At 43.0% G+C, this 72,089-nt stretch overlaps 1 protein-coding gene across 1 annotated transcript; it reads right to left on the reverse strand.

The window, feature by feature from the left end:
• Nucleotides 1–3,167: 3,167 nt before the first annotated feature.
• LOC148519725 (protein kinase C delta type-like) lies at nt 3,168–28,307 on the reverse strand. Its single transcript, XM_088476204.1, has 9 exons — nt 28,100–28,307; nt 25,993–26,090; nt 15,049–15,219; nt 14,109–14,200; nt 9,130–9,192; nt 7,740–7,869; nt 5,785–5,940; nt 5,216–5,344; nt 3,168–3,212 (listed from the first exon to the last, which is right to left on the reverse strand). The coding sequence occupies exons 1-9, from the start codon at nt 28,305–28,307 to the stop codon at nt 3,168–3,170; spliced, it is 1,092 nt and encodes a 363-aa protein (XP_088332330.1).
• Between the last annotated feature and the right edge of the window lie 43,782 nt (nt 28,308–72,089).

The following is a 72,089-nucleotide window of genomic DNA, read 5'->3' on the forward strand; positions in this document are numbered from 1 at the left end:
AGTTAATAAAAAGTTTTTGTTCAGAACTGTGTATCACTCTGTTCAAATATTAACAAAAAAAAAGAATGGGCTATCCGTGTCCCCCCCTTGCCATACGCCCTAAAGAAAATTAAATTCCAAATTACTATACAATATTTACATTATCAATTTTATTATTTAAACTATTTTCATTTATAATCTAACCTGTAGATTAAATAAAATGTGCATGCCTAAAGATATTTGCACAACATATAAAAATTTAAATGATACTATTAATTTTATTTATTTTGTCTGAATATAGAAAAATGGGAATATTTACAATATAGTATTTTATGATTGTATGTGTATATATATACATGCGCAACATTAACAACAAATTGGTCTAAATTAAACATTTTAGTTAAGGTTCTGGCCTCCACCTCCCCTTATTAGCCAGCCAATCTCACTCCTCTGATTTTATTGAATATATAAATTATTATACAATATTTCAATTATCAATTTTTATCTACTTTAATATTTAATCTAACATGTTTATTAAATAAAATGTGCATGCCTATAGATATTTGCACAACATAAAAAAATTATACTATTACATTTATTAAAATTGTTTTTTTCTAAATGTAGAAAAATTTGATTATTTACTATGTAGTATTTTACTATTGTACAGGTATGCAACATTAACAACAAATTGACCTAAATTAACCATTTTAGTTAAAGGTCTGGCCTCCACCTCCCCTGACTAGCCAGCCAATCTCACTCCTTAGCTGTTATTTATTCCTTAGTTAACTAAATTGCTATTTACAAATTGACCAAAATTAACCATTTTAGTGAAGTGTCTGGCCTCCACCTCCCCTGATTAGCTAGCCAATCTCACACCTCTGATTTAAAGATCTGGCCTCCACCTCCCCTTACTAGCCAGCCAATCTCACTTCTTAGATGTTATTTATTCTTTAGTTAACTATATAATATTTACCATATAAATGTTAGTATCTAAAGTAATTTATTTTACAATGTAACTTGTTTAATTAACTAATGCTACAAAGAATAAAAATGTACATCAAAAAATGTAAAGAGAAAATTTAGATGCAAATTTTAATTTCTATTTACAAATTGACCTAAAGTAACCATTTTAGTTAAGGGTCTGGCCTCCACCTCCCCTGACTAGCCAGCCAATCTCACTCCTCTGATGTTATTCATTATATAAATTACTATACAATATTTACATTATCAATTTAAATATTTAAACTATTTTAAAATTTTAATCTAACGTTGATTAAATTAAATGTGCATGTGTAAAGATATTTGCACAACATATACAAAATATATTTATTATTAGGTTTCTTTTCTCTAAATATAGAAATAATTTGATTATTTACAATATAATATTTTACAATCGCATATTTATACAAATTAACAAATTGGCCTAAATTTTTATTTTAGTTAAGGGTCTGGCCTCCACCTCCCCTGATTAGCCAGCCAATCTCACTCCTCTAAGGTTTCTCAATATATAATTATACAATGTATACATAATTAATATTAATTTTTAAACTAGTTTAATAATCTAACATGTTTATTAAATACAATGTGCATGCCTAAAAATATTTGCACAACATGTAAATATTATACTTGTTTTATTCATTATTACATTAATATTAAGTTCATTTTTTATAAATATAAAAATAATTTTATTATTTACAATATAGCATTTTACTATTGCATATGTATACAGCATAACAAATTGGCCTAAATTAAACATTTTAGTTAAGGGTCTGGCCTCCACCTCCACCTCCCCTAACTAGCCAGTCAATCTCACTCCTCTGATGTTATTCATTAAATAAATTGCTATAAATAATAAAATTGATAATGTAAATATTGTAAACTATTTTAATTTATAATTTAACCTGTACATTAAATAAAATGTGCATGCCTAAAGATATTTGTTATAAAAATGTTATATTTATTTATTTATTTTAGTTAAGGGTCTGGCCTCCACCTCCCCTGACTTTAATATTTAATAAACATGTTATATTAAATATTAATGTTCATGCTTAAATTTATTTGAACACCATATAAAATGTATTTGTACACCATTTGTTTAGGTTAGGTTCATATAAAAACTGTAATATTTTTATTCATATTAACGTAATTTTCTCTAAATATAAAATGAATTGTATTATTTACAATAGAGTATTTTACTTTTGCATATTTATACAACATAACAAATTGGCCTAAGTTAAGCATTTTAGTTAAGGGTCTGGCCTCCACCTCCCCTGATTAGCCAGCCAATCTCACTCCTCTGATGTTATTGAATATATGAATTATTATACAATATTTAAATTATCAATTTTTATCTACTTTAATATTTAATCTAACATGTTTATTAAATAAAATGTGCATGCCTAAAGATATTTGCACAACATAAAAAAAATTATACTATTACATTTATTATTATTTTTGTTTTGTCTAAATGTAGAGAAATTTGATTATCTATTATGTAGTATTTTACTTTTGTATTGTGTGTGTATATATATATATATATATGCAACATTAACAACAAATTAACCTAAATTAATCATTTTAGTTAAGGGTCTGGCCTCCACCTCCCCTGACTAGCCAGCCAATCTCACACCTCTGATGTTATTTAAAGGTCTGGCCTCCACCTCCCCTCACTAGCCAGCCAATCTCACTCCTTAGATGTTATTTATTCTTTAAGTTACTTTAGATATTAAAATTGATAGAGTAAATATAAAGTAATTTAATTTATAATATAATGTGTTTAACTAATGGTACAAAGAATAAAAATGCACATAAAACATTTAAACAGAAAATTTAGATCCAAATTTTAATTACTATTTTTTAATATTTTACTATTGCTAATTTTTATTTTATATATTATTTTATATTTATTACTAGTTTTAATAATATTTTGCCTAAGGAAATAAGATTTTTTTTTTACAATACAGTATTTACTTAACTTATTTTATTAGATACTGTGGGAGCCTCAATCTCTGCCTCCAGTACTTTGAGGGCTTTGGAGAATATAGGTCTTTCAACTGATGACGGGCGATGTTATGCCACCTTATATAACTCGGGCTGACAGAGGGGCCGGGTGTTTTTAAGCAGTCTGGATCTTGAACGACAGCTTCTAATTAATGGAACCGAGGGATGCCCACTCCTGTGTGTGGTATTCATTCCTCAAGCATCTGGGGAGGTGGAAGTCCTTTCTTTGGTGGCTGCAGGTACAAGACAATCAGACAAATTTCACATGAGGGAAGTGATGGAAAATCTCCTGGACACACAAGATAACTAATGTCTATCTGTAACTAGAGCTGCATGAAAATACAATTTTTTTTCTTCCTGTTTAGCATATATATTTTTACCTATAGTGGAAGCATAACCAATTACAGCAGTGACATTAATACTGTTTTACACATTTGTCATGATCTGATGCTTACTACTCCCAATGGTTTGTGTTCGGCACCCCGACACTTGGAATGCCAATGCTTACATTACTGGTGCCAGAATCCCGATTCCATACAGAATCCCGACGCCGGCATCCCGATTGTCGGGATGATGAAGGTAAGTAGTGGGGTGGGGGGAGGGTTAGGCACTAGGGGGAGGTCTAAGTTTAAGGTGTGGAGAGGGGGAAGGTTAAGTTCAGGCACTAGGGGGGAGGTTAGAGCTAGGCACAAAAGAGTTAGGGTTAAGGTAGGGAGAGGGGAAGGGTTAGCAGACCGACCACCAAGTGTCGGTATGTTAACCCTGTGGGGATCCTGGTATCAGGATTCTGACCGCCAGGGTCCCGACTTTCGGTATTTCATACCAATTCCTTCCCAATAATATGGTTTTGTAAGACAGCCCTGTGAGCCATTACTACTGGGAGTAATATGTCTGGAAGATCCTTTAGAAATCTGCTGTAAGTCAGCAGGGATTGTCTATGCAGAGAGGCCTGGAAGCCAGCTACATGATAAGATCAGGATGTTACCTATGGCTAATGGTATGTTCAGATGCTGTGAGTACTGACAAGAATAGCTGTGATCCCTCCCAAGTACTTTATCTTTTATACAGGAACCAGTGTACATCAAAGCAATACTTTTCATAATTCATATTTCCAAACTTCTCTGACATCATGTAATTAGTAGAATCAGTCATATGACTTCTGTCATGCTTGGTTACTAACCTTATTAAGAAGGGGGAGACATCCAGAATCTTTCCAAATAATTTATCTAACTTGTTCATGCTCAATATACTTTTGTGCACATGTTTATATTTTGTTTATTTACTATTATTAACACTTCAGTATGCTTTAGGAAACACTACACCATTTGTGGGCAACAGTGGATGGCATAGTGGATAGCATTACTGTCTCATAGCACTAAGGTCATGCATTTAATTCCAAGTCATTGCTGATCTGTGTGGAATTTGTATGTTCTCCCTGAGTTGGCATGGGTTTCCTCCAATACTTCAAAAACATACTGGTAGGTTAGTTGGTATTTGACATAAAAATAACCCTAGTTTGTGTGTGTGTGTGTGTTCATTTGATAGTGAACATAAATTGTAACCTCCCCTAGGGACTGACGTAAATGACTGATATCAATATTTTATTCTCTTTTTGTTTACTTAGTATGTTGAGTTATCTTTGTCGTTTTAAACGGCATTTAATAGCATTCTTAAAGCATACTATAGAATTCTTAAATATGCTATGCATGTGCGATAGGCTGGGTTGTTATGCTGCTACACTCAAGGCAGATTATTGGGTTTACAATAACTGATTAAATTAGGTTGATATTTTATTTTGAGATAAGTTAGAGAGCAAATGAGACTTCCTAAAGAATTAGCTTTGAGCCAAATCTTAGTGGTGGCAGATATGGGTGTCTAATAGGAAGTGAGAGTTATAATTATGAGGGAATTATGTCATTCTTAGACATACCTTGTGGTTTTGTTTTGACTAACCCTTATACACACACGTCACACGTGCTGCAGTTTATCTTGTTATGACACCCAAATAAGAATATTTGGTGTTTGAAGCCCAGTGTCTATTTGAAAATTCAATAAAAAGTGATTTAAAAAAAAAAAAAAAAGCCCAGTGTCTGGTAACACAACATAATGCCAACACCTCTCCCCATGAAAGGATTAGACTATCCATCCCATGACTCCCATAATCTAATGAGGGTTGTGATTAGCAGGTGAACATGATGAGATTCCTATATGGTACCTTCCAGTTCTATGCACTTACTCTGCCGGGTATGAATGGAGGCTGTACGCGCAGTTCTTCTAACGCATACCAGTCAATACCCGCGAAGAAAGGATGATAACAAATTTCTCCATTTACTCCCAGACGCATCTGAGGATCTGTACACAGGAGCTGAAAAGAGCGACATGAATGCAACTAAAATGCAGTTCAGCTATAATTTGATCCCTTATACCTACATATTTGGCAGCAATGTAATTTAGTCAAACAAGAAAGCATTAATCTTTTACCCTAATCAGAGGATGGTGTGCATCTAGTTTAGGATAGAATATGTCAGTGGTAAAGTGACTCCTGCAGCACTGATTGTTCTGACTTGGAGTTTTCTTCAGCCACCACTTGTTTATGAGTGTCAGATAGGTGGAACCAATAATGTGATGTATGTAATATAGATAGATTCTCCATATATCGCTGCCTGGCCATTCATAACAAGAATAACTACATGACAAGTATTAGAGAATGAGAGTTTTATAGATACAACATACTGACCATGGGGAAATATTGTTCATGATATTCTTGTACCTAGTACCGAATCCTAAGTATCTACTCACACTGACCTGTTCAAGGATGTTTTGTGTAATAGGTCTTAGGTGGTAGCCTGGCAACACAGAGAGCTTGCAGCAGAGCCAGGGTTTTCCCGTGGTAAGTTGGAATAATACCACGCCAAAGGCGTACCAATCTACCCCGGCATCATACTGCTGTCCTGAGAGCATCTGTCAATAAGAGGAAAACTGGTCACTAGGTTAGACGGTATTATAAATAGGAGAACACAACTGGGCAGTGAGCACTGTACAATACTCACATACAGGACACGAGAAAGGGCAGTACATAATACTACATGAAAGTAAATTATAAAGTACAATGTATCATACCTACTGATATGTTGGCTGCAGTCTCTTGGAGGGGGGCAGCAAAGATTTTGGGGGTGCGGCAATTTCATCATTATGGCGCCCTCTCCACTATACAGTACCGCAATTCCTGGCATTGTAAAGTGAGGATGGCACCACAATGATGAGTTTCAAGGAAAATCACATCATCAAGCCACCCATAGCAGACCCGACTAAGTATATAAAATAAGTACCAAACAATATCACACCACAGACTGGGTCAGACAGATAGCAGGGGCAAGGATAGGGCAGCTCCGCTAGCAGGAGCCAGGTGGGATTCCATTCAGTACTAAGTGATGCTGTACCCAATGTATGAGCGAGCAGGCAGAGTCAGAGGCAATGATTGGGAAAAGGAGACGAGCACTGGTAACATGGGGTGTGCTAGGAAAAACAGACTGAGAAGGGCCCTGCCTGTAGGAGCTTACATACTAAGAGATGATATATACGTGTAGTTCCCCTTCTACACTTTTCTATGGCAATCTCCGGCGTTCTGTCATTGTAAGGAAACACCTCACTGCATTAAGTGTGTTTCCCAAAGTGTAATATTAATATTCACTGCAACAAATTTGTCTGTGACCAGATGGCAGATTAAGAACATCGGACCATACATGTCAGATGAATGAAAGCTCAGTGCATGGATACCATTTAATGACATACTGGGTCCACAATTACTGGCAAACATTTACAGGACCAGACACTGTAGACATTTCAGTATTATCAGGAGAATCTGAGTGGTATTGAAACGTTAATGAATATAAATAGATTTCATTGATGTGAGGATTACTTAATTATGGGATGTGAGAGCTAATGATTATAAAGGTGTTAATGATGTTGAAACTAAAGATTTACTGATTTTGAGGAGGGCTTCATTAATGATGAGGGGATAATATTATGTAGCAGTCACAAAAGTGATCTTTGTATTACATATTATCACTAGTCTGCTCTATTTTGTATTGTGGTCAAATGATTCTCTCTGTTTTTTGTTATGGTCACAGGCTCTTTTATATGGCGGTCACTAAGATGCTCTATATTGTATTGTCACAAGAATGCTATCTGTACTGTATACAGGTCACTAGGACCAATTGGATTTCAGTAACTAGAATTATATGTGTATTGTATGACAGTGACTACTTTGCTCTCACTATTGTATGACAGTCGCTAGATTGCTCTCTGTATATCAGTTACTAGGATGCTTTTTCTTGTGTGGTGTCACAAGAATGTTCTCTATTGTATGGCATTCACTAGGATGCTCTCTGTATTGTATATCAGTCACTAGGAAATTCTCTGCATGGTATATGAATCACTAGGTTGCTTTCTGTATTACTTGAGAGTCACTCGTTACTCTCTAAATTGTATGGCAGTTTGTGTGTGTAAATTGGGTGTTTGCTGTGTTTTGGTTCATATTACGGGCATACTGGGAATCATCAGGTTGGGCAATTTGATTATTGCACATGCTGCATGGTAATGATGACCATCCGGGCTTGGCCCTAATTGATTAAGAGGAGGTAAATATGGAGGTAATTGTGTACATGTGCAATTCATTCCTCCATATTTAGCTTACTACAAGGATTCTACATATATGAATAGCAGTAATCCACCTCATCCCTATATTATTACATCCTCACCTCTGGGGCAATGTACCCTCGTGTTCCAGCATAGCCCGTGGCTCCGTGGATAGTAGTTACTGCCAGCCCAAAGTCGGCCAGTTTGATATGGCCGGCGTCATCAATGAGGATGTTCTCCGGTTTAATATCTCTGTAAAATGGACATTTTGCATTTAGAATGTGGATCATCATCTGTCACTGAAAACAAGTACTTACTGGAGAAATACAAAGTATCATAAGTGAGTAAGGTTATTTTGTGAATGTGGAAACATGCGCCACCTAGAGGATAAATGCCTATTACACCTGGCCGGATGAGGGCAGTCCCATGTTATGAAGACAGTACCAAGGACTGTGAAGTACAGTGCATCTGGGGAGAAGGTAGCAAACCCTCTGACATCAGTCTTCTGTGCTGGCGCCAGCACCTTATTTCACTGGGAAGAGGGGGCACATACAAATATCTTGCACACGGGTTCCCTGATTTTCTATAACAGCTGTGATGAATGGGTGTGTGCCTTGTAGTGTGGTTGGGGAAGAAATAGGTCAGTTTGTGTAAAGGTGTATGCAGTACAAGTCCGCATTTTCTATGACTCATATAGTCTATTATTATACTGATAATGGATTATTTTACTCTTTTCAGTAGTTAATAAAGAGTATCGTTTTTCTGTGCACAGATTATGACTTCCCCGTATTTTTGTACTTTGCACTTGTGTAGTTATTCAGTATAGGATAACAAGCTTATGGGAGCCAAACATAATCGGGTCCACATATATACTAATAGCATACTTCCCAATTGCCCAATTTTAGTGTTATAGTTGGGAGGCATCACTTTTCCCTTTTGCTGTGCTCTGCCAAAGGTGCATGTGGCAGTGACAGGGTGGTAGGAGGTTCACTGGATAGACATAAAGGCCAGCCTATTGCTCCACACCATGGAGGTATGGCCATGCTCTTCTGAGACACAGCCACACCCCTTCATTACATGGTCACACCACTGTCCCAATCTGCACACCTTCAACGTTGGGAGGCAGGGCTGTAAGGAGGCGATGCAGTGGGGCCATCACATAGGGTGGGTAGCCATTGGGATGGAACTGGCCATGTTCACCCGCAGCAACAACCTGCACCCTACTCTGGCTCCTACACTGTGTTGTGAAAGACATCAAGATTTCTCCCACAGTGTCTTTGGATCAGTACTGGAGCTTCCTTCCGAGCAGTAACCTAGTTGCTCGGTGATGACATTATGCCCTCTGGGTGCAACACTTAACACTTAATGCATTGCTAACTATTGTTTTGTTTTATAAGGTTTTCATTTCATTAATTTCCCATTGTAAGAACAGTTATTTCTGTGAAGAACATGGAAATCCTAAAAGTTAAATTTCTTCTATATTTAATGATATATGAAAAGAAAGGTAGTTACCGATGTATAAAGCCCATCATGTGGAAGTACTGGAGACCGGAGACTATCTCTGCAGCGTAGAATCTGTCAAAGAAGAAATGTAACATTATTGTAATGTCCCAGATTCTGTTCTCCATGATGATTCTATAGATACAGAATTAGTTGTGTACATGGAATATCTTACTAGATTGCAGATTTCCCACTAGGCGCGTGAGGCAAGTGCATAGGGGCGCCACCTGCTGGATGTGGCACAGCAGGCCTACCCTTTCCCCTACCCCGCATCAGAGCAGCTGCTAATACTTTTTTATGTAGAAGTAGCAACAGGGAAATAGGGGGAGGGGGGTCATGGGTGGCAATTTGTGTGTGTGGAGAGGTAGGGGCTACCTGCTGGGTCTCAGCATCATGCATGGTCAGAGCAAGAGCCACCTGTGTTTATCCAGAGATGCCCAGTAGCTGTGACAGGTGGCTCTGAATAAACACAGCAGGCTCTGGCTCTGCCCCTGTCATGACGGCTCGGGATGGCTAGTTCCAAAGCTGATTCCTCCAAGACCCTGCAGGTAGCGCCAACTTCTCCACACACACAAATTGCCACCCGTGACCCCCTCACTCATCTCCCTGCTGGTACTTCTACATAAAGAAAGTATTAGCAGCTGCTTTGATGTAAGGGGGGAGGGTGGCCAATAATGGTTATTCTTACACAGAAAGGTAATCAAGGGAAAGGAAAAATGTTGATAAAGTCAGTGGTGACACAGCGCAGGTAAGGTCACTGGGGGCATCAGTGCAGTACAGGTTGTGCCATGTTTATGGGACCATAATTCACAGATCTAAGACCCTTATAAAGGTGGTTGTTTGCTATGATGTGAATACCAGGCAGCCACTGCATAGTTACTATAGCACATATCTGCTTACTTCCTCCCCCTTCAGCCAGGCTCTCCTCCTATCTGTTGGTTTCTCTGCAGCAGACAGACGTCTTCTGAGCAATCTGATGTAGAGGAAAGGCCCCCACACATCAGCAATTGATTGCAGCAATTCTTCAATTTGCAATCGATTGTGTATAAAAATCTTTCCCTTTTTCAATCTATTGCAGATTGCAGAATTGCCACAATCGATTGAAAAAAGGAAAGATTTTTATACACAATCGATTGCAAATTGAAGAATTGCCACAATCAATTGCTGATGTATGGGAGCCTGAAGATTAAAGGTGTGTGCAGCTGCTGCATACTGCACTATGCATCAGCTGCTTCTAGTTTCCATCTGCCAATAGGACTGGCTGCTCACATGATGTCACTTCCCAGTGTCCCCTGGGAATCCAGTCACAGCCTCTGCAGAGTATTATCATACCCATGGGGGAAGGAAGAGAGAGCCATAAGGGCTGATTATAATGCTGGGTACACACTGGCCAACATATCAGCCGTTCAATTGAACAGCCAATATATTGTGTGCACGTTGGCCAGTGTGTATAGACGATATGACTGTGAACGATTTTGTTCACAGACATATTGGGTCAGTTGTGTAGCACAGCCAATGGCAGATGTATCTGCTCATTGTTGTGCTGTGTGTACGAGCGATCAGCCGACCGCCCATACACTTGCTGCAGAGGCCGCGGGGTACAACCATCATCTGCAGATATATCTTTCCAGTGTGTACCTACCTTAAGTCGCACTGCGAGACGCAGTGCATGCATCCCGCAGTGTGTGTGTAAAGAAGCACAGTAACAGCTGAGATATACAATCTCAGAAATGTATTGGAAATGTATTGGGTGTTCCCGGGCTGTGACTAGGAGATGGCTATTACAGAGATACTGTCTGATGTCACATAACTGGACATGAGCTCAGATGCTTAAACACTGATGGAGAATATGCTCCTAGTATGGGGCAGGTGCATTTTGTTGGAGCGTCGATGGCAGCGTCTAAAGACGCATTATGTGGGCATGGCAGTCAGACATACGGGAAGGGCTGATACTAGCATTTACTATAAAGGAATAGATACAACTGCGGCAAGAGACACTAATGCGGTCACAGAAGAGTGCGGCTCTGTGTCAGTCCCATACTGTGTATATGGGAGATAGGGGATGGGGAGAGTGTAAGAGAGCTATAGAAAAGGGATATAAAGACAAATGCATGCAGGAAGAGTCCTAGGGCCGTATTCAATAAGCCGTTTTCGGCGAAAAGTTTTTGCCGGTGACGTAATTTTTCCAGGTGAAAACTTATACCCGTATTCAATTCCAAAGACTTTTTGCCGGTGTAAAAAGTCTGCGCCTCGTAACCAATGAAAAGATTCGCCTCTGAATGAAGGCGAAAAAAAGTGCAGAATTGGGGGTTTGTGGTGCAAAGTTGCATGAACACCCCTGCAGCCTTGGGAAAGCCGCCCAAAGGTAACCTGCATCAAAAAAAGTGTAAAAAATACTTTAGCTCACCCCAAAAAAGTACTTTTGTTTTTGGGGGCGAAAAAGTCCAAAGTTGGGGGACAAACTTAAAAACTAGCAAAATAGACTCCAGGGGGTCCCCCAAGTATGCCCTAGGTGTTTTTTTGATTGCAGGTGCTTGCTGAAGGTGCGTTTTTTACGTTTTTTTAAAACCTCACTTTAGCGATTTTTAACCATGCTTGCACCCATTTTCAAGAACCCCAAACTTGCTGGAACAATTTATTTTCGCGTGCATTTTGATGGCCGCGATGGTCGTGACCATCGCGACCATCGAAACTGCGAGCCGGAGCCTGCGGTTGAGGTTTTCAACCGCAAGGTCCGGAGTGATTTTGGCTCTATCAGAGCCAAAATCACTCCCACTGACATCACTAGTGATGTCAGTGGGCCTGCTTCTGACGGGAGGCGTTCCCGTGGGAACGCCCCCGTCAGGGAGGCACGCCCCCGGCACGCCCACCAAAGGGGGCGTGCTGTCAATCAACATCGACAGCACGCCCCCTTTGATCAGACACAACGAGCGAAGGACTTTCCTTCGCTCGTCGCGTCTGGCGCATGCGCACGACGGAGCTCCCTCCGTCGTGCGCATGCTCAGTGCAGAACATCGACCCACTTGCGAGCGGACAGCCGCTCGCGAGTGGGTCTGAATCAGGGCCATTATTTCTTCTTTTCCATCTGTAATGTGGTTGAGTCTTAGGTACACACAATGTGGTGACCAGTGGTGGCCAGTACTGGTATAATCACTAGGGCAAATGTAATGAAGGCAGTGTATGCTAACTGTTCTGCCACTCCATGTATAATTGTGTCCTTACACATCTTTGCTACAGTCGCATGAAAAAGCCCCTCTTGGTGCACCAGGTCTCGTGAGACTGCTAGCGTTGGGTGTCTAAGATGCGATCTGTAACGTAACTAGGGTATTTGGAGCCCAGGGCAAGATGAAAAATGGAGCCCCCACCCTATGTGTGCGTGCCGAAAAAGTGGGTGTGACCACATGCCACAAGGGGCGAGGCCACTAGAAAATGGGGGCATATCAACATGACACCACCGTTTCTCGTCACTCTGGGAGAACTCTTTTCCATTCCATTTGCACCATTTATACAGGGGCCCATTATGCAATGCCCCCAGTAGTAGAGCCCCTCATGCAATGCCCACTGTAGTTATGCCCCTTATACAGTGCTCATTATGCAATGCCCCTAGTAGTAGTGCCCCATATGCAATGTCCCCAGTAGTAGTGCCCCCTGTTGTAGTGCCCAATATATAGTATCCCCAGTAGTGCCCATTATGCAGTGCCCATTATACAGTGCCCCCAGTAGTGAACAATATATAGTACCCCAGTAGTGCCCCTTATATAGTGCCGCCTATAAAGTGCCCAATATACCCCTAATGCAGTGCCCCCCAGTAGAGCCCCTTATGCAGAGCCCCCAGTAGTACCCAATATATAGTGCCTCTTATGCAGTACCCAATATATAGTGCCCCTTATTTAGTGCCCCCAGTAGTGCCCCTTATGCAGTTCCCCAGTTCTATCCCTTATACAGTGCCCACAGTAGTGCCCTTTATACAGTGTCCCAAGTAGTGCCCCTTATAGAGTACCCCTTATGCAGTACCCAATATATAGTGCCCCTCATATAGTGCCCCTTATACAGTGCCCCAGTAGTGTCCCTTATAGAGTGCCCCCAGTAGTGCCCCTGTAGTGCCCCTATGCAGTGACCAAAGTAGTACTCCTTATATAGTGCCCCAAGAAGTGACCCTTATACAGTGTCCCAATAGTGCCCCTTATACACTGCCCCTAGTAGTGTCCCTTATACAGTGCCCACAGTAGTGCCGCTCATGCAGTGCCCCCTATGCAGTGACCCAAGTAGTACCCCTTATATAGTGCCCCAAGAAGTGAACCTTATACAGTGCCCCAGTAGTGCCCCCTTATACAGTGCCCCCAGTAGTAGTGCCTTTTACACATAAAACACGCAGACACAAACACACAGACAAAATTATACTTACCAGAATCAACGCTCCTATGCCCGCTGCCGTCCGCTCCTCCGACCTCCCGCTCTGCACTATGGGGGAGACGTCTCTCCCTTCACCCAGTGCATGAGCCAGAAGACGGAGCTCATGAGTGAGATCCAAGCCAGCTCTGGCCCTGAGTGCCGCAGCCAATGAGAGTGTCTGTGCTGATTTATTTGATATGCAACACATATATCAGTGTGTGACTGAAGGCCTGATTCACTACGGATCGCTATTCTGCTAACTCTTCTTGCTAATATCAGCGGTGATATGCAAATGCATTGTGATCGCAGTCAAGCATTGCGATCACAGCCTCACATAATGACGCCCACTTTCCCTTGTCTCACATCCGTAATACGTGGCATTATAGCAGAAGGCATGACGCTAGCAGAGTAGCACGGGACCTAACAGCTCACCTACACCGGGTAAGTTGCGCTGCGTGGTGTATTGAGGCTAGCTGTATGAGGACACATCTCTATTCTCATAATATATCTCATTCCCCACACTGTAAGCGCCTATGTCTCAGATTGTCTCTTGCAAACAATTACGCAGAGTTTCACGTCAGCTCAGTGATAGCTCTTACGTTGCAGCGTCGATCTCAAGACGGCCTCTTTTATGCAGGAGTTCGAACAGGTCTCCTCCGCTGGCATAGTCCATGACGAAGCCCAAAATCTCCTATCAGAAGACACAAACAGAACAGAGTCACATATTTGCTATATACTCTAGCACAGTCTCTTCCAGTTACCTGGTCTGGGCGCTCAGAGTCTACAGCAGGCACCGTACTCTCCACCATACTCTACACAGTGACCATTACTGTATCTGATTATAAATGTGTGGGGAACTTAGTAACATAGACGGAGCTGAAATATGTGACATTATGGGACTTATTTTAATGCCAGCTCTGTAAATGCACATGCCATCCACATGACTACAATATAACAGTGTGGGTATGGGGTCTATGGACACAGTGGAGGTGATTTGCATCAAATAAATTCTAAACAATATGTGTCTCCTCTGACCTCTTCTGCCTGCGTGTGCACTGTGCACATACGTGGGGGTAAGCCTGCACAATGCATATATTTCTCAGGACATTATACTGATATAAGAGGTTGTGATTTGTTTATGGATCCTCTCTGGAATGTATTTAGGTGTAAAACAAGCGATCTCCAATGCAGCATGAGAGCCCTATGCGTGTCAGGAGAGCTGCCAAGTCTGCGGGTGGTCATACCTACCGCAAGGGCAAGATGGCCGCCTGATGTGCGTCAATGTTATTGATATTAACCCAGGTGAGCTTAGCATTCCTATGCTTGGGTAAACTTTGTAACTATTAGCATATTTTCGCAGCTGTGTTGCTTACGAAATCACAGCTGCGATCGCATTACCATCCATCTTTGAATCAGGCCCTAAGCACAGTCTGCTAATATTCCAAACTCCTCATTGTTACTCAGAGCCCCCCCTGGTGTGCGCCACTGCTATAGAGCTGTCTCCTGACCACAAGGAAAAGTGTAACATTATGGTAATACCTCGGTCTGGAATGACAGGAGGCTGTGTATTAGGAAGGGGCTTCCCGATGTTGCTTGCAGAGCTCTCCTCTCCATCTGCGCTCTGGCCTCTTCTCTCGCTGTCATTCCGTTGTTATTCAGGAGCTTCATGGCTACGTCCTTCTTTGTGATCTTATCATATGCCAGCAGGACCTGAATGTGTCACAGATGTAGATATTTTACAGGGTGAGGAGCACAAATGGCTGCTCCAGTATATACAGTATATTAAAAGATTATGAACATAATTAATAAGAACTATTTGCGCTGTAGATACTTTCCATGTATTAGATGTTAAAATGAGCTCATAAATGTGAATATAGGTAGTAGCTGCTTACACAGTCTGCATTCAGTCCCACCCACAGTCATAACGTAAGACATACTTGCCGACAATCAACTCCCTCCTTCCGGGAGGGAGCTGATTGTCGGCTAACAGCAAGGGGTGTGCCTGGTCATTCACGGCACATTGGGGGTGGAGCCGGGGGTGGGGCCATGTGATTGCATCATCGTGGCCCAGCCCCCTCTTCACAATGTCGTTATTTTCAACATTGTGAAGCAGGGGGCAGGGCCACGATGACGCGATTCAGCGTGAATCGCGTCACCGCTCCCCCCCCCCGCTGCAGGGGTTTGTAGTTTATTATGGGGGGAGGTCAGGGGGGTTGCTGGCTGCAAGGAGGCTTGCCTGCCTTTCCGGGGGCCTGGGAGCGGCACCCAAAAATCGTGAGGCTCCTGGCCCAGATCGGGAGGGTAGACAAGCCTGACGTAAGATGAGTAATATCTCCCAAAGGGTATAGGTCCTGGGGGGTGCTGATATTCTGCTGCTTATAATGAGTTGTTTTTGTTATAATGGATATTAGTATTGTGCTGTGTGAGTAATACGTAATTAAAGGATATATAGCAGTTTCTATGAATAATTCTTGACTATGAACATTTCTCTTTCTTCCTATTTTGTTATAGAAAGCATCTAGCCAGTGATTAATGGTACACAGTGACTGGGTGGCATATCCAGAGTGACCCAGTGGGGAGGCCATGTAATTCCCTAGTGGACCCCTCTACTTCAGAGCTCCTCCCATTATTGTGGAAGGTCAAAAGCCATCAGCGGTGGAATTGGGTGGCACAGGGAGAAGATCGCTGGAAAAAATCAACCTGTAGTGAGGTCTTCAGAATCATCACTGTATCACAAAGGATTGCAGGAATCTTCTGGGTGGCAGTGATTGGTGCGATGTATGGACGACAGGTCTGCATGCAGGGCCGGACTGGGACTAAAAATAGGCCCTGGCATTTTAAAGCACACAGGCCCATCTTGGGGGTCAATCATATTAGCCATGATGATCTCGCCGGCGCGAGTCATCGCGGCAGTGGCCGCACTTTACAGCAGCCCCGATTTGCCTAATATTGCTCGCAGCCCCATAGGGCTCCGAACAAAATTATGCGAATCCTGGCTTGGGTAGCGAAGGGTGCGAGCTGCGGTGCCGTTGGCTGCGTTTAAATGCCATTGCAACAACACATAGCACCTAATAGGATTGACCCCTTGGTGTCAGCATCCTGGTTCCTGTCACAGACTCCTCCCCTTGCTATTCCTAACTCTTTCCACTGCTTAGTCTATGCTCGGACACATATAATTAATATTAGAACAACATAAAAGTGTACAGTATTCTCTGTATTTAGTGTTCACTCTAGGTCCGGCAGTAGGCAGGGTGCCAGACCTAGTGATAGGGCACTTCTGCGCGTGCTGAAGGCGCGTGCGGCCGAAAAAGGGGCATGGTCAAAGAAAAGGGGGCGTGTCTTTATGACGCTTCCCCTTTTCGTCACTCCTGGGGCACTTAAGTGCCAGGCAGTCCCCAAGTGCTACGGTCACTGTGAATGGATGCTGGGTGCACCAGCGGTGACCGCAGCGCCGCCGTTTTGACCACACGTGACCCACACTGTGACCCATGGGTGAAGACAGAGCTCACAGGCTGTCTCAGCGGGGCACCGCGCTGGAGGGCAGGGTGCTTTCTGCCCTTCAGAAATAGGGCAGGACGCAGCGCCCCGCTGAAACAGTCTAGTGGGAACACTAGTATTAAAACACACACAACAGTGCACATTCTGCAAGGGATTTAAACATGTGCCACCACACAGGTGAGGGCTGGGACACTGAGGGATGGTTCAGGGAGGGTGAGGGAAGGGACACTGAAGGGGAGATACAGGGAGGGTGAGGGAAGGGACACTGAGGGGGGTTAAAGGGAGGGTGAGGACGGGGACACTGATTGGGGGTTACAGAGAGGGTGGGGGCTGGGACACTGAGGGAGGTTACAGGGGGGATGAGGGCTGGGACACTGATTTGGGGTTACAGGAAGTGTGAGGGCTGGGACACTGATTTGGGGTTACAGGGAGTGTGAGGGCTGGGACACTGATTTGTAAGGAAACATTGTTTCCTATACACTACTGTCAAGCAGGGACGGCATGGACACAGCACGGCAGCCATCATGCTCAGTGGATATTCCCGGCTGTAACATGACGACTGTGCCGTGTGAATAGAGGCACCTGTTTTCAGCCACCATTATATATCACACCCGGCAAAAAAACGGACGGCCTTTTGTCACCCAGTCAAAACCGACATGTGTGAAACTGGCCTGATGGTGAGGGAAGGGACACTGAGGGGGAGATACAGGAAAGGTGAGGGCAGGGACACTGAGGGGGAGATACAGGAAAGGTGAGGGCAGGGACACTGAGGGGGAGATACAGGAAAGGTGGGGGCAGGGACACTGAGGAGGAGATACAGGAAAGGTGGGGGCAGGGACACTGAGGGGGAGATACAGGAAAAGTGAGGGCAGGGACACGGAGGGGGAGATACAGGAAAGGTGAGGGCAGGGACACTGAGGGGGAGATACAGGAAAGGTGAGGGCAGGGACACTGAGGGGGAGATACAGGAAAGGTGAGGGCAGGGACACTGAGGGGGAGATACAGGGAGGGTGAGGGAAGGGACACTGAGGGGGAGATACAGGGAGTGTGGGGGCTGGGACACTGATTGGGGGTTACAGGGAGGGTGAGGGCTGGGACACTGATTGGGGGTTACAGGGAGGGTGGGGGCTGTGAAACTGATTGGGGGCTTACAGGGAGGGTGGGGGCTGGAACACTGAGGGGTGTTATAGGGAGGGTAGGGATAGGGACACTGAGGGGTGTTATAGGGAGGGTGGGGGCTGGGACACTGAGGGGTGTTATAGGGATTGTGGGCCTGGGACACTAATTGGGGGTTATAGGGAGGGTGGGGGCTGGGACACTAATTGGGGGTTAAAGAGAGGGTGGGGGCTGGGACACTGAGGGGTGTTATAGGGAAGGAGGGGGCTGGGACACTGAGGGGGGTTACAGGGAGGGTGGGGGCTGGGACACTGAGGGGTGTTATAGGGAGGGAGGGGGCTGGGACACTGAGGTGGGTTACAGGGAGGGTGGGGGCTGGGACACTGAGGGGGGTTACAGGGAGGGTGGGGGCTGGGACACTAATTGGGGGTTACAGAGAGGGTGGGGGCTGGGACACTGATTGGGAGTCACAGACAGGGTGGGGACTGCGACACTAATTGGGGTTACAGGGAGGGTGGGGGCTGGGACACTGAGGGGTGTTATAGGGAGGGGGGGGCTGGAACACTGAGGGGGGTTACAGGGAGGGTGGGGGCTGGAAGACTGATTGGAGGTTACAGGGGGTGGGGGCTGGGACACTAATTGGGGGTTACAGAGAGGGTGGGGCTGGGACACTAATTGGGAGTCACAAAGAGGGTGGGAGGGAGAGATACAGTGATTATACAGTATAAAGCTGTCTATCATTAGGGTAAAGAGCAACAGATTTAAAAAGTAAATAAAGTGCACACACTTACCTGATAGTGTTTGGTAGTGTCCCCTCTCCTCTCAACTTCAGGGTCGCATTGGGTCTCCTCCTGCTTCTGTAGAAGCCTGCTGCTCCTCTTCGGCACTTCCAGCTCTTCACAGAGGTTCACACACAGCAGGCAGGGGGCGTGTCACACAGTACCTGTTACTAGAGGTCCCGCTGGTCCTCTAGTGTTTGCTGGCAGACCATGGCAAGTGGACACTAGAGGACTAGCGGAGCCTCTAGTGTCATTACTGTTCTTAATGTGGAAAAAATGTCTTCTCTCCGGCGGCGGCCATTTTGGGAAAGACATTTTGTATGGCATCCAAACGGACGGCCAGACCAGCCCACTTGACCATCGGCCCTTCTGGCATTTGCATGAAGTGTCCGATGGCCAGTCCAGCCCTGTCTGCATGTAACACGGCCAGTGTCAGGTGTAATGTAATGGAGGTATGCAGGAAGCCTCAGATGGAGGGAACACTTCAGGCTAAGAGGCAACCAAATGACGTGGCCGATGATGCTGCTTTGTTAATTATGCACATCCTTAAAACGCCCGTTTTGACCATTTGGCACGCCTGCATTAGGATCTCCACACCCCGTTTTCAAGCACCTTCCCTTGTTACCACCCACAAACGCCTCATCCTGTCACTGAAATTAGCAGGCACTCGCTATTTTGCGAACACGCGATTTCCGACCGCACTGACTGGTTGGCGCATGCGCATTACGACCCATACGCATGCGCAGATGTGCGAACATCGCTCGGAGCGAGCGAGCGGCCGCTTACGAGTGGCTCTGAATCAGGCCCTCTGTTTCTATCTTTTGAACAGTGAATCTAACGCCTATAGTGCCACTAACTAGCCCAATCTATAGAGTATCCTGGACCACATAGCTTTCTGAGTAATATAATTATTGGCAGTGGCAGGAGGGACAGTGTTGTGAGATACAGCTGCACAATCTGTTCATCAGTATAATTTGTGCTGGGAGAGGAGCCTATCCATCTATATCAGGTATGTCAAACATGCAGCCCGCGGGCCACATGCGGCCCAAATAAACATTTTTATGAGGCCCAAAAAGTGTGGGCCCACATATATATAATATGCGGCCTACATCTTTGCCATGATCGGAGCTCAGCTCTGATCGGACAGTGTTTGCTTTAGTTAAAACTGGCAACGCTGGTCTCAGAAGCCTCTGATCACTTCAGAGGCCAGTGTTCCCAGTGATGCAGAGTGCGGGTGACGTCATGACGTCTCCCGCGAGGAGAAGAGCCTACGCCTGACGCTCTGGATCTAATTAGATCCAGTCAGCGGCAGCAAGTACGCGGGACGGCAGGAGTGAAGACGGCACAGACTTGAGCAGTGCACAGCGGCCATCGTAAATAAAGGTAAGTAGTGCACAGGTGAGTGGGGCCTGTTCTATACTGGGAGGGGGTACAGCATAAGAGACATTAAAGGGGGCACAACATAAGGGGCATTACTGGGGGCTCTGCATAAGTGGCATTACTAAAGACATTACTGGGGGCTCTGCATAAGGGGCATTACTGGGGGCTCTGCATAAGTGGCACTACTAAAGACATTACTGGGGGCTCTGCATAAGGGGCACTACTGGGGGCTCTGCATAAGGGACTTTACTGGGGGCTCTGCATAAGTGGCACTGGTAAGGACATTACTGGGGGCTCTGCATAAGGGGCATTACTGAGGGCTCTGCATAAGCGGCATTACTGGGGGTACAATATAAGGGGCATTACTGGGGGCTCTACATTAGGGGCATTACTGGGGGCGCTACTAGGGATTTTACTGGGGGCTCTGTATAAAGGGCATTACTGGGGGCACAACATAAGGGGCATTACTGGGGCTCTGCATTAGGGGCATTACTGGGGGCACTACTAGGGACATTACTGGGGGCTCTGCATAAGGGGCATTGCTGGGGGCTCTGCATAAGGGGCACAACATAAGGGGCATTACTGGGGGCACTGCATAAGAGGCACTACTAGGGACATTACTGGGGGCTCTGCATAAGGGGCACTACTAGGGACATTACTGGGGCACTGCATAATGGGCATTGCATACTGGGCACAAATTCAGGGGGCATTGCATAAGGGGAACTACTACAAGGAGCATTGCTTTGGTTTTTATTAATAATAAACCTTTCAAAATTGCATATAAGACTTTTTTTTTGTTACGGCCCACACACTATTAAGACCTTGAATACTCGGCCCGGTGGTATTTTGCATTTGACATGCCTGATCTATATCTATAGAAATGATTGGAGTTTGCATTGTAAGTCTTTGGGGGTCAAGGTGGGCATCTGAACTCGCCCCCTCTCGGTCCAGTCCAGACTTGTGGATTTTTGTACGTAGTCCTATGGGGCTGCAAACAATAACATGCAAGACCAGTGGGACCATGGCCGCGAGTAACTCACATGTCATTGAATTGACCTCTTTATATTTTAGAATCCATGTCCCACCTTTATAGGATGACAATGATGAAGTCCACCATCACCCACACCTACTGCATGACCACCTACCCAGGCTATCATTCCCCGAGCAGAGCTCAGTGGTAATAACTCACTGGAGAAGGAGAACTCTGGGGATAGTGAGAGTTCCTCTGACAGAGAAGGGATTCTCAGCTGGTGCCACTGCAGTAACCTCACAGGTGTGCTTCTTATGTAATGTGAGAAATGCAGGGGGTCTCTTTTGCCAATATCTCTTATTACCTTGGTCTCTGATTGGCTGATCGTACAGCAACATGATTAATCACTGCCACCAGAACCAGTTGTCGGAATTGTCGGAAGGAAGACCACGTCTATGGTAACTTGGATGTTATTATGCTTGTTACTTATATGAGACACTTGGAAAGCTTAAGATAATTGCAGTATGTTTTTCTGGTGTTGTATGTACAGAGGGCCTGATTCAGAGCCGAACGCTCTGACCAGAGCGCTCGCTCTGAATCAGGGCCCTCCTACCTTAAAATGGAGCGGCCTCCTGGCCGCTCGTATAGCTGTGGGTGACCACCCACAGCTATAGCGAGCGTCCAAGATGATGGTCGCGATGGTCAAGACCATCGCGACCATCGGGCTTGCGACGAGACCCTGCGGTAGGGTCTCGCTGCCGCAAGCCCAGGAGTGATGTTGGCTCTATCAGAGCCAAAATCACTCCCACTGACATCACTACTGATGTCAGTGGGGCCAGACTCAGACGGTAGGCTTTCCCATGGGAACGCCTCCGTCTGGCAGCCACACCCCCGGCACGCCCACCAAAGGGGGCGTGTTGTCACTCACCATCGACAGCAGGCCCTCTTTGCTGCGAGACCCCGAGCGACGGATTCCTCGATGCTCGCAGGGTCTCGCGCATGCGCACGACGGAGCTCCCTCCGTCGTGCGCATGCGCACTTCGGCACCATCAAACCGCTTGCGAGCGTCCTGCGCTCGCGAGCGGGTCCGAATCAGGCCCAGAGTTTTGTAGTAAATCAGACATACTAAAGGGTCGTACTTGTCCAGACGGTACAAATGTGTCACTGTTTCTGAGCAACTCGAGTGGGCGTACTTCACCAATCGTGGGGAATATAGGGATCCCCCTTACTCTTACCAACTCCTCCTATAGTTGTAAGAGGTTACATCACTGCCACCAACAAGCTCCTATAGCAGCACTGGAACCACTTAATTTTGGGAAAGCGTGGTCACACTGCTGCAGAACCTCTCGGGTGGCGTCCCACTGGCTTATTGATGTACATCAGTTCTGCTTTGGTAGTGAGCAGAGATCAAGTTCAGAGACACTGGACTCAAACTCAGGACCGGCAGCAAACAGGCATTTGGTACATATTTGGTAGTTACAGGCAAAACAGATGCAGGCGTATTGGCCACACCCCTTCCACCCCTCCGTGATTATATTAATAATCTTCCACTATATTATTATTTATTTAAAACATATGTAAATTCTAAACAATAGGATCCATAGTTAGTAAAATATTTAATGACTGCAGATAAGAAAAGTGCTTCAAAATATCAGTAAGTGAGTTAAAATCTGCAGCCACTCGTGTAATAAGTGTCTCTATGTCTATAAATTTATAATGGTGTGAGGAGTATTCTCCCACATGTGCAGGGGTGTAGCATGTAGCCATGGTGCCCGGAGCATGTGTGTGCTACCGCGCCCCCTCCCCCAAGTGTGCCAGGTAGTGCCAGGTAGAGGGTATATCCACCATGAAGGAGCAAATTAAAGGGAAATAAAAATAAACATTAGGGGCAGTATCCAACTGGGACATGGAGGGCTAGATATATTCCAACCCACTAAAGTAATTCCACCAATTAAAAATATACCACACAATAGTGCCCACAAATCATGTTATACCACACAGTAGTGCCCCTTATTCACATTACAACATGCAGTGTCTTTTATTCATGTTATGCCACAGTAGTGCCCCTTATTCATATTATGTTACAAAATAATGACCACAATGTCAAAATTATGCCACACATTAGAGCCCATTAATTCACATTATGCCACAGTTTCGGCTATTTTTTCACATTATGCTACAGAGTAGTCCCCACAGTTCTTGTTATGCCATAGTAATGTCCATAGTTCACATTATGCCACAGTAGTGCCCCTTATTCACATTCTGCCTAACAATAGTGCCCCTTATTTAAGTTATGCCACAGTAGTGTCTCTTATACACATGCCATAGTAGTGCCCCATATTGGCATTTGGTGTCAGAGCAGTCAGGCGTGACCTCACCAGACTCACCGTTCAGGCTTCTCCCAGTCACGGGTGCCACGACACAGACTCTCAACAGCAGCACCCAGCTCAGGCCTCCCCTCAGCAGCAGAGACACAGCCGCTATGTTCTCTCCTCCATGCAAACCAGGCCGGCTGACATCAGGGCCAGGGAGGTATGTAGGACCCACCTCAAAATTGGAAAAGAGGAGCCACCAGCACCTCTCCATCCACACCATGCCCCCTATCTGGAGGCACTGATCTGTTTATGTGTTTCACGCTCAGCTCAGCTCAGCAGGTGCTCTTCCCTTCGTATAGTAGTTGATCTCCAGCACCCTGGCTGGAGCAGGCGCCTGGAGCTGGTGCTCCCCTGGAGTCACCCTCGGTACTCCACAGCGCATGTGTTATACTCGTTATATTCAATGAAATCATAGCAGTATGGGTTTTTGTAGAACACATTTATCAAACCTTATATACTGTATATTATATTCTGCTATTAGAACGGATAACCTTATATACAGTTACTGTTCAGTACACAAACACCACTTTATTGAATTGTAACTCTGAACTGTATTATCTCTGCTTTCCTCCTACTTTGCTGTGTTTAAACTAAATGAGCTTATTGCACTGTTTGTACAGCCCCATGCTACTTTATATGTCAGAGTGGTCATATGTTGTCACCAAACTGGCTGACCAGACATAAGTTACACTACTGTTTGGGCTGTGTGGTAATTTAGGCTGCATAGTGTGTGGTGCAGTGGGTCTGAGTACACAGAAGCCAGTACATCGTACACGGCAGTACTGGGCCTGTAATTACCAGGCAGCATATTGTGCCATGTCTTTTGTGGGATGGCCAAGCCCTTAAATTTGGTGACCACACCCACCCAATGGCTGGACCTCGCCTATCCTGAGTCAGACACATCTGCAGCCACTTTTCTGGGCTCCTACTTATACTAATGCTAGAATCCGCCTGTGTGTGCTGTATGAGTAAATGTGGGAGTCTGTCCTGCCCACTGTTATCCCATCTGCAGCTGTCAGCATTTCTATCTGCAGATATATGGTGATCATGATAAGCGCTCAACAAGGGGGATCCCAAGTGTGGGAGCAGCATGGTACTGGAGATGTCCTAGCTCTAAAAATACACGTTTATGTAGACAATGTGTACTAAACGCTTAGTACATATTGTCTACATAATCATTAATATCTGTACTTGCACCCAGCCCATGCTGCATGCAAAATATCCATCTGAAATAGGCGCCTTACCTCTATCCATGCCATGACACACCCATGACGCTCCTACTAGACCAAACAGATCTAATGTTTGCACCAGCGGCAGTCAGCGATGGAGCAATTCAATTGTTATTCCATTCAGGTGCGTTAGCTGCCGGCACCATGTCTGCTTACAGCCTCCTGAGGTGGCGAGCAGAAATGTGCGTTAAGTCTATGGTATGGGCACCCTACCTGCATTTTAAGTGCCCCAACAAGGACTTCAGATGGGTTTAGATGTTTTACGTGGCTAAACCTAATCTAATTGGGCGCTACAAGCATGATGATTAATGGGCACCCAAAAATAATGAATTTGCTACATTGGGTGCCCATTAATTACAGCACCTAATAAACTAATTGAATTGCCCCATGTGTTTTAAGTTTGATCAGGTGGATATGCAGTCGCACGTTTCCTTCTTCCTTCTGTTTGTTGATATCCGCATTGCCACTTGTGTCCTACTCAGAATCAGCCTCATTGACATATACAAATAAGTATTTTTTAAATTATTCTCCCTTAAGAAACTGCTAGTTTATTGGGTACTGGAGTCACATGTGCACAGGCGGTGTACTGTAGGTATACAGCTGTCTTACAGTCACCTATAGGGAGCTGTCCTTTATGGTGCTACTCATAGTTGCAGATATTTCTGTTGCACTCTGGGAGTGAGCAGCCAGGATGGATGTGTGGGGGTGTAGTGCAATGTTTGCATCATCGTGGCTCATCCACCACTGTACAAAATTGAAATGCCCATCTTGTTAAGCTGGGGGCGGGTATACAATGAGGTGATTTATCACAAAACCTGTCATCAAGATGCCCAGTTCACTTGGGAAGTGGGCAGGACAGCCAGCAGTGATCCATGTCCGGGAGACTTATCCACTCTTCCCGGAGTCTGGGAGAGCCACCGAGATTTGGGAGTAGGTAAGTATGTGGTCCACTGTAGCTAAAACTACCTAGAAGCATATTGGTTCAATAATCACGTATTTGCAGAAGGATCAGATGGTTTCGGATTGGGAGATAATTACCATTACAGTTATGCCATTTTATAATATATACAGATCATTTATCTATGTGCATCTGCATTAAGATACTATATGTACTGTAGTAAAGTCATGAAACTTACAACTCCGTAGCTGCCCCGGCCGATCTCACTTCTGATCTTAAATCTCTTGATGGATTGAGAGGCGTCACCGGGGCAGGGTGATGACATGCTGCTTGGTCCTTGAGGAAATAGAATAAGGACACCGTGAGATGACTGTGATGATTACTGAACAGGAATAATTGTGAATACTAAATAAAATGCATTGTAGGGCTCTTCAAATCCCGACAGCGGATGCCCGACAGGATCAAGATCCCGACTGGGGCAGGTAAGTACCCTAACCCTCCCCTGTCCCCCTCTCACCCTAATCCCTCCCTTAGTGGTGCCTAACCCTAACCTACCCCCGGGGTACCTAACTCTAACCCCCCCTTACCACTCCCTAAAACTAACCCTCCCGGGAATGGTGCCTAATTCTAACCTCTCCCTGGGGGTGCCTAACACTAACCCTCCCCCCTAGGGGTGCCTATCTCTAATCTCCCCCCCCCAAACCTAACCCTGATAGACTCCCTAATCCTAACCCTCCCTCCCCCCCAACGCGGCTAACGTTTAGTTCCTAGCCGGCATTCCGATGTCAGGATTGTGACCACATGACTACATCCCCTTAAGATAGGTGTTGAAATACCAACGCCTATCTTAATCCTGACGCCAAAACGCCAAGGACGCCTGCCCGAACGATTTAAGTCTGGGACGCCCTTATCATTAGCCGCGAAGGGGGAGGGTTAGGTTTAGGGAGCATAGCGGGGTTAGGGTTAGGTTTTTGGGAGGAGGGGTAGGGTTAGGCAGCCCTAGGGGGGAGTATTCGGGTTAGGTACCACTGGGAGGGTTAGGGTTAGGCACTAAGGGGAGAGGGTTAGGTTTAGGCACGAAGAGGGGAGTGTTAGGTTTAGACACTAACAGGGAGGGTTAGGGTTAGGCTACAAGAAGGCAGAAGGGGGGAGGGTATTTATACTTAACCCACTCCTGTCGGGATACCATCCATCGGGATGCTGCTGTCGGTATTCTGACAGGAGACATCCCGACAGCCGGAATTACATACCCATTCCAAACACTGGTAATTCCTATAGTACCCTGATACTTAAGAAAGTTAATAAAGAACGTTAGTCCCTATAATGCTTCAAGTAGACAGGTAGTCCCTATAAAATTACCAAATATTGTTTATATAGTAACGTTTTAAAGATAGAACTTTATCAATGTAAATAATTAAATGTAACAGACCTCCAGCTATACTTTGGGGGAAATTCAATTAGCCACAATAAAGCTTTATCTTGTTGCACGTTAAGTTTTTGCACCTATCGCGTGATACTTTAACTTATTGCGTCTTTGCGTGCTTCCATTTTTCACGAAATTTAATTGCAAAAGTCGTACAGCGGCCTTTGCGCAATAAATCATGCTGCTTTTATCTGTGATAGGTGTAGGTGGAAATGGGGAAATCTGACAGTACCCCAAAAAAGGCCAAAGTAATATAGGATAAAAGTAAAGAAGTGGGCCTAATACTAGTTTTCGTGGATCTTAAGTTGTCTCAGATAGCCGTTATATGCATTTTTCTAAATCAGTCAAATAATGTTAGAAAGCAATTGTTTTTTTGACAAAATAAATGTTCTACTTATATTGGGGGTGCATAGAAATGCTTTATACTATGTTTAAAAAATCTTTAAGATACGCCTCTAACACCCACCTGCAATCTTAAAATCACCTGTCCCATTCATATAGCACCCCAATATACCTGTCCCACATCTATTAACCCATTTTCCTGCACTTTATCGCCCCAAAAATGACATGCCATTATTGGCCAATTTAGGCTGGTAAAAAAATATTTTTACCTAATTAGACATTAAGGAGGGTGTCCCAGTGATTCTGAACCAAATCCTGACATTTTTACCTTAAAATAAAATTTCTCCAACTTTTCACCTGCTCAGGAGGTGGTGAAATTTGCACAAAATCTTATGTAAAATTCGCACCCGGTAAAACCTTTGCGAATAGAATTGCGAGATAAGCATTCGCACGGTGAAAAAGCGGCTTATCGTGGCTAATTGTATTCCCCCTTTGTGTCTCTCTGATACAGCTGGGATTCTACAACTGCCCCATATACTAAGAAATGTTTTGCCTAATAAAACCTCCTTCCCCTCTCTACCTGGTCTTGGCTGATCTCCGTCCAATTCTTCAGCCTCCCTCACCGCTCTCTTCATCTTCTTTGCCAGGGACTCCTCCTCTCTGCATCTTCTCTTCTTGCTTCTCTTTCCTCTCCTCTTCTCTTGACCGTCTTCAGGACATGGTCTCTTCTTTGTCGGCTTCATGGTCTCCTTGTTGTCTTCCTTTCGGCTCCTCTTCTTTCCTGCCATCGTCTCTCTTCTGCGCAGGGTCCTGCTTCTTCCCACTGGTCTCTGTCTTCAGCAGAAATGGCAGTTGGCTCTGGTAACTGCCGCTCACAACTTTGAAAGTAAACAACTCTGTTGCCATGACTACAGGTGCGTGATGTCCAGGCCATGGAGTCATGTGATGTCACCTGCTTGCTGCTCTCTCTTATACACTGTACTAATGTATATATTATCCATGAGGATCTGTGTTTGATGGGCAGAGAAATTTGTGGATGGATAGTCTTTTTTTTAATTCTAGAATTTTGAAGAAGACAATGTAATTTACCCATTAATTATGCCTTATTGGTAGTGGATTCCTTGTTCATATTCCTGCTTTGTTTTTACAGTATATCTGTATGTATCACTGCAATAATGGAACATAGGCCCTCATTCAGAGCCGCACGTTAACAACAGTACGCTCGTTGCGTTCCGATGTTGACTAACCGCGCATGCGTCGGGGTTACACCGCGCATGCGCGTACGGCAAATTGCGAGCTTTTTTTCTCTCGTTCCTAAAATAGCGTACAGGAAGTGACATGTCAAATGTGATTGACAGAACAGGGCGTTTTTGGGTGTTGACGGGGGTGGAGATGACAAAACGCAGGCGTGGCGAAGCGTTTTTGGGGCGTACATACATTAGCAGATGCGAACGTCAAATGTGTTCGGACCGTCTCATACGTCACTGAAACATCCGCTTTCCCTTCAAAATGCTCGCACAGCTTAGGGTCAGGATTACTCGACCACATTGGCGATGGCCTTCTCCTCCGTCCCGGGACTCCACGATGGTGCTGCGATTAATCGTGGCTGGTCAGTAAAGTAATTAGTGTTGGATTGAAATCCGGCTTGGTATGTGTTTGGAAAGCAGTTTATTGGGATAGCACAAAAGCGTACGCAGGTGGAAATCAGAGCTGCTAATGTCATGATTACATAATCAATTAGCGTACATTTTTGGGTTTTTTTTTTGGCTACAATTTGGTGGTTATGGCCTATTGTAAAAATAATGTCATCATCTTTTAATTAGCTCCCCTTTTTTTTGGTTTACTGTTGAATTTGCATCGCTATGTGTTTTTTTAAACGTTCCTTAAAGAGGCCTTTTTTTTAACATAAGAGGGTCAGTTTTTGCGTTTAAGGCCAGGCTTAAATGTAACCCATTTGTACAATAATGTCACAATACAATGTCTGTTTTTTTTGTAAAATTTATTGTTTACACACAAACAAATTGGCATAATATTGTATTGCCTTTTTTTGTGGCCAAGATATTTGATCTAAAAAAAAAAAAAACATAACTACTAACATAATCGTAAATACAAAATTTAAAAACATTTCACAAGAAAGGAGAGGGAAGTTTTGACCAGAAAGGAATATGAGCCAAGCACAGAAGGAAAGTGGGAAAAGTCGCCATTGCTGTCACCGTTTTCTCGGCCGTTTGGATGGGTGAGGGTGGGCGCCAGACCGGGTCCGGGATGCCATCGGGCTGGCCTGTCCAGAGGCAGATGTTGTGGCCTCTGGACTAGGCACAGGGCTAGGCACATTTGGAGGATTGCCTGATGTTGTGCCAGAGGTGGAGGATCTGGATGTTCCGGCAGGAAGGGAGGTCGGCTCCACCATGTGCTGGCGAACGAGCTGCTCCAGGGCATCGGCGATGCGGATGTTGGCCCTGGTATTTTCCGCCAGGGCCTGAGCAATGGTCACGTTGGCCGCAGCATTTTGCTCCAGGGCCTCAGCCACCCGTATCAGACTGGCGTCCATCCTCTGCAGAATCTCCGTATGGCAATCCGATTTAAAATTGAGTTCTGTGAGGAGGCCCACTGCCTGCGAGGGGGCACGCCCTGGACTGGCTTCTGCAGGGTCCTCAGCCGGATGTACTGGTTCCTCCCCTGCAGAGTCAGCAGAAATTCTGCGGCCAAGGCTCCCCTCTGGAGCAGACTCATCCGCCTCTGTCTCTGTTAGGAAATTGGAGAAAAGACTCACATTAGAATCTACATATTGGCACAATAGCATTTCTGAGATGGTGACATGACAAGACTTACCTTGGCCAACATGAGGAGCCGCAAAGTCTGGCATGTCCGTATCCATGTTGGACACGCCAAACACCTCCACAGCCTGCACACACCCCTGTGCCATCTCTTCTAAGTCTGTCAACTCCAATGACACAGGGGTGGGACCCCCACCTGTCCCCCTTGCATGCCTAGCCCTGTCGGCAAGTTTTTGCTTTAGACGATATTTGAAGTCTGCCCATCTGTGGAATGAATTTGGAACCATTATCCTTTTTTTAACAATGGGGTTTGTTTATAGGATGGGAAAGTGTTTACTTACCGCCGTTTGACATCCCGGGCTAGACGGACATAATCACCCACCCTATTGACAGCAACGGCGACCTCCTCCCACATTCTCCACTTCTGGCTTTGGCTCATATTCCTGGCTGCCTGGGGCAGGATGTCAACGCACTTCTGGATCAAAACCTCCATCTCCTTGCTTGTGAAATGTGGCTGCCTTTTTTTTTTGGCATCTTTGGCGGGTTGACTGGGGCCAGCAGTCTCTTCCATGTCATCCTCCTCACCTATTTGGGTAAATATGCAGATTTAGCCACTTCTCAACTTGCACAATATTATGTTTTAAAATACTCATTGACACAAAATGCATGAAGGCCTTACCGCCGCAATTTTGACCATTGTTTCCCTGGTTTGAAGCCATGTCTCTGCTTCCAGCATGAAATCATCCAGAAATTCTATGTGATTTCGTGACGTATTTATACATGCGTCGTTAGTTTGCGGCCGCATCATTGATTGTGCGTCCCTATGATTCATCCTTAATTTGTGCGGGAAAATAAACACTATTTATGGCTTGGTGTGTGTGGATTCGAGGTGGGGTTGTTGGAGTGTTGTCGGTGAAGTGGTTTGGATTTGGTTGGTTGGTTGCGTTTGGAGGATTTTGGAGAGTTGTTTTTTTGTTTGTTTTTGCTACATTTCTTTGGTTTTTCCGTTCGCATTTTTTTCATTTTTTCTACATCCTTTCCTGATTTGGTAAGTTTTGTGCATTCAAATTTGTGGCCAATTGTTGTATTCTTCTGTTTTGTGGTTAGTTAATTTGTTTAACACTCATTTCATATTTTTTAGTTTTTTTTGGTTTTCGGACCCAAAGAAGTTTTTTGAGGACATCTTATATATTCGAGTTGGGTAAGTCCATTTTTTGTCTTGCATTTGCGAATGAATTACCGCATTTTGGACTGTTGGTGTAGTGAGTTGCATTTGCGAATAATTTACCGCATTTTGGACTGTTGGTGTAGTGACTTGCATTTGCGAATAATTTACCGCATTTTGGACTGTTGGTGTAGTGACTTGCATTTGCGAATAATTTACCGCATTTTGGACTGTTGGTGTAGTGACTTGCATTTGCGAATAATTTACCGCATTTTGGACTGTTGGTGTAGTGACTTGCATTTGCGAATAATTTACCGCATTTTGGACGGCTTATTCATCATATAATCCAGTTTTGCTTTTCCCTTTTCCATTTTTTGGGTCCATTTGAACCCTATTTGACGTACGGTGTGCAATGTAGTTTTCAGCGATGGCCAAATGTGTTTTTCCGTTATTTTCTGTGTTGGCTTGCAACAATTTTTTACCTAAAAAAAAACCCTTTACATTTTTGACGTCTCATTGTTGCCTTTTTTACAGTTTATACATATCATGACAATACCCCGGCATGTAAGCAGCTATGGATGGTATCAGAAAGCTAAGTTTTTTTTTCTTACTTTTGGGGTGGGTCAAAAGCCTTACATTGTAAACTTTGAATTTCAGATAGATCTGGGGCGAATTGTTCTGGCCCTGCTCCCGGAAGACGACCAACCTCAAACTCGTCCCAGGCGTAGGCATCGTAGGCATGCAAGGCCCCAGATATTTCGAACACGTGTCACCCTTTTTGGAATGCCCGATGATGAGGTTTTAAGACGCTACCGTCTACCTCCCAAAATCATCATAGACACTCTCTCATTAATAGAAAGTGATCTTGAGCGGCAAATTGACAGTCCAACAGCAATACCACCACTGACGCAATTTATGGCGGTGTTACATTTCTGTGCCTCAGGATCGTTTCAAACAACGGTCGGAATAGTGGCGGGCATCTCCCAATCCTCCTTTTCCCGGATCCTGAGGGCAGTGATGGAGGCACTTTTCAAGCACCTCCATCATTTTATTCAAATGCCTTTGGATATGGGTGCCCTTAGTGTGGCCAAGGCCAATTTTTACCAAATAGCTGGCTTCCCACACATCATAGGGGTTGTGGATGGTACTCACATACCACTTCAGCCTCCAGCACGGCTGGAGGCCATATTTAGAAACAGGAAACACTATCACTCCCTGAATGTAATGGTGGTATGTGATGCCTCCCTCCAGATCCTGTCCCTGAATGCTAAATTACCCGGAAGTGCTCATGACTCCTTCGTCATCCGGCAATCAGGGATATGGCAGAAATTAACCAACCTACAAGCTGGTGATGCGTGGCTTCTGGGTAAGTGGAGACCTTTAGTACATAACAATGTTAAGCTTGATACACAGTGTTCCTGATGTGGTCTATTTTTGTTCACAGGAGACAGTGGATACCCTTGCATGTCCTGGCTGCTCACTCCTTATTTGGCTCCCACACCAGGGCCACAAAGTGCGTATAATTCCGCACTTACAGCCACCAGGCAAGTGGTGGAGCGCTGTATCGGCCTTTTAAAAGGCCGATTCAGATGCCTCCACCGCTCTGGTGGCGAGCTCATGTATGTGCCGGATATGGTGTCTAAAATTGTGGTCCTGTGTGGGATATTTCACAACATTGCCATAAGGAGTGGTGTCCCAATGCAGCCAGAGGATGCCTTACCTGAGGATGGCCCCCCCGAGGTTGGTCGAAGGTCAGTATGTGGGGGGGCCATACGCGATGATGTGGTGGCCAGATTTTTTAGGTAAGTTTGTTCAAAACTCCAGTGTTTATACCTAATGTGTTTTTTTTTTTGGGCAAACATCTAATTTATTTTTATTTTTCGCACCATCTTCTGTTTGTTCACATAATCTTTGGCACTCCAACGCTCACTACTTCCTGCTACCCTTACCAAACCTGGATCTGGTCCTTTTGGGCATATATTCTGGAACCCATATCGCAACGCCATGTTTGTGGAATCATGTTGGCATGGTCCTTCGTCAACCAGTTCTTGATTTTGTGTTTTTATTTATTTTTTTCTTGGTATGTGTTGTATTTGAATTTATCACTGTGTATTTTTTTGGGGAGTGACCACTTTGTTTGCTCTGTTATGTGGTGAATAAATGTTTGAAGAGTGAAATGGTCTTCCTTTTTTGGGACGTTAACAGCAAGTGTAACCAGGTTAACACAAGTTACATTTGACTAAGGGGTAAACCAGTACTGACGCCAGATGAGCAAAACTGAAATATGTTTTCAGCTTTCCAATCCACACCAAAAGGAAGCCTGGCCCAACCTTGGGATTTGTAAGATTGCCCTAAGCAGCTTGCGCACCAAGTAGGAACCTGGAAAATGTAGAAATCTGAAATTGACACTACACCCAAAAAGGGAAATTACATTGTTACTGTTATGTGTTTCTGGTGTCTGTTTGACATACAAAGACAAAACACAATCTAACTTTTACAAAAGGGAAATCCTTGCAGGAACTTATGTCAGGCTAAACTATTTTGGTTTTGGTTTTTAAAAATGATCCACAACGTATATTTGTCTTTAAAATTTTATTGGGAAAATACAACAAAAAAAAAAAATCTAATGCCGAAGGAGGCCAGACAGTCGGTCGAGGGCCACCAGAAGGCCGATTACATGGTGGCGCATCTGCCCCACAACATCCGCCACCTCTTGCCGACGCCTCTGTTCCTCTGTGGGTGAGAAAAGTGTGTGGGTTAATACAACAATAGGGACTCCACAGAAAAACATTAATTAAAAAACAAATCACTCCTAAACCCAAAAACATAAATAAAAAGTGTGGGCTGGCAAAAATACAAGGCCTAGGTACAAATTCCCACAGGTATGATATGTGTATGCTTAAATCACCAGGAAGAGGTAAAGGCAAACCTTCACAATCAACAAAAGTCAAGCCACAAAAACACGAAGAAAGGCACGACACATGATTACATACAAACAGTTTGTGGTTTAAAAAAAAATAATAAAAAACATACCGGGAAAAAAATCGGGAGCTCCGGCAAAACCTCCATGATCCTCCTCGGAGGATCCGTCATTCCCCAAAGAATGGGGCGGAGTTATGCTGGACTCCGGGGAGGGGGTAATTGGAAGAGGGGTGGGTGGAGGAGAGGGGGAAGTGGGACGGAGGGGAAGGAGTCCCGACATTTCCGGGAGAGGGTCTGGGAAGGATGGGGAGGAGTGGGGAATAGGGGAAAGATTTGGGGTGGAGTGTTGGCTGGGGGTTGGGGAGAGTGGGCGGGAACGCCGACGTTGACGGCGGAGTCTTGGCTGTCCCCCTAAAATATGTCAAATAAATTGCGTTTAGTTTATGGACAAATCCGGCCAAACAAACAAACAAAAAAAAAAAAAAAAAAAAAAAAATAGCAGTAGAATTAAAAATTCATAAAAAGAGGGAAAACATGCAGACGCAGATATGAGTACAAATAATAAATAGAACAGACAGGAAAACATGCAGACGCAGATATGAGTACAAATAATAAATAGAACAAACATGAAAACATGCACACGCAGTTTGCCCCACAAACACAAACATTAAAACCACAATACATAACACTTACTTGCCAGGATCTGCATGCGAAAGCATGCCAGCAAGCGGGGCGTTCGCCGTTGCAGGTCGGACCACCTGCGCTCCAGCTGGCCGATGTTGCGGCGTGATCCAAAGGACCGCAGGCGGGACCGTACCTCCGCATACGCGGAGCGCTTCTGCCGGTTGGTCATGGGTTCTGGCTGGCTGGTGATCCGGCGATCCATGACCTCCGTAAGCACCAGCAGCTCACGCCTGGTGAATGCGGAGGCTCTCATGATGGCAATGGTGTTTTTCTTAAAAATCATTTTTGATAAAGTGTGTAAAAATTTTCTGATTGGCTAATGTATTTTGGAAATTAACAGGAGCAATTTTATTGGTTAGTGTATGAGTCATGTGTTCGACAGGGCCAGAAATCTCTGGAGAGTTAGGATAGGCTTGATGCAGTGACATGCGTAAGCAAATTTAAATAAAGAAATGAACCCAGGGAAATATGCGGGGATACACAGCAATAGTACAATTGTTTAATTGTGGTTCACATGTTTTTTAAACAATACAAGTGAATGTTTCATCCGTACGTATTCTGCGGGTAAACACAAACACAGACAAGAGTAAAGTTTCTTTCATTGTGTTGAAAAAAAACAAACAATTAAGCTAATTGATACATTGATTGGCATGATACGATTGATGGAGGTAGGCAGAATAAAGGAGCAGGTAATCGACATCTGACAAGGCCACTTCCTGTTTATACTTGTGCGTGCGTTCCTTTCAAGCCATTTCGGGGATGTACGCTCGCTATTTCGTACGCTCGTTAGTTAGAGGAGGGGTCGTCAGAGTTTTGGGAGGAATTTTAGATGCGAACGAAAATACAAGCGAGCCATTGAATTTAAATATTTTTGTACGTACGCCTAACGTACGTGCGCCCGCTTGCGAGTGGGTCTGAATGAGGGCCATAGGTCAAAATGTAAATATACTTATAAATTGCCAGCATGGTAACTAATTTTTCAAAATAATACAACAATGAAAATGATTTGCAAAAGCTGGAGTCACACAGTGACAGTAGCATCAGGATGAATATTTCCTAACCTGATGGGGTACCAAGAATGCTAATGTTTACGGAGGTACATAAGTGTCTCATGGAAGAGACTTGTCATATACTCCATGGGGGCTGTAGGCCAAACTCTATTGGTAACAGCATTCAGAGATGATTGACCAATTTGTCAGAGGACTTATTGATTGATTGATTGACTGATTGATTAAATTGGTTGGCAGGAATATATTTCTAATACACATACATACAGTACACTGCCTGCACCTATATAATCTCCTTCTTCTATCCTCATCCACATACATACACTGCCTGCACCTATATAATCTCCTTCTCCTATCCTCGTACACATACATACACTGCCTGCACCTATATAATCTCCTTCTCCTATCCTCGTACACATACATACACTGCCTGCACTTATATCATCCCCTTCTCCTATCCTAATACACATATATACACTGCCTGCACCTATATAATCTCCTTCTCCTATCCTAATACACATACATACACTGCCTGCACCCATATACTCTCCTATCCTCGTACACATACACTGCCTGCACTTATATCATCCCCTTCTCCTATCCTAATACACATACATACACTGCCTGCATCTATATAATCTCCTTCTCCTATCCTCATCCACATACATACACTGCCTGCACCTATATAATCTCCTTCTCCTATCCTAATACACTTACATACACTGCCTGCACCAAAATAATCTCCTTCTCCTATCCTCGTACACATACATACACTGCCTGCACCCATATACTCTCCTATCCTCGTACACATACACTGCCTGCACTTATATCATCCCCTTCTCCTATCCTAATACACATACATACACTGCCAGCACCCATATACTTTCCTATCCTCGTACACATACACTGCCTGCACTTATATCATCCCCTTCTCCTATCCTAATTAGGGGTGAGCGGGTTCGGATTTCTGAAATCCGAACCCCCCCGACCCCCCCGATCCGAGTCCGATCCGAGTCAGGCTCGACTTTTCCCGCCTGACTCGGATCTGAAATCGAGGCAAAACGTCATCATCCCGCCTTCCGAGTCTCGCGGGTTTTGGATCCTATATAAGGTACCCGCGTCGGCGCCATTTTCTCACTCGACTGTGGACAGTGAAGAGGGAGGGTGGGAGTTAGGGCTGTGTAGTGTAGTGTAGTGTAGTGCTGCTGTTGTCCACTACTTCAAAGTCCATAGGGGCTGGCTGTGTTGTGCTGTGCTGCTGTTGTTAATAGGGGCTGTGTCCACTACTTCAAAGTCCATAGGGGCTGGCTGGACTGTGTTGTGCAGTCAGTTCTCCATAGGGGCTGTGTCCACTCCAAAGTCCTGTGCAGTGTCCCAGTCCTAAAGGGGTGCTGTAGTGTTGTCCAGGGGGTGCTCTGTCCATCAGGGGTGCTCCCCCCAAGTGCTAAAAAAATAATATATTTTCTGTGTTTGTGAATTGTGTGCGCAGTAGCCGCACGTGCATCAACAAAGTAGTGCCAAGCGTGCGCCTGTGTCATAAGTAAATGGCCTGCTGGCTTGACCGTTAAGGGTGCTGTAACCCCCGAAAGTACACTCCAGTCCAAACCAAAAAAAAAATTATTTTCTGTGTTTGTGAATTGTGTGCGCAGTAGCCGCACGTGCATCAACAAAGTAGTGCCAAGCATGCGCCTGTGTCATAAGTAAAGGGCCGGCTGGCTTGACCGTTAAAGGGTTCTGTAACCCCCAAAGTACACTCCAAAACAAAAAAATATATATTTTCTGTGTTTGTGACTTGTGTGCACTGTGGCTGCACGTGCATCAACAAAGGAGCAGCGCCAAGCGTGCGCCTGTGTCCCATAAGTAAAGAGCTGGCTGGCTCATTTCTTAAAGGGTGGTGTAACCCACAAAGTGCACTACTCTCCAGCAAAAATAAAAAAATATTTTCTGTGTTTGTGTGCGCTTTAGCCGCACGTATATATCAATATAACATAAATGGAGGACCAAACTTTCTCCGATAAAAATAAAATAGGGAAAGATCAAGAACCACTTCCTCCTAGTGCTGTTGCTGCTGCTGGGAGTTGTTCATCATCCCAGAGAGGAAGTAGGAACATCACTACTTTTACTAAACAATTGACCCTCCAACAGTCCCTAGCGATGAGGATGAAGTACGACAGCAGTCATCCTGAAGCAAAACGTATAACTGAGGCCTTGACTGCTATGTTGGTGTTAGACGTGCGTCCGGTATCCGCCATTAGTGCAGTGGGATTTAGACAATTGATGGAGGTAGTGTGTCCTCGGTTCCAAATCCCATCTAGATTCCACCAGCATCCTCAAAGCAGCAGCGACAAGCGTGCGTCTGTCTGTTAAAGGGTGGTGACGCCCTCAAAGTGTGCTACACAAACAATTAAAATATTGTTCTTTTTTTTTCTGTCTTTGTGAAATGTGTGGGCTGTAGCCGCACCTGCATCCTTAAAGCAGCAGCGACAAGCGTGCGTCTGTCTGTTAAAGGGTGGTGACACCCTCAAAGTGTGCTACACAAACAATTAAAATATTGTTCTTTTTTTTTCTGTCTTTGTGAAATGTGTGGGCTGTAGCCGCACTTGCATCCTCAAAGCAGCAGCGACAAGCGTGCGTCTGTCTGTTAAAGGGTGTTGTAACTCTCAAAGTGCTCCAAAAAATAAAATAAAAATTTTAATGTGTTTGTGACTTGTGTGCGATGTAGCCGCACTTGCATCCTCAAAGCAGCAGCGACAAGCGTGCATCTGTCTGTTAAAGGGTGGTGACACCCTCAAAGTGTGCTACACAAACAATAAAAATATTCTTCTTTTTTCTGTCTTTGTGAATTGTGTGGGCTGTAGCCGCACCTGCATCCTTAAAGCAGCAGCGACAAGCGTGCGTCTGTCTGTTAAAGGGTGGTGACACCCTCAAAGTGTGCTACACAAACAATTAAAATATTGTTCTTTTTTTTTTGGTCTTTGTGAAATGTGTGGGCTGTAGCCGCACCTGCATCCTTAAAGCAGCAGCGACAAGCGTGCGTCTGTCTGTTAAAGGGTGGTGTAACTCTCTAAGTGCTCCAAAAAATAAAAAACTATTTTTTTAATGTGTTTGTGACTTGTGTGCGATGTAGCCGCACTTGCATCCTCAAAGCAGCAGCGACAAGCGTGCGTCTGTCTGTTAAAGGGTGGTGACACCCTCAAAGTGTGCTACACAAACAATAAAAATATTCTTCTTCTTTTTTCTGTCTTTGTGAATTGTGTGGGCTGTAGCCGCACCTGCATCCTTAAAGCAGCAGCGACAAGCGTGCGTCTGTCTGTTAAAGGGTGGTGACACCCTCAAAGTGTGCTACACAAACAATTAAAATATTGTTCTTTTTTTTTGGTCTTTGTGAAATGTGTGGGCTGTAGCCGCACCTGCATCCTTAAAGCAGCAGCGACAAGAGTGCGTCTGTCTGTTAAAGGGTGGTGTAACTCTCAAAGTGCTCCAAAAAATAAAAAACTATTTTTTTAATGTGTTTGTGACTTGTGTGCGATGTAGCCGCACTTGCATCCTCAAAGCAGCAGCGACAAGCGTGCGTCTGTCTGTTAAAGGGTGGTGACACCCTCAAAGTGTGCTACACAAACAATAAAAATATTCTTCTTTTTTCTGTCTTTGTGAATTGTGTGGGCTGTAGCCACACCTGCATCCTTAAAGCAGCAGCGACAAGCGTGCGTCTGTCTGTTAAAGGGTGGTGACACCCTCAAAGTGTGCTACACAAACAATTAAAATATTGTTCTTTTTTTTTCGGTCTTTGTGAAATGTGTGGGCTGTAGCCGCACCTGCATCCTTAAAGCAGCAGCGACAAGCGTGCGTCTGTCTGTTAAAGGGTGGTGACACCCTCAAAGTGTGATACACAAACAATAAAAATATTCTTCTTCTTTTTTCTGTCTTTGTGAATTGTGTGGGCTGTAGCCGCACTTGCATCCTCAAAGCAGCAGCGACAAGCATGCGTCTGTCTGTTAAAGGGTGGTGTAACCCTCAAAGTGCGCTCCAGAAACAATAAAAATATTCTTTTTTTTTTTCTGTCTTTGTGAATTGTGTGGGCTGTAGCCGCACTTGCATCCTCAAAGCAGCAGCGACAAGCGTGCGTCTGTCTGTTAAAGGATTACATCGGTGACAGCATCCAAGTAGGCATGTCAGACAGTCCGTACCTGTACTGGCAGGAAAAAGAAGCAATTTGGAGGTCCCTGTACAAACTGGCTCTATTTTACCTGAGTTGCCCCCCCTCCAGTGTGTACTCCGAAAGAGTGTTTAGTGCAGCTGGGAACCTTGTCAGCGAAAGGCGTAGGAGGTTGCTTCCACAAAATGTGGAGATGATGTTCATAAAATGAATTATCAACTCTTCCAGGGAGACCAGCCTCCAGAACGTACAGAGGGACCTGTGGTTCCAGCAGGGACGAATTAATACTCTGTGAGGATGAGGATGTACACACTGAAGAGGGTGAGGAATCAGTGGATGAGGAGGATGAGGATGACATCTTGCCTCCGTAGAGCTAGTTTGTGCAGGGACAGATTAATTGCCAGCTTGTTTTGTGGGGGCCCAAACGAACCAATCATTGCAGCCACAGTTGTGTGGCAGACCCTGGCGCTGAAATGATTGGTTTGTTAAAGTGTGCATGTCCTGTTTATACAACATAAGGGTGGGTGGGAGGGCCCAAGGACAATTCCATCTTGCACCTCTTTTTTTTCTTTGCATTATGTACAGTTTGGGGCTAGATGGGTCATGTGTTTGTGCCGCCCACTCGTGTCGCTTAGCATAGTCATCCAGCTACCTCGGTGCAACCTTTTGGACATAAAAACACTATTGTGTGGTGTGAGGTGTTCAGAATAGACTGGAAATGAGTGGAAATTAAGGTTATTGAGGTTAATAATAGCATAGGAGCAGAAAAACCTACAAATTCTGTGATTTTAGCTGTTTTTATGCTTTTTTTCAAAAAAATACAGATCCAAATCACAAAACCCAGAACCCAAAACATGGAAGGGTGGTTTTGGCAAAACCAATCCAGATCCAAAACACGAAGAAAGATCCAGATCCAAAACCAAAACACGAAAAGTGGCCGGTGCACACCCCTAATCCTAATACACATACATACACTGCCTGCACCTATATAATCTCCATCTCCTATCCTAATACACATACATACACTGCCTGCACCCATATACTCTCCTATCCTCGTACACATACACTGCCTGCACTTATATCATCCCCTTCTCCTATCCTAATACACATACATACACTGCCTGCACCTATATAATCTCCTCTTATCCTAATACACATACATACACTGCCTGCACCTATATAATCTCCTTCTCTTATCCTGATACACATACATACACTGCCTGCACCCATATACTCTCCTATCCTGATACACATACATACACTGGCTGCACCTATTTAATCTCTTATTCTAATACACATACATACACTCAGGGCCGGCCCTAGCCCAAATTTTTTGGTAAGCGAGTAGGTTTTTTGGCGCCCCCCTATGCAGTGCCCGTGGTAGTGGTCCCCCCTGTGCAGTGCCCCTTGTGCCCCCATTAGTAAGCTTATATAGTGCCCCCAGTAGTAGTCCCCATATGCAGTGCCCCCAGTAGTAATCCTCCCTTCTAGTGCCCCCATTAGTAATCCCCCCTTCAAGTGCCCAGTAGTAGTCCTCCCTTCTAGTGTCCCCATTAGTAGTCCTCCCTTCTAGTGCCCCCAGTAGTAGTCCTCCCTTCAAGTACCCCCAGTAGTAATGCCCCCTTCAAGTGCCCCCAGTAGTAATCCCCCCTTGTAGCCCTCCCCAGTAGAGACAGACGTAATTAAAACAAAAACACCTTAACCCCGTTCCTGCTCCCGCCACCGCTATCAGCTACTACCGACCATTCTCCAGGGCCGCTTTGCATTATGGGAGAGACTTCATGATGTCATGAAGTCTCTCCCATTACCCACTGCAGGAGCCGGAAGATGGCTCACGCAGTGGGAGCAGCAGCAGCCGATGAGAGTCTGACAGACTTTCATCAGCTGCTGAAACAACCACACAGCTCCCGGCACCGGCGGCTGTGTGTTTGGCACTGTGTAGCGCTGACCGAACTCCGTCCGGTCAGCGCTACATGCGCGGTGCAGCTGTGTCACAGAGACACAGTCTGCACCGCAGTAAACCACTGATAATTTTGTATGGTCGCGGCCGCTGCGCCCTTCACTATGTGGCGCCTTACGCGGCCGCGTACCATGCGTAACCATAGAACCGGCCCTGCATACACTGCCTGCATTTATAGAATATCCTTTTCCTATCCTCGTACACATACATACACTGCCTGCACTTATATCATCCCCTTCTCCTATCCTCATACACATACATACACTGGCTGCACCTATTTAATCTCTTATCCTAATACACATACATACACTGCCTGCACTTATAGAATATCCTTTTCCTATCCTCGTACACATACATACACTGCCTGCACCCATATAATCTCCTATCCTAATACACATACAGTACATACACTGCCTGCACCTATATAATCTCCTATCCTAATACACATATATACACTGCCTGCACTTATATAATCCCCTTTTCCTATTCTAATACACATACATACACTGCCTGCACCAATTTAATATATTTCTCCTATCCTAATACACATACATACACTGCCTGCACTTATAAAATATCCTTCTCCTATCCTAATACACATATATACACTGCCTGCCAGACCCGGAGTTAGACCTCATGGGGCCCTAGGCAAGATACCAGTTTGGGGCCCCCCTCCCTCAAACAAACCATATCACTATATGTGAGTTCCTGATTCATGCCCCTTACATATTTTTTGGTGTTTTTCCTACTTATATTCAACTTAATGAAAATATTTCCACTATGTACAAAGGGGAACATGCAGGGGCAGTAGTTGCGGTAACTCTCCCGAAGAAGCTGGCACTGGGCATACACAGCGTCAGCTTCCAAAGTCAGCTGGGGGCTGAGGGGGAGAGATCTAAAGATCTCCTTCCCCTAGAGCCTCCATAGGCTTACAGTAGTTTATACCATCTGATGGTGTAAACTACTAGGACTAAACTCTGAAAAGCTTAAATTTTTGGAGTTTAGTACATAGGGGGTCAGATTGTAGTCCCCATTGATAATAATGGGGACTGCGATCTGCAGCGCTAATTAGCACTTTGCCAGAGATTTCTTTGAGACATCCTGCATTGTGATTTATTACATATACTATACATGACTGGAGGGAGTGGCGGTAGAAGCAGGTGGGCCCCGGCGGTGTGAAGTGGTGAAAAAATAGGACAGAGGGGGAGAAGGGGTTGTGGTGGGAAGTGGTGACAGAGGCTGGATGTAGAGGAAGATGAAGGGGGCAGAAGAAGATGAAAGGAGGCTGGGCCAGAGGAAGGTGATGGGGGCTGGGGCAGAAAGTGACAGGGGCTGGAAGCAGAGGAAGGTGAGGGGGGGCAGAGGAAGATGAGAGAGGCTAGGGGCAGAGGAAAGCGATGGGGCAGAAGGTGACAGGGGCTGGAAGCAGAGGAAGGTGATGGTTCCTGGTGATGGAGGAAGATGAAGAGGGCTGGGGGCATAGGAAGGTGATGGGGACTGGACACAGGAGGTGACAGGGGCTGGAAGCAGAGGAAGGTGAAGTGGCAGAGAAAGATGAGGGAGGCTGGGGCAGAGGAAGATGAGGCGGCTGGGGGCAGAGGAAGATGAAGGAGGCTGGGGCATAGGAAGGTGATGGGGGCTGGACACAGAAGGTGACAGGGGCTGGAAGCAAAGGAAGGTGAAGGGGCAGAGGAAGATGAGGGAGGCTGGGGCATAGGAAGATAATGGGGGCTGGACACAGAAGGTGACAGGGGCTGGACGCAGAGGAAGGTAATGGTGCCTGGGGACGGGGAAAGGTGACGGGATGTAACCCCAAATGTTGATATTGTCAAAGTTTCAGAGTTACATCCCTTTCATCAGGATACACACATTCATTGGGGGGGGGGCAAAATATATTCTTTCACCTGGGCCCACCACTCTCTAGTTCCACACTGGTTGTATGTATGTGTAAAATAATATATATATATATATATATATATATATATATATATATATATATATATTAGGGATGTGCAGGCTCGGATTTACTCGGATTTACTTGGATCTCTAAACGGCATTTTATTGGCTATCGCCTATCATATGTTTTGGATAGCCAATAAAATAAATCTGAATTTGCGGTAAAGTGGCGATAAGAACCGAGTAAATCCGAGTAAATCCGAGCCTGCACATCCCTAATATATATATATATATATATATATATATATCCAAGAAAAAACTGGCACTCGGAGGCAGTTTAGCAGACAAGTATATATTGGGTCGACATTTCAAGGCCGCAGCCCCGTCATCTGGACCCCATCACAGCAAAGACAAACATAACAAACAACGTACTTACCCCCACTAAATACCCCATGTGCGGTGTCTAATCAGTCCTCTCCTCCATCCAGCCGCTCACTGTGCGTCGCACATACTCCACGTCACCACCGGATCTCCCAGGTCTCGTTGCCATGGTATCCAAATGGCTTGCCCTCCATGGATCCTGATTCCTGCGTTCCACAGCGGCCATTGGAGTGCGCTCCAAACACCGGGTGACCTGCACGGAGGTGGACAAAAGGAACACACACATATTAAAAATGCAGAACAACAGTACATAACAAATACTACACGAACACGGAATATTCAACAGATAATGTACACAGCCCAAATACATCAAATCACTATTTCCATGGACTATATTCCCCCCGTTATTTATTGTCTATATGAAACATTTTTACATTAGATTGTTCCAATTAATTTTTTCGTTAAGTCCCATTGGAGCAGTGGTCCTTAACCTCATAATCCACCTGGACTTTTTTATAAGTAATAATTTACTCCGATCACCGTGAACATAAAATCCCACGTGGATTTAGAGTACATAGCGTGCCCACGATTGGCCATAACAACCCAGAATTTGTGAAGAAATGGATACCAATTTTAAACAAGTGTGCTTACGATTTAATGATCGCTGTGATCGAAGAGTCCAACCGTGAACTACAGATTACTAAGGATAAAATTAAAATCCTTGAACAGCTACACTAGCAGACTCTCAAAGAGGAAGGTAGTCAAGATTGGCTCAACAAACTAGAGATCCAATGTGATAATTACAGAAAGAATTTTATTAAAGTAAAAAAAAAATTAAAAACACGTGGTGGATACAGACTACAAGGAGAATAGAGTATACAAATGGTCACTGGTGGTGATAATTCCAGAACCTACAATGAATGCACACAGAGACGTAGACCATGGCAGAGAAAAAAGCCAGCGGTCCAAGGAGGAAAGTATTCTTCCCAGAGCGGCAGTGATAGCGATTTCCATGTTTCTGACATCGATGAGAGAGGCACATTATCTAGTGGCCCTTTAGGACCAACCACATCGATTATTGAGCAACCTATCCCAGATTTGCCACCCGCAGGGGTGGGCAAAACAAAAGGAAGAGGAAGATCAACAACCAAAAAGAAAGCTTAATTTTCAATTTGTCAAAACGTGTGTTGAAAGACACTGAGATTTGTGTGTTGAATAAGGAGCTAAGCTTTGTGCCTACCAATAAATTCAATGAATTTAATTGGAAATATGATTCTCATCGATTTGCTCGAAAATTAAGATTGAAAGAACATTTTCGACATGACGTAGACATCACGTTAGAACCAACAGCCATAGAGGTCTTTCTCTGTAAAGCCTCTAGGTCCAAGTTTATTCCAATGTCAACTAATGCCTCACTGAAGACTTTTAATAGGTTGTTGGATGAATCAGTCACTAAGTTTACGTCTGCTCCTGGTAAAGTGCGTTTGAATTTAACTAAAGCGGAGTCTGATGCACTCAGGGATTTGGAATCATATACCGATATTGTAATCAGGCCCGCCGACAAAGGCGGAGCCATCATGATACAGGACATTACTGAATATAGAGCTGAGATCCTGTCTCAATTGGCTGATGAAGCAGTTTACAAAAAACTGAGAAGGGACCCCACTCTGGATTATCAACATGAGTTGGAAGTCATCCTTACCAGGGCCAAAGATGCCCAGTTGATCCATCAAAAGTTGTTTGATGCTTTGTTTATCAAATTTCCCAGAGTGCCGGTGCTGTATACACTGCCCAAACTCCATAAACACCCTAGTAAGCCTCCTGGACGCCCCATTGTGTCGGCAAGAGACTCTTTTTTACAATCTGTATCTCAGTTATTGGATTGCATTTTACAACCTTTGATCCAAAAGCAACAAACATTTCTTAAGGACACCTCCATTTTTTTACAGAAAGTGTCTAGTTTCCAAGACGTCCCGTCAAATACCCTCATGGTGTGCTTGGACGTGTGTAGTTTATACACCTCTATTCCACTCCAGGAGGGGCTACGCGCTATGCAAAAATTCTTAGAAATTAATTTGTTGAGTTCTACGTTTGATCATGGTCTTTTTCTTCAACTTCTTGAATTGACTCTATATAGAAATTATTTCCTTTTTGATGGGGAGTTCTATTTGCAGCTACGAGGGTGCGCTATGGGTTGGCCCGTAGCCCCCACGAGGGTGCGCTATGGGTTGGCCCGTAGCCCCCTCGTACGCTAATGTGTACATGTTTGAACATGAGTTTGAACTATTTTTCAACGATAGGGATGCCAGCAAACATATTTTGTGGTACTCCCGGTACATAGATGATGTATTTCTTCTATGGACCGGGAGTGCAACTTGTTTGTTGGAGTTGGTTGATAAGATTAATAATTCTTGCTCATCCATTGTTTACCTACAAGAACAGCCCTTCCGAGGTTCATTTCTTGGATGTTAAGGTTAAATTGTCTAATCATGGTTTTGAGACTGAGGTCTTCAGAAAGGACACCGATAGAAATACCTTTTTGTCAGCAGCAAGTCATCACCCAGAGACCCTGAAAAAGGGCCTCCCCTTCTCCCAGATGCTGAGGGTCGCTCGAATTACAAGTGACCCCTGTAATGTGTCTGTGGAGCTAGATTTTTTGATTCAGAAGTTTGCTGCTAGGGGCTATAATCCCAGTCTCCTTCAAGAACAGAAAGCTAAAGTTTTAGAGATCCCTAGATCTCAATTATTAAGTCCACCTGTGAGGGATCATAAGAATCTTATCCCCTGGACCAATGACTTCACCACATCCAGTCCTATTATTAGACGGGCTACTCAAGCTCTTTGGCCCATTGTGTCTTCTGATCGGGACCTTTCGTTTTCTAAAAAGAGACCCATTGCGGCATTTAAACAGGGAAGAAACCTTAGGGACAGGTTAGTCAAGGCAGATATCACTGGGAGGGACAAGAAATTGGTTCCCAACGTGTATGTTAAACCTCCAGGCTGCTATAAATGCAGCAATTGCACCACTTGTGCTTTTCTAAAAGTTTGTAAGTCCTTTAAACATCCACACGAGAACAAGACTTATGATATTCGATTTGTTTTGTCTTGCTCTTCTGATCATGTAGTATATGTGATCATATGTCTTTGTGGGCTACATTATGTAGGCCAGACGATTCGGAAATTTTCAGAAAGAATGGTGGCCCATAGATCAGCAATAAAATTAGCTTTAAGTGGGAGACCCATTGACCAACCAGTCGCTAAACATTTTAAAGAGGCTGGCCATAGCCTGACGTCTCTGCGTTACTTTATGATTGACCATGTGCCTATCTCTCTTAGACGTGGTGATCGGAGTAAATTATTACTTATAAAAGAGTAATATTATGAGGTTAAGGACCATTGCTCCAATGGGACTTAACGAAAAAATTAATTGGAACAGTCTAATGTAAAAATGTTTCATATAGACAATAAATAACGGGGGAATATAGTCCATGGAAATAGTGATTTGATGTATTTGGGCTGTGTACATTATCTGTTGAATATTCCGTGTTCGTGTAGTATTTGTTATGTACTGTTGTTCTGTATTTTTAATATGTGTGTGTTCCTTTTGTCCACCTCCGTGCAGGTCCCCCTGTGTTTGGAGCGCACTCTAATGGCCACTGTGGAACACAGGAATCAGGATCCATGGAGGGCAAGCCGTTTGGGTACCATGGCAACGAGACCTGGGAGATCCGGTGGTGACGTGGAGTATGCGCGACGCACAGTGAGTGGCTGCACGGAGGAGAGGACCGATTAGACACCGCACATGGGGTATTTAGTGGGTGTAAATACGTTGTTTGTTATGTTTGTCTTTGCTGTGATGGGGTCCTGATGACGGGGCTGCGGCCTTGAAACGTCGACCCAATATATACTTGTCTGCTAAACTGCCTCCGAGTGCCAGTTTTTTCTTGGATATGATAGTATTGCTCTCTGAGCACCGGAGGTTATTTGCATTATTACATGAGTGCCGGCAGATGTTGGATCTATATATATATATATATATATTTATATATATATATAAAGTGCTGGAACAAGCGTCACTCGCGGCGTCTATGATAATCAAACTTCACACACTCATTGTTTGAATCAATGTTTCAGGACTCTTTATTGGTCCCTTCGTCAGGATACAAAAAGAGTAAATGACAATTTCTTACCTTAAGTACACGTTTGCACCCAGTGAGAAAGCCCGCCGAATTTCACTCAGACGCCGTCAATGTGACGTCACAAATGGAGTGCTCCCCATCACCATAGTAACATTGGAAGCTTAAGGCTACGGAAGCCTACAATAGTCAAAATGCAATAAATAGCAAAGTACATAGTAATCTATAAAGTCAATTAGCGCACCACATAGTGGTACAAATAACTAATCACTAGTTTCACATAGTGCAATAACCGATGTATTCAACCTGTAGGTTAATCAATATTAGAACCAATATATGATATTTTAGATATGCTTGAGATAATAAACTGTCTTAAAATACAGTAACTTCATAAGCTTAATTATAACACTATAACTTGTATCACCTATCCCTGAGTATAAACATAAGGCTTATCAATTAAAGTCACAAACGCAGATATGCATATATTTATAGAAAACATTGCAAATTCAACTGCTCATTTAATCCCTTAGGTGACATAGTATCTAATTTAAAGATCCAGCTAGATTCAAGCTGTAACAATTTTCTAGCTCTGTACCCGCCACGGATGTTTTGTGGAACATGATCTATTATTCTATAGCAAAGACTTGACAAGTTATGCTTCGCTTCCACAAAATGCTTGGCCACTGGCTGATCACTATGGCCCTTGTTTAAAGCAATTCTAATAGCACTTCTGTGAAGGGCCATACGCTCTTTAAACATGCGTTCAGTTTTGCCCACATAGCATTTGCTACATGGGCAGGTGATCATATAAATCACAAATTTTGATGAGCACGTCAGGAAATGAGTGATGTTATATTTTTTTCCCGTGTGTGTGTGGTAAAAACTATTGCCACTAATCATATAGTTGCACGTAGTACAATTAGGGCATCTATAGCATCCCAATTTTTTACCACTTAAAAATTGACCGCCCAAATTATTGGCCTTTTTGGTGGAAACATCAGGTTTCACTAATAGATCCCTCAGACTACGTCCCCTTTTATAGCAATGCATAATAGATTTATTATGTAGCGATGTTAATTCAGGCTCACTGCTAACTATGGGCCAAAGTGTTTTAACTGTTTGTGATACCTTCTGACTGCCTGTACTGAAATTATTCACCCAAGGTATTCTATTTTCTTTATTCTTTTTAACCTTAGTGATAAGCAAAGAGGCTCTTGAATATCTCAGAGCCTTATCTCTCTGTTTAATGAGATCCATCTTTTTATAACCTCTGCGTTGGAATTTATCCAACATAATATCTAATTCCTGTTTAAGGGAGGACTCATTACTATTAATATGACAAATACGTAAAAAGTGAGAGTACGGTAAACTTTTTTTCAAACTAGTCGGATGGAAGCTGGTATAATGCAATAAGTTGTTACGATCAGTGGGCTTATTAAACACCGAAGTGCACAATTTGCCACACATCAGAGAAATTTTAACATCCAAATAGTTGATTACCTCAAAATTCATTCCAAAAGTGAACTTCACCGGATGTGCTAAACTATTATGTTTAACAAACACCTTATTCAGATCATCCATTTTGCCTGTCCACAACACTAATAAATCATCTATGTATCGAAGATATACAAATAGGTATTTCGATATATCAGGGTCAATAAAAAATATTTCTTTTTCTACAAAAAACATGTAGCTATTAGCGTAGCTTGGTGCCACCGCCGAGCCCATGGCACATCCTGATACTTGTAGAAAAAAATGGCCATCAAAAAAGAAATAATTTTTAGTCAAAATAAATTCAAGCAGATTAATAAAGAAGTTAATCTCTGGTCCAGTGTAGGCAGGATTACTTGTAATTAATTGCCTTACAGCCCACAAACCTTCCCTGTGCGGGATACATGTATATAGACTTTGAACGTCCGCCGTGCACAAAATCAAGTTCTCCGGTATCGATGTAAGGGAATCCAAAATCTTCAACAATGATGTCGTATCTTTAAGCCATGTCAGTTCTTTTTGTATACATGGTTGCAAGTGGCTATCTAAATAGACCGCCACTGGTTGCGTTAGTGATCCCCTAGCCAAAATAATCGGTCTTCCCGGGGGTTTCACCATCGATTTGTGTACTTTAGGTACAGAGTACATCAGTGGACAAACTGGGTAATCCACAGTCAGGGCTCGCTGTAGCTCCGATGATATAATGCCTTCTGCAACTGCTTGTGTCAAAATAGAATCAAGTTCTTTTTTAAAAGATGTTACCAGATCACCTTGCAATTGTAAATAAACTTTGTGATCTCTTAATTGGCTATAGATCTCCTCCTTGTAATCATCTACATTTTGAATTGTTATTGACCCACCTTTATCCGATGGGCGTATTACAATGTCATCATAACTCTGGAGATCTCGTAAAGCCCGTCTTTCTGCTTGGTTTAAATTAGGATAAATCTGGGGCTGACATTTAATTTCTTCAGATACTGTTGTTTTTAATAATCGGGAAAATGTTTTCAATGAGCTATTAGATGTTGGTGGATCAAAGGTTGAACCAGGCTGTAGAGCTTTAACTTTGGCCGGAATTATTTCACCTCTATTAGATGCAATTGGTGGCGATGCTTTGAAGAACTCCTTTAATTTAAGTGCTCTATTTAATTTAAAGTTCTCCACCTGCCATGAAAAGTGATTAAATCTGGTTGTGGGAATAAACGAGAGGCCCTTATTCAGGACATTGCATTCATGATCTGTTAAAGTTCTCTTCGAGAGATTAAATATTAAATTCTCCGATTCTGAGGTGGGCGCCTGTTTCCCCCTCTCCCTTTCATTTTGCCGCGACCTCCGGGTGCGATGTCTCTTATTCCTGATGGAAAGGCTCTCGTTGCTGCACCTAAAGGGTACTGTTGTGGCGTTGAATTATTATCTGGATCACTCTGTGCTGATTCAGCTGATGACTCAGTATTCGAGAGATAACTACGAAATCTCCTTGTTTTAAAATATCTCCTCTCTTGTAGTTGTGAACCCGTCAACCAGCTATACACCTGTTGCTTCTCATAGTCATTTTCAACCTTTGACAATTTAGTTTTCTTAAATAAAACAGGCGTCTCTCGCGGCGTCTATGATAATCAAACTTCACACACTCATTGTTTGAATCAACGTTTCAGGACTCTTTATTGGTCCCTTCTTGTATTGAGGAGTGCCGGCAAGACTGTATACTATTTATCTGGAGAATTCAGCAAAACTCGTTTTGGAGTCTCCACAGGCAAGGCACCCACCATCTATTTTATATGTTGCATTTTTAAGCAAGTGATTAGTCCTTGTACGACTGTGATACATTGCAATATTATTTGCTATCAATATTGGAAGTGGTTGGAATTCAGTTGCTGCAATAGTTAATCAGCTGTTTACATTATGTTGCAAACTGATGAAGTGGAAGGAATTACTACTTGTATACAATTGCAAACAGGAGATACATTCAGCTACACGGAAGCTCAAGCTCAATCGATACTGTTTAAAGAGAGGTTAAAAGACAAAGTGACTAATGAGGACTTGTTCCGTGTTGGATTAATCTTAAAAAAAGAGAGACAGATTATTTGTATCACTGTACAACCTTGTCAGACTTACAAATCTAAGAAAATACCAAGGGGTTTTCGTATAAAAAATATTCTGACAATTGGCAGACATGACATTCCTTTTTGTAAAAAATGGATTGCCATTTTAAACAAATGCTCTCTTGATCTAATCCTATTAGTAATAGAATAAGCGACTAAGGAATTAAAAACTACTAGGGATCAATTGAGCTCTTTTGAGGCAATACATAAAAATACTCTTGAGAAAGATGGTTCTATTAATTGGATTGAAAAGATCCAGAACCAAATGGATCAACACACTAAAGAGTTGATTAAATTTAAGAAAACTAACTTGGCAAAGGTTGAAAATGACTATGAGAAGCAACAGGTGTATAGCTGGTTGACGGGTTCACAACTACAAGAGAGGAGATATTTTAAAACAAGGAGATTTCGTAGTTATCTCTCGAATACTGAGTCATCAGCTGAATCAGCACAGAGTGATCCAGATAATAATTCAACGCCACAACAGTACCCTTTAGGTGCAGCAACGAGAGCATTCCCATCAGGAATAAGAGACATCGCACCCGGAGGTCGCTGCAAAATGAAAGGGAGAGGGGGAAACAGGCGCCCACCTCAGAATCGGAGAATTTAATATTTAATCTATCGAAGAGAACTTTAACAGATCATGAATGCAATGTCCTGAATAAGGGCCTCTCGTTTATTCCCACAACCAGATTTAATCACTTTTCATGGCAGGTGGAGAACTTTAAATTAAATAGAGCACTTAAATTAAAGGAGTTCTTCAAAGCATCGCCACAGATTGCATCTAATAGAGGTGAAATAATTCCGGCCAAAGTTAAAGCTCTACAGCCTGGTTCAACCTTTGATCCACCAACATCTAATAGCTCATTGAAAACATTTTCCCGATTATTAAAAACAACAGTATCTGAAGAAATTAAATGTCAGCCCCAGATTTATCCTAATTTAAACCAAGCAGAAAGACGGGCTTTACGAGATCTCCAGAGTTATGATGACATTGTAATACGCCCATCGGATAAAGGTGGGTCAATAACAATGCAAAATGTAGATGATTACAAGGAGGAGATCTATAGCCAATTAAGAGATCACAAAGTTTATTTACAATTGCAAGGTGATCCGGTAACATCTTTTAAAAAAGAACTTGATTCTATTTTGACACAAGCAGTTGCAGAAGGCATTATATCATCGGAGCTACAGCGAGCCCTGACTGTGGATTACCCAGTTTGTCCACTGATGTACTCTGTACCTAAAGTACACAAATCGATGGTGAAACCCCCGGGAAGACCGATTATTTCGGCTAGGGGATCACTAACGCAACCAGTGGCGGTCTATTTAGATAGCCACTTGCAACCATGTATACAAAAAGAACGGACATGGCTTAAAGATACAACATCATTGTTGAAGATTTTGGATTCCCTTACATCGATACCGGAGAACTTGATTTTGTGCACGGCGGACGTTCAAAGTCTATATACATGTATCCTGCACAGGGAAGGTTTGTGGGCTGTAAGGCAATTAATTACAAGTAATCCTGCCTACACTGGACCAGAGATTAACTTCTTTATTAATCTGCTTGAATTTATTTTGACTAAAAATTATTTCTTTTTTGATGGCCATTTTTTTCTACAAGTATCAGGATGTGCCATGGGCTCGGCGGTGGCACCAAGCTACGCTAATAGCTACATGTTTTTTGTAGAAAAAGAAATATTTTTTATTGACCCTGATATATCGAAATACCTATTTGTATATCTTCGATACATAGATGATTTATTAGTGTTGTGGACAGGCAAAATGGATGATCTGAATAAGGTGTTTGTTAAACATAATAGTTTAGCACATCCGGTGAAGTTCACTTTTGTAATGAATTTTGAGGTAATCAACTATTTGGATGTTAAAATTTCTCTGATGTGTGGCAAATTGTGCACTTCGGTGTTTAATAAGCCCACTGATCGTAACAACTTATTGCATTATACCAGCTTCCATCCGACTAGTTTGAAAAAAAGTTTACCGTACTCTCAGTTTTTACGTATTTGTCATATTAATAGTAATGAGTCCTCCCTTAAACAGGAATTAGATATTATGTTGGATAAATTCCAACGCAGAGGTTATAAAAAGATGGATCTCATTAGACAGAGAGATAAGGCTCTGAGATATTCAAGAGCCTCTTTGCTTATCACTAAGGTTAAAAAGAATAAAGAAAATAGAATACCTTGGGTGAATAATTTCAGTACAGGCAGTCAGAAGGTATCACAAACAGTTAAAACACTTTGGCCCATAGTTAGCAGTGACCCTGAATTAACATCGCTACATAATAAATCTATTATGCATTGCTATAAAAGGGGACGTAGTCTGAGGGATCTATTAGTGAAACCTGATGTTTCCACCAAAAAGGCCAATAATTTGGGCAGTCAATTTTTAAGTGGTAAAAAATTGGGATGCTATAGATGCCCTAATTGCACTACGTGCAACTATATGATTAGTGGCAATAGTTTTTACCACCCACACACGGGAAAAAAATATAACATCACACATTTCCTGACGTGCTCATCAAAATTTGTGATCTATATGATCACCTGCCCATGTAGCAAATGCTATGTGGGCAAAACTGAACGCATGTTTAAAGAGCGTATGGCCCTTCACAGAAGTGCTATTAGAATTGCTTTAAACAAGGGCCATAGTGATCAGCCAGTGGCCAAGCATTTCGTGGAAGCGAAGCATAACTTGTCAAGTCTTCGTTATAGAATAATAGATCATGTTCCACAAAACATCCGTGGCGGGTACAGAGTAGAAAATTGTTACAGCTTGAATCTAGCTGGATCTTTAAATTAGATACTATGTCACCTAAGGGATTAAATGAGCAGTTGAATTTGCAATGTTTTCTATAAATATATGCATATCTGCGTTTGTGACTTTAATTGATAAGCCTTATGTTTATACTCAGGGATAGGTGATACAAGTTATAGTGTTATAATTGAGCTTATGAAGTTACTGTATTTTAAGACAGTTTATTATCTCAAGCATATCTAAAATATCATATATTGGTTCTAATATTGATTAACCTACAGGTTTAATACATCGGTTATTGCACTATGTGAAACTAGTGATTAGTTATTTGTACCACTATGTGGTGTGCTAATTGACTTTATAGATTACTATGTACTTTGCTATTTATTGCATTTTGACTATTGTAGGCTTCCGTAGCCTTAAGCTTCCAATGTTACTATGGTGATGGGGAGCACTCCATTTGTGACGTCACATTGACGGCGTCTGAGCGAAATTCGGCGGGCTTTCTCACTGGGTGCAAACGTGTACTTAAGGTAAGAAATTGTCATTTACTCTTTTTGTATCCTGACGAAGGGACCAATAAAGAGTCCTGAAACGTTGATTCAAACAATGAGTGTGTGAAGTTTGATTATCATAGACGCCGCGAGTGAAGCCTGTTCCAGCACTTTATATTTTCCTCTCCAAACTGAGAGAGGTAATAAGGAAGGCACCGGGCGCAGTACTTTATCTTGTATTGAGGAGTGCCGGCAAGACTGTATACTATATATATATATATATATATATATATATATTTATATATTATATATAATAAGCAAAATGGTGGTATATGGCGCTAGTCTAGTCCTAGATTCAAATGTCTCTTTCAGCAACAGTCCGTTAAATAATACAGTCCACTTCAAACGCACTCCCCTGTTCTGACGGGTGGCTGCTCTTTTTCCCAAACAGCTGTCGTTCAACCAGCTCCAACAATGATCTGAAATAAGGTGGAAAAACGGCGCCTCCTAGTGCAGTAATTTTAAGGTACAAAGGAATCCTTCACCAGGACATATCACCCTCTATGTGCTATTGGTGTACCTTATATGGTGGAATGCACCACTTGATATATAATGACTCCAATAGTAACCATCAGATCCTTATCCTTTTGGCACAATTCTGTAATTAACCTTCCAGTGAGGCTTATATAAGAGCAATGAGATCCCCACTGATGAAACAGTTGCCAAGCCCCGTTTGCCGCCCGTCAGGAACTGGTGGTGTCACTACACATGCGACTCGCGCCCTCTGGCGCTACCCAGAAGTCCCTGCGGAGGCTTATATAAGAGCAAAGCGATCCCCATTGATGAGACAGCTGCCAAGCCCCTTTTGCCGTCTGACAGGAACTGGTGATGTCACTACACATGCGACGCGCGCCCTCCAGCGCTACCCAGAAGTCGCTGCGGAGGCTTTGTTGTTGGTATTTTCTCCCAATCTAGTTTAGGTTGTTAGAAGTGTAGATTGGTTGTTTCCCTTCTGTTTTACTTCGGTGCAACGCCAGCATTAATTTTAAATTGCACTTTTGAATTGTGTACTTCTGATATACGGCACCTCCCTTCAGTTTTGTCTTCATCAAGTGAAATGCATGCTCAATCGGATTCAGGTCAGGGGATTGACTTGGACATTGCATAACATTCCACTTTTTAGCCTTAAACTCTTTGGTTGCTTTTGCAGTATGCTTCGGGTCATTGTCCATCTGCACTGTGAAGCGCCGTCCAATGAGTTCTGAAGCATTTGACTGAATATGAGCATATAATATTGCCCGAAACACTTCAGAATTCATTCTGCTGCTTTTGTCAGCAGTCACATCATCAATAAATACAAGGGAACCAGTTCCATTGTTCCATTCCATACATGCCCACGCCATGACACTACCACCACCATGCTTCACTGATGAGGTGGTATGTTTTGGATCATGAGCAGTTACTTTCCTTCTCCATACTCTTCTCTTCCCATCACTCTGGTACAAGTTGATCTTTGTCTCATCTGTCCATAGGATGCTGTTCCAGAACTGTAATGGCTTTATTAGATGTTGTGTGGCAAACTCTAATCTGGTCTTCCTGTTTTTGTGGCTCACCAATGGTTTACATCTTGTGGTGAACCCTCTATATTCACTCTTGTGAAGTCTTCTCTCGATTGTTGACTTTGACACATATACACCCACCTCCTGGAGAGTGTTCTTGATTTGGCCAACTGTTGGGAAGGGGTTTTCCTTCACCAGGTAAATAATTCTTCTGTCATCAACCACAGTTGTTTTCCGTGGTCTTCTGGGTCTTTTGGTGTTCCTGAGCTCTCCAGTGTGTTCTTTCTTTTTAAGAATGTTCCAAACAGTTGATTTGGCCACACCTAATGTTTTTGCTATCTCTCTGATGGGTTTGTTTTGATTTTTCAGCCTAATGATGGCTTGCTTCACTGATGTGACAGCTCTTTGGATCTCATATTGAGAGTCAACAGCAACTGATTCCAAATGCAAATGTTACACCTAGAATCAACTCCAGACCTTTTACCTGCTTAATTGATAATGAAATAACGAGGGAATAGCCCACACCTGTCCATGAAATAGCTTTTGAGTTGATAGTCCCATTACTTTTGGCCCCTTAAAAAGTGGGAGGCACATATAGAAACCATTGTAATTCCTACACCGTTCACCTGATTTGGATATATTACCCTCAAATTAAATCTGAAAGTCTGCAGTTAAAGCACATCTTGTTTATTTCATTTCAAAGCCATTGTGGTGGTGAATAGAGGCCAAAATATGAAAATTCTATCAATGTCCCAATATTTATGCACCTGACTGTAGATGGTGTGGTCACATACCAAGGGCACCCCAGATGGTTGAGTGCCATGGATTAAGCCTGTCTATACACACTCATGTATATACTCATTATATTTATATATATATATATATATATATATATACACACACATATATTTATTTATTTATTACTCTGGTAGCTTCATTTATTTGTTACATATTTCTATCTAGTTGCGTCGCACAGGGCAGACAGCGCAGTCTGTATATGTACTGTTAATCTAATTTAGCTGCCAGGGCCGATGCATGTTGTACAGCGTTACAGGTGCAGCGGCAGCAGCATCAATGGACCCAATAGCAGCTGCCGAGAAGGGGAAGAGATAGATCCCCTTCCGTAGATGACACTCTTGGGGCAGTGCTCATTAAGTTACACCAGCCCAGGCCACGGCCCCTCATGACTTCTCTGAACATAGGGGCCCGGGACGGGGGTACCCTTTGTACCCCTCTGTCACCGGGCCTGGGTAGGTGGGAGCAGCGGCAGGCGGCGGAGTAGGTGGGGGCTAGCGGCAGGTGGCAGAGGGGGACAGACACTTATATCATCCCCTTCTCCTATCCTAATACACATACATACACTGCCTGCACCTATATAATCTCCTTCTACTATCCTCATACACATACATACACTGCCTGCACACATATAATCTCCTATCCTCGTACATGTACATACACTGCCTGCACCTATATAATCTCCTTCTCCTATACTAATACATATACACTGCCTGCATCTATATAATCTCCTATCCTAATACACATACATATACACTGTTGCATCTATAAAAAAATGCTATCCTAATGCACACATACACTGCCTGCAGCTCCCTGGTATCCTGCTCCCAAAGAGCCACGCGGAACCCGGATTCCGCCCCTCGTGTGTTCCCACTCGCCAGTCAGGATACTGCACACTGACTAGTATACCCGCCTCTTGAAAAAGCCGCCGGTGTGCGGTGAAACGCGTTGAGGAAATGGAGCTTTTCATCTTGTGACTACTGCCATCACCAGCTTTACTATCACTACACCCTCACTGTGAAACCCATCTACAGTAGCCGACTCACCGCGTGACCCGCGCGGCTCTTTGGGAGCAGGATACCAGGGAGTTGCGGACAGGGAGACTCGTGGAGAGAGATGCTTGCTGCTTGTGCCGGGAGGAATCTTCACTGTATAACACTGTGTGGCGTGTGACGTGCTGGAGCGGTATCACATTACAAGGCTAGTGAGTACTGTGGATCACTGATCTGATTATATGCCCACTGGTTGACATTCCCAGTGCCTTGACTTGCTTATTTAAATAGCCGGAATTTTGGGGTCACCCAGTGCTTACCTTACATGCACCATTATCAGTGCCATCACTATTGCCCTCATTGGCCTTACCCTCATTTAAGGATCATCGGTTTACCCATGTAGGAATTGGATTTTAGCCTTATTGGATTTACATGCATGGAACTATCACAGCTGTTTTAACTCAATTTAGGCTGGATTACACTGGTGTATTCATGAGCATTATTGTTTCATTGTAGTTCAATTGTTGCTTTTTTACTCCCGGGAGTTATACATATTGCTGTTATTGTATCATTCATGTTTTTTATACATTAAAGAGATTTCATCATCATCCCTTGCTGTATGTTTCAGCGCCACCCACACTTTCCCTTTTGTGCTATATAAATAACTGGGACTACTACTACTAATAATAATAATAGCACACGCTCTGCATATGGGGGAGGGAGGGTGTATGTCCATGGAGGTTGGGCAGTTAATGGGGGGAGGGGTGTCTTGCATCAGTGAGGGTGGGGCAGAGAGAACTATGATGCTGCAGGGGGAGGGGGTGTAACATAAAATAAAAACATACTGGTCACAGGGTAGGAGGGGGAGGGCAAAGAGAAAGGGGCTTTTTACAAGGGGGGAGAGTTGGTTTAGATAATGGAATTTGTTTACTAATGGGTTGTGGAGGAATTATTATTAGGATTTATGACCTCAGGGGGGGTCTATTGCCTAAAGTGGGTGAGAAGTTATTTTATAATGGTGGCCTATGGATATGGGGTGGGGGTTGCAAAACACCTCTAGATTATATATATATATATATATATATGTCACACAGGCAGCACTCAGAACTGATGAACAAAGTAACACTTAATGCTGCATACATTGCAACGTTTCAATGCCTTTATTAGCGTTTTTGTCAAGCCAATAATAAAAACGCTAATAAAGGCATTGAAATGTTGCAATTTATGCCGCATTAAGTGTTACTTTGTTAATCAGTCCTGAGTGCCGCCTGGGGGACTATGTATTTCCGCAATCTCGTTTAGAGGTTGGCTGCAGAGGGCACCTGGCACAGTACCATCCTTTTCCTAGGAGTGCTGGATTGAGGAGTTGTATATATCTCCATACAAAAAAAATCGCACACATTGTATCAGATAGTGGGGTGCAAGGTCACAGATTATCACAGAAAAAAACCTCAACTGTCCAGATTAACGGGGGGGCGACAGGGGCGGTCGTCTCTGGTCCCCCACACGTGAAGGGCCCCCACACCCATCAGGGTTAAAGTGGGCCGGAGGAGAGATGGAACCAGTTCCACCTCCTCCGGTAACCTAACCCCAGCGCCGTAGGGAGGGTCCATTTGCTAGACGCCCGCTGAGATTGTAACCAGCGGGTGCCCATCTCCCTCCCCACAGCGGGAGCCGGAGACTGGAGCTCACTCATGAGCTCTGGCTTCCGGCTCATGCAGAGACGTCTCCCATGGTGCAGAGGAGCAGCCGAGCGGACTGGACGTGGACAGCAGCGGATGCGGGAGCAGGGTTTAAGGTAAGTATTAGCTTTTTTTTTTGTGCAAGTGGCTTTTCTACTGGGCGTTACTCGGGGGGCGGGGCACTATTACAGAGGGAGCATTACTATTGGGGGCACAACTACAGGGGTATTACTACTGGGGGCATTTATATACAGGGAGCATTACTATTGGGGACACTACCACAGGGGGCATTACTACTGGGGGCATAACTACAGGGGGCATAACTACAGGGGTACTACTAATGGGAGTATTGCATAGAGGGCACTGCATAAGGGGCGCCACTCCTGGGGGCACTACTACTGGGTGCACTGCATAAAGGGCACCACTACTGTGGGCTCTGCATATGGAGCACTATCACTGTGGGCACTGACACTACTGAGGGCTCTGCATAAGGTCCCCATTGCGCATACCCCCAGTTTGTCACATTTAATAGGGACCCCCACATGTTTGTTGCCCAGGGGCCCCCACAGACCTTAATCTGGCCCTAACCAGCACACCATCCATATAGCAAAAAAATTCAGGGCATTTATTTAAATGGAAAAAATGTCATCTAGCTGCATTCAATAAAATTTTATACTTATCAAAGTCATAGCAAAAGATTCAGGCATGTTGATGGCTCCAAGCCCTGACAGCTGTTTCGGTGTTACCACCTTTCTTAAGGATCAGCCATATTTACTATGCCAGCAGAGGCCATATAAATACCAAACATACTAATGGTGAAGCCACTCACCTGTGTAAACACCTAACAGACATCCGGACCCTCATCCCCGGACAACGGAACTCACGCAGCCTGCCAACAGAAACAGCGGCCAGCCGCAGGGTTCCGTCTCTGACCCAGCCAAATGTAAATAAATCCCATGTGCCGGGCAGTGCGCCTGTCCCCAGCCGCTGTAATAACAGGCAACAGTCCCAAAAGACAGCTGCACTGGACCACAGCGCATCGGAAGCGGCATCATCGCCGCATATGTAAACAATGTAATAGCATACATTACACACATAACAATAACAAATCACAAAATTAAAACGGAAAGAATACATAAACCCCTAATACAGAAAATCACCATACATTATGGTAATAGTCATAGTAATATTGATGATAACAATGGTAATCTCTAAGGGCATATGTATGCTAACATATTGCATAACCCAAAAACATTAACTTTTGTAAATATGTAGAAATCTCATGTAGTACAAAGTATTTAATATGCACATTATGATATCTATAGTCAAAGTAAGCTTACACATCGCAAGAATAGATAATTTGAAAACCGAAATGCCATAGAATAAGATTCTTTGAAGAGAGAGAGAGCTCTAATTATCTCTCAACTACAATCAACATTTGCAGTACCACTTTATGCATCACAAAAATGATGTAAAAGTTAATTCCTCATTGAGGCCAGAAGGAGACATGGGGGTAAATTTACTAAGAATCGAGAATGGTCGAGTTTTTTTTTAAATCTAGTAATTTTTTATTAGAAAATGTTCTACATATTGTAAATAGAACAAACACAAAAACAAATAAACAAAAACATGAGTTACCAGTGAAAAAGGAAAAAAAAACTGTGGTACAATTAAATACCAAAATATACAATCAGAGAAATATCAGCAGTAAGCCGAACCTGAGATCACAAAAATGGCATATAAACAGCTTGCTCATGGAAGTAAAATAAAATAATCAAACAAAAAGAAAGCAAACAAAACAAAAACGGGGCAAAAACAAAAAAGGAAAGAAGAGGGAGATTAGAAGAGGATAGATTAAACGAAAGGATCCCCAACCGGTCTACGAAGGCCCAAGAAAGAAAGAGCCCATCTATCCCATAATTTGTGAAATTTAGAAAGGGCTTTACGACTATTATAAACATACCGTTCATGATCAATGGTATCATCAACAAGCACCATCCATTTGTGTATATCAGGGGGATCTGGAGCACACCAGGAACGGGCAATAATTACTTTTGCTAAGGTGGATAAGTCTAAAACTTAATGATAAATATTTGCATTAAACAATAATAATATCCAATGCGAATAAACAAAGTTTTGCCTCTAAGGGAGGTAGTGATGGGAAAGTAAACTGCATATCCGACCATACTAAGTTCCAAAAATCGTTAACCCTAGGGCAATCCCATAACAAATGCCAAAAATCACAATCAAGAGCATGACATTTGGGGCAATTAGTTAGAACATTAGTATTAATACGATCAATAGAAACAGGGGACCGGTAAGACCTGTGCAAAATAAAATAATGGATTTGTTGGAAACAAACACAAGGAGAAGTGTATCTTATAGAGCCCAACAAATGAGACCATTATTCATCCTGAAGAAAACCCAAATCTAATTCCCATTTATTCCTAAGGGGAAGAAGGGCATCTGGCAAATTTCGAGAAATAAGATCACTATAAAGATAGGAGACTGTCTTACGAACAGTTAACTTGACAAGTGCAAGTTTAAGAATTGAAGGTGATAATAAAACAGGGCCAGATCCAAACTGGGAGTGCAGGGCAAGACGAAGTTGAAGGTATCTATAAAATGCCGTACGAGGAAGGCCAAACTCCATGCGCAAATGATCAAAGGAGTGAAGCACCGCATTATGAAACAAATGGCCAAGGGCTTTGATACCATATGAAATCCAGAAGGACTCCAATCCCAGCACTCCCAGCTCGGAAAAACCAGCATTATATCACAGGGGGACATCTGGATCCACACCCTCATCCCCAAATAATACCTGAGCAACATGTCAAACAAGTCGAACCTGTTGAAGTAAGGGGGAAATCTACCCGGCAATTTTACAGAGAACAAAATTTGTAAAGGAGCTAAAGAGGAGCCTGCTTGCCCACTAACAAATTCCGCCAAAGCGGTATCAGTACCAGCAGATAATCAAGGCACCAAGTGTGACAGCTGTGAAGCTGTCACAGCACAGACGGTGTAATGGTTAACATTACTGCCTCACAGCATTGAGGTCATGGGTTCAATTCCCACCACGACCCTAACTGTGTGGAGTTTGTATATTCTCCCTGTGCTTGCGTGGGTTTCCTCTGGGTGCTCTAGTTGCCTCCCACACTCCAAAAAATATACTGGTAGGTTAATTGGCTCCCAACACAAATTAACCCTAGTGTGTATGTGTGTGCGCATGTGATAGGGAACATAAGATTGTAAGCTCCACTGGGGCAGGGACTGATGTGAATGGCCAAATATTCTCTGTAAAGCGCTGCGGAATATGGGTGCGCTATATAAATAACTGGTAATAAAAAGAAATTAGAAAAGGCCAGCCCACCTGAAGGTTTAGATATACAGAGTTTACGGAGAGCAATTTGTGGTCTCTTATACCCCCACACAAAAGAAGATAGAATAGAATCAGCATGAGAGAAAACGTTTATAGGAATAAATACAGGTATTTAGGTGGAATGAACATTTTAAATAAATTAATACGACCTGTCACTGTAAGAGGAAGTTTCTTACACACATGAATCTTTTGTTTAAAAGCTGAAGTAATGGGCATCACATTAAATCTACAAAATCAACAGGGTTAAGTGAAATGGAAACACCCAAATACCGAAAGGAGAGAGTCCATTGTAAAGGGCAGGAGAGAGAGGGGGATAGAGGCAGGGAACCATACAAAGGAAAAATACTAGACTTGGACCAATTAATCAGCAACCCCCCCAAAAAAACCAAATCCTTAATAACGTCCATTAAACGTTCCAGAGCTGGGCCCGCGTCTGCCAGAAACAGGAGCATATCGTCCGCATAAAGAGCTAATTTGTCAATTACATAGCCCACACGCAGGCCATAAATAGCGGAATCTGAGCGAATGAGACACGCCAGGGGCTCGATAGCCAGTGCAAACAATGCAGGAGATAAAGGGCACCCCTGGCGAGTACCATGCCCAAGTTGAAAAGAAGAGGAGACACAACCATTCACTGACACTCTGGCTGCCAGGAAAGAGTACAAAAGACAGACCCAGCTAATAAAACGAGAACCAAAACCAAACTTAGACAAGACTTCCCATAAATACTCCCATTCCCCAGAGTCGAAGGACTTGGCTGCATCTAAGGAGACCACCACCGCTTCAGGAGCATCCCTATGGGACATTTGCATATGATAAAACAGACGCCTAAGATTTTGAGTAGTGGATTTACCAGGCATGAAGCCGGTCTGGTCAGGGTGTATAATAGAAGTTATAACAGAATTAAGACGAATAGCCAACAGTTTAGCCAATATTTTAATGTCAGTGGTGAAGGGAAATAGGTCTATAAGAGTCTGGATGGAGGGGGTCCTTCCCAGGCTTTGGGAGTACTACAACCAAGGCCTCCGACATGGATGGCAGGAGACAACCAGCATTCAAAAAGCAATAAAGTCTCAATGAGACGCGGGATAAACAAGTTTTTACATTTCTGATACACCTCTATCAGGACACCATCAACTCCGGGAGCTTTACAGTGTGGAAAGGAGGAGATAGCAACCTCCAATTCCTCCTCTGTAAAAGGAGCATCCAACAAATCCACTGCCTCAGTCTCAAGAAGGGGCAGATGGACTGCCTCTAAATAGGCACAACGCTGGGAGGGAGAATATGATACCTTAGTAGCATAAAGAGAGGAGTAATATTGCAAAAATACATCTGGTATATAAGGAGCAGAGGTATGCAACGTTCCAGAAGAATCAAGGATACCAGATACCATTCTGGAAGCACTATCCTCTTTTGCCAAAAAGGTTAAATAACTCCCCCCAACATCAGCCTGTGAATATTGCCTATGAAGTGAAAATAACAGTTTGCGCTTGTATTTATCAAACAGGTGATCCGACCACTCCCGCTGGGCACGAAGCATAACCTCCCAGACTGAGATCACTCTAGACAAGAGGTACTGGGCCTCAGCATAGCCCTATAAGCAGTTTCCAGAATCGTTTCCTGTTGCTTATGATATAATTTAATGTTAGCAATACGCTTAATAAAGGTGACCCTTAAAAAAGCCTTAAAGGAATCCCAAAGGAGAGAAACCTCAGTACCTGCATTATCTTCAAAATAGAACACCCAAGGAGCCGGCACCCATCAGGTCCAGCCAGAATGGGTTAAGCTTCCAAAAACGGGCACCCTCCAAAAGGGAAGAACCATAGACTCTCATTTCAACAGGTAGTGTGTCTCCCAAATGATCAGTCTGACAGCCTTAAAACACACATACACAGCTGCAAGCCCTAATTATCCTCATGTGAGGCAAAAAGCCACAAAAGCCAGACTGGGCCTAATGAATGGCGAACGCCCTCTCTCTACATTCATAAACTCCAGGAACCCTTTTCCAGTTTTGTCAAAAAGCCCACAAAGCTGTTACCAGCACAGACATTGTCCTGGGGTTTTTAGAGCACATAGGTTAGGAATCTGGGAGAAATATAGCGACCTTCCTGCACTATACTAGTGACCTTGTCACACTCTGCCATACACAAGGTTATGTTTTTAGATAAGCTGGGGGTAGAATGTTAGAAAGAAAGGGGGAGAATATTTACAATAAATAAATATATATTATGCTATAAAAAATAACTAAATCTAAATATATTATAGCAAATGAGTAATGTCTTCAAAGAAGTGCAAATTCAAAGAAAAAAGAAAAAGATCAAAACTAAATATTTCCTAATTTCTTAAATCTCGTCTTGTTATATAAATGTGGCAGGTACTGTAGGTCCTATAGCTGATCTAAGCTACATCCATATCCAGCTGCTGCCTGCATGCATTGTGATGTCACAATGCAGGTCAAAGCCCAGTGTAAAAAATGCCCAGCTACTGGCAGCCATTTTGTGGTGACATTTTGTCCTACATTGATACTCTCTGTGCATTTCCTTCTTCTGTTGCAACTGTTGATAACTACCAAAAAGAACCTTATAATACATCTTTACATAAGGTCCTAATCAACAACATCATCTTTAGAAATCGAATCTGAATAACATCTTAAGGTAAGGACTTTATAACAACTTATGGCATGTCATCTTTACCTTATTAGACACCTCCCTTTATTTTATATGCAGTTTTTAATTTAGCAATTAAATTGGATTAAGCAAATTATTCATATAATGTGATGCTGCATAACTAAGACGGGTACACAAATGTCCAAACCTCTGTTGATCCATCTCCAGAATAGACTATTGTCACAATTTTACTGGAGACCTGGTCACAGATTAAACACCTACAGTAATATATGTCTACATGCCTGTTTATTTTTGCTGCAGATCACAGATATACATTTGCTGAAACAATCTGCTAAAAAGATTGTGTCACCGTACAAACTCTTCCTATCTTTGGCAGACCAGCTGCCACTCACAGGGATGAATGGGAGCGATGAATTGGGAGAAAACGTGATAAAAGAGGGATGAATAGGGAGAAAATTTGATAACACCAAGTTAATCCTCCATTAAATTAAATTCCTTTGCTGTCTGTTGGTAACACTGAAGCAAAGTAACAAAATTTATATAAAAGGTGGGGGCAAAAGAAAACCAGGCCCAAATAAAAAAGTACATAGGAGAAAAGGTTAGAGAGATAAATACATAAATACATAAACATATTAGGGGAATGAGGAAGATATGGAGAGTACCAGACCCAAATGCAATAACTATACAGGGATGGTAGGCAGACAGAAACAAGCCAAAATAAAACAATAATATGAGGCATAATGGAGTAAGGGGATGACAAAAAAGTGCAAAGTGGCAAATTAAATATATATACATATAGCATTTTAATGAGAGGGGGTCTATAGATGTAACTAATAACATGTAGAGGATTAATATAGAACAAAAGCATCTGATTGAATGCACATTTGCAAACAACTGTACAATAGATGGATATGATGCGTAGTTTTTAAGAAACTGCAAATGATTTTCCCAATTTTATAATTACTTTGAAAGACAAATATAAAAGATACAAACATAGAAACACATATAGCTCCCCATAAGAAACGCAATTACTTCTGCCATACACAAGGTTACGCTCTCAGATAAACTGGGATTAGAATGTTAGAAAGAAAGTGGGGAGAATATTTACAGTATATAAATATATATTATGCTATAAAAAAAATAACTAAATCTAAAAAATGTTAAAGCAAATAAGTGTTGCCTTCAAAGAAAGAAGAAAAAGATCAAAACCAATAATTTCTTAATTTCCTAATTCTAATCATGTTATATAAATGTGGCAGGTACTGTAGGGCCTAGAGCTGATCTAAGCTACATCCATCTCCAGCTGCTGCCTGCATGCACTGTGATGTCACAATGCAGGTCACAGCCCAGTGTAAAGAATGTCCAGCTACTGGCAGCCATTTTGTGGTGACATTTTGTGCTACATTGATACTTTCTGAGTAGTTCCTTCTTCTATTAAGCGACTTTTGATAACAACTACCAAAAAGGACTTTAGAATACATTTTCCAAAAATGTCTTAATCAACAACATCATCTTTAGAAATCAAATCTGAATAACATCTTAAGGTAAGGACTATATAACAACTTTTGGCATGTCATCTTTACTTTTTCAGATACCTCCCTCCATTAAATATGAAGTTTTTAATTTAGAAACCGTGGATTAAGCAAATTATTCATATAATGTGATGCTGCTTAACTAAGATGGGTACACAACTGTCCAAACCTCACAATTTTACTGGAGACCTGGTCACAGATTAAACACCTAATATATGCCTACACACCTGTTTATTTTTGCAGCACATCTCAGATATACATTTATTGAAACAATCTGCTAAAAAGATTGTGTCACCGTACAAACTCTTCCAATCTTTGGCAGACAAACTGCCACTCACAGGGATGAATTGGGAGAAAACTTGATAAAACAGGGATGAATAGGGAGAAAAATTGATAACACCAAGTTAATCCTTTATTAAAGTAAAATCCTTTGCTGTCTGTTGGAAACACTGAATCAATGTAACAAAATTTATATAAAAGATGGGGGCAAAAAAACACAGGCCCAAATGAAAAAGTACATAGGAGAAAAGAGTAGAGAGGTAAAGACACTAATATATAAACATATTAAGGGAATGAAGAAGATAGGGAGAGTACCAGGCCCAAATGCAATAACTATACAGGGATGGTAGGCAGACACAACTAAGCCAAAATAAAACAAAAATATTAGGCATCATGGAGTCGCAGTGGTTCCCAAACTTTTTTTGAATAACGGCGCCCTAGTGCATCAGCATTGTTTTCACATTGTTTTCACGGCACCACTAAGTCAAAAGTTTGTTATCGAGAAATTCAGAAAAAAATGTAGTAGTACAGGTGGTATGCAGTCGGGAAGCCGGCGGACGTAATCCCGATGGCCGGCTTCCCGACTGCTTTATCCCGGCGAGAGTTAAATGACAGGCGTCTAAATCTACACGCCTGTCATTTTACCGACGCCGGGAGCCCGCACCCGGCATCCCGATCAAAAATTATATTTAGGCAATTATTGCAAGCCATCATTTGTCATATCTGTATATTTTGAAACCCCTTTATAATAAGGGAAACCTTTTGTGTAACAGCCATTATTGTTGGCAGTCATTGTCCTCAGGTGAACACAATTGAAGGCTGTTCATTATTATATACTATTAGACTTTGGAGTGGGTATTTATCCCTGTAGGATAGATATATATTATGTTGTCCACAAGAATTTTGTCTCTTTTTTCCTCAGGGTTTATTATCTGAATAATTTTGCCACTTGTGTACACATCATATCCCTGTAGGAGATATATATCATATGTTCTTTAATATATGCCATTTGCTTTTTCTTCTTTCAGGGTTTATAATGACCAAACTTTGCCATGTGTGTACACTTTATGTCATTCTAGATCGATTATAAGGTCACTTCTTCATATAGTATGGTACTCATCTGATTTATGTAGATACGTTGACCTTTCATTTAATTGATACCTATTTATATTTTCACCCTAGATGGGAATTCATCTTAATTAATAGTTCAATAAATGTTAAGTTTTATTTTCACTTCATTGCTGTATACATCATATTTTTAATTTTTGTATAAGAGTGCTCCCACAAAGACATATTTGTCTTCTTCCTTTTTTTTGCTTCACGCAATAAAGGAATTTTGTACATGTGTTCAGCACAAATTTTGGGGAGGCACCACCAACCTAGAACCATTTGATAATTATATCTCAATGATTATTATGTTGGTATTTCTATTGCGTCATAGTGACTCTCTAAAAGAGTCGCTTGAATTTAATTACTAGTGCGGTCTCATCCCTCTGTTTGCATATACTATTCCCCATCCCACAATATGAGTATGGGAGATCCTGAATAGATGACCTGCCGAGGAACCCAGCAACTGCTAATTAGTGGATGACAATAACAGATTCTTTGTTAACTCTCCCTCTGAATTGTGCTCCCCATACCATATAAATTGTGATTAGCCCTGTCTGATCCATTGCAGCATATCTTATTCGACCTGACTGAGGGGTTGAGAAAGCTATACTGTGTGGAACTTTCTCCCGTTATAATAGATTTATTTTCATGGGCTGCGACCCCGGGAACAGATCCTGCAATCAAATCCTAAAAGAGGGAAGATAAGCCTACAAAGGACACTCTCATTGGCTCATTGCAACAGTGACTGAGACCTGGATTCATATTATTTCTCTGCCCTTGTGACCTGCCGAACTAGCATAATATTGGTGAATTGACGGTACGGATTGTAATAAATCGAGGTGGTTTTGTAAGTGTACTCATCACACACCCGTAATTCACTGTCACATATTGCTATAAAAGTGAATATTATATGCTTTAATATTATAACTTATAGTAGTCCACAATTTCTTAGTTTTTCTATTCCCTTTGCTATCCTTCACTGACACAGTACACATTTATTGCTGGATCATTTTGCTGGAGTGAAGTATTCCATTTGGTGTGTATCTACTGCCACCTGCAGGTTACAATACAAACCACATATACCTTGATTTCAGGTGAAACACACTGGTTTTTGTTGTACATAATTTGTTTCCTTTTTTTTTTGTGGGGTCTATTCTAGTGTGTTTGGTATAGTATATGGAGAAATATTTCAATAAGGCTTTACCTCCGCAAACACAGAGACTCTTTTACCGCACAATGGGCAAACTAAATAATGTCCCTGCAAAAGGAGGCACTTCGCCATCCTCTCACACACAGAAACCCCCCATTGATCAGTCTGATTTGAGGAGAACTGAAGCTATCACTCCAAAGCCAGACTTACCTGTCACTTTATTGAGTGCGATAATGCCCAAAATAGACGAAAAATTTGAAACACTTAAACCTATAATAGATGAGAAATTACACGATTTTCTTCCAATAATGGAAGAAAAGTTTAATCAATTTGCCCCGAAAATTGACGAGAGGTTAGACAAAATTAAAAATTCTCTGGATACAGTTTTGTCCAAAATATCAGAGCATTCTAACAGATTGGATACCGTTGAGCAGAGAATGAGCGATGTGGAAGATCAATTACATACCCTACAAAAATCACATGATGTTTAGGTAACATCTCACAAATCCTTATGAGAAAAGGTTAACGACCTAGAGAACCGACACAGACGTAACAATCTGAGGTTTATAGGCATAGCAGAACAGATTAAGGGTTCTGCTTTGTTTGAATATTTGGGTAAAACCTTGATCATAAATATGGAAATCCAGGATGATGTAGGGGTACCTCACATAGAGAGGGCTCATAGGCTAGGTCCAGAAAGAGATGGACCAGGAAGTAGACTGAGACCTGTGATTGCGAAATTTTTGGGTTTTAGAGCTAAGGAAAAATTTTTATCAGCTTTCAAGAAACAGAGAAATTTAGTGATTGATGATCAATGTATACTTATTTTCCAGGACTTCTCTGTTGTAGGAGTTCTCCTCAGTATGCAAATTCTTGGTAGAAAATAATAAAGATTCACATTATTATATCCAGCAAAACTGAAAGTCACTGACAATGGTCAAACACTATTCTTTGACAATCCTGAAACAGCACGCACACATTTCTCCACTACTCTTTCTCCCAGAAACTCACCTAGTCATTCTCGTTCAGCTTTTTCTACTCGTACTTAAAGTTAGTATGGTCATGTGACATCTCCCCAAAGGATTTGTCTAGTATTATATCAGAATATGGAAATTTGCAACACATGATAACGGGAATGGAATATCCTATTACACGCTTTTATTCATGTTATATTATTGTTTGTTAATATTGTCCGCTTTATTTTTGTTGGTATATAGTCACCAATGTCTGAAAATTACAATCAGAACTGGAATGGAAAAATTTTGGTTAGGAAAAGTTTTGAAAATGTATTGAAGCACATATTATTTTTGAGTTATTGCACAGATGCAGTACGGTTATGTGAACTGGGCCCGGGTTTTGATCTCTTATTGTATTCACAATTGATTCTCCCTGATGGCTGGGACATGGGGGATTCAGTTATTCTAATATTGCACCTTCTATGTAAACTTTCTGGTAAAGATGTTGGATGACTGCTCCCACAATAACTAGGATATCACCTGATACTCAACCTTCT

This window comes from Taudactylus pleione, unplaced genomic scaffold, assembly GCF_031769625.1.
Source record: "Taudactylus pleione unplaced genomic scaffold, aTauple2 ptg000184l, whole genome shotgun sequence".
NCBI lineage: Eukaryota > Metazoa > Chordata > Amphibia > Anura > Myobatrachidae > Taudactylus > Taudactylus pleione.

Bases quoted from the DNA above. Each gene is read 5' to 3' on its own strand.
- LOC148519725 (XM_088476204.1), bottom strand. From the start codon at position 28,307: ATGGCAGGAAAGAAGAGGAGCCGAAAGGAAGACAACAAGGAGACCATG. The intron at 7,870-9,129 runs GTAACTACCTTT...TCCATTTTACAG, and splicing joins ATGATGGGCTTTATACATCG to AGATATTAAACCGGAGAACA. The intron at 5,941-7,739 runs GTGAGGATGTAA...TCTTATTGACAG, and splicing joins GAGGGTACATTGCCCCAGAG to ATGCTCTCAGGACAGCAGTA.